The sequence below is a fragment of the Saccostrea echinata genome, unplaced genomic scaffold, assembly GCF_033153115.1.
Source record: "Saccostrea echinata isolate AGI-Se365-2 ecotype Australia unplaced genomic scaffold, CSIRO_AGI_Sech_v1 ptg000036l, whole genome shotgun sequence".
Classification (NCBI taxonomy): Eukaryota; Metazoa; Mollusca; class Bivalvia; order Ostreida; family Ostreidae; genus Saccostrea; species Saccostrea echinata.
Genome location: NW_026889785.1, coordinates 8,721,646 through 8,793,734, shown reverse-complemented (window position 1 = coordinate 8,793,734; position 72,089 = coordinate 8,721,646). Strand labels below are relative to the sequence as shown.

The following is a 72,089-nucleotide window of genomic DNA, read 5'->3' as shown; positions in this document are numbered from 1 at the left end:
ATAACTTTTATATTTAATTTTTATTAACATTTATTTGTTTGAGTTTTTTTTTTTCAGAGCAAAAGCAGGATTTGACGAAAATATTGAGAAAGTCTGTGATTTCAACCATACAAAAAAGAACTTTACAAACAGACTAATTAAGAAAAGAAAAGAAATACACTGCTTTAGGTCCGAAAACTATAAAACACCTCACTAAATGCTTTGCCTACGTTGTAAAGGGTAACACAGATAGGGAGTCAATGGAGACTAATTTACGAGCTATCCCTTTACATGTATCAGGGGACCATTTTCAATGTGGAGACTGGTGTGGGTAAGATCCAGTAATTTATGAGATTTATAATGATAACAAAAATTAAGAAAATGAAAAACATTTTTCTTTTAATTAATGGAAGTATGATAATTCTTAATATACAGTGTGCATGTATATTTTCAAAACATATTTTCAGTTTTGTAAAGCAACCATTATTATAAAAACCAAGAAACCTGCCTTATGGAAAATATTTAACTGAAGAAGATCTAATACAGGACCTCCAAAATATCTTTGATGCTTTCAGCAAGAATGCTGATAGATTACTTAACATAGGCAGCACTCAAGGATATGAGAGCTTCAACAACATAGTTTCCTCAAAAAACCCAAAGAACCGCTTTTATGGTGGTTCTGAGTCCACTGCATTCAGGGTTGCAGCAGCTGTTGCACAAGAGAATATTGGCACTGATGCTTTTTCCAAGGTTTGTGTCTTATCTTAAAGTTTAATCTGTGTTATAAGATATTCATTATTTTCATCATGTATTTATGTTGATATTTTTCAGTTACTTAATTTTTTACGAAGTACATGTTCTTTTCTATGTTATACATATTGCTATACTTGTAGGTTTATGACAACTTATTACTGTCGCCGGGAAAGAATACACAATTGTTTCTTACTTGGGCATCAAAGAAAAGGCAGTATAGCAGGAACAGAAAGGCCAGTACAGCATACAAAAAACGGCGCTATGAACTGAAGTCATCAATAGCTAAACAGGTCAGTGCTAAAATATTTGCTGATATAAACTCTGCATTAATTTCAACAATGTTTTAAAACATATGTTTTGTAATGGTAATATAACAGAACTTGTATTCATAGAATACATGAGTTGCACATTTCCATTTCCAATGCTACATGTATGTATTAAAAATGATAGGTGTCAACAGCTGAAGTAAAGGAAGGCACAACATATCAGACCGCAGTAGACCTAAACCCTACAACATCCTTAGAAACCACACAGGAAATACCTGCAACAGTCCCACCAACACTCAAAGTGGTGGAAAATGGAAAGAATACATTTCTTTACTTAGACCGAGAGACAACTGGCTTGGGTAGATAATACTTATCTTTGTAGTAATCAAAAATAGATATGCAATGTACCAGAGCAATTTGTCAAATATTGCTAAAATACATGTTATATTTACATCATAAATATTTGTAAAAAAAAAAAAATGCTTGTTTACTATTTTTTTAAAGGTATTTCTTGTGACATCACTCAATTGGCATGTGTGACTAAAAAAGAAAGTTTTAACAGGTATGTTATTCCTAAATCACCAATAACAGCACGCGCCACAGCTATAACTGGATTACATGTTGTCAATGGGGTGATGTTTCATCACAAGGAAAAATTTGAAGGTTTATCTATTGAAAGATGCCTAGCAGAGTTTACAGAGTGGTTGAAACAATTTAACAAACCCTTACTTGTTTGTCACAATGGACGGGCATTCGATGCAATCATATTAATGAAAGCTGTTTTAAATTGTACATGTAATTTGTTACCTATTAAAGGTTTTGTTGATAGTTTGTATTTGCTAAGGGAAGTTTTGCCAGGTAGGAAGTGCTACAAGCTGGAAACTTTAGTTAAAGATTGTATGTCTATGTCCTATAAGGCCCACTCAGCTCTTGAAGATGTACAGGCATTGCAGTCATTAGTTTTGAATTGAATTTAAATATAAGCTGTGATATTTTATTAAAACACAGTTTTAGTGTACAATATCTTCAATAGAGTACAAATCAAAGACAAATGAATGCTTAGTATTTTTGCAACCATTAATAAACATTGTTTCAAATTACATGTTAAGAAAAATAGCCTAGTCTGGTTTGACTTACCAACATTTGAAAGTGGCATATGAAAGAGGAGGACCAGAGGGAATTGAGAATATTTTGAGTGAAACAAACTCTGAAGGAGTGGTAAGGGTGACCAGAACAAAGTCTGTGTTTGCAAAGTTTGTCACTCATTTCTCTTCCTGAAGTTATTTTTCTTAACATGGAATTTTAATCAAGGTGTTTGTTTTATTTGCAAAGATATTATTCATTTACTTGTCTTTTTAACAAAAAATTAAATACACATGTACCTTTAATAGCTTTTACATAATTGTTATATTATAACAGGGGTATCAGTAAGACAAGTAATGAAAGTAAGTATGATCCCATTTGTCTTGGACACTGTGTATATATTCTGTACAGACCTGACAGGTAACTATAGTTTTTTTTCTGTGTGTTTAATCATTGTGTTTGATCATTTCATTTCTGAAAATATTCATGTATCATTCAAGTTTTTCTGTTTTGTGTGTCCTATGTGTGCTTCAGTTCATGTTTGTTTGTAAGTATATCTTGTTCTGTTCTTGTCTTCTCTAAAATTTTGCAATTTTTCAAATTTAATCACTTTATTTCATATTTAAAATATCCATGTGCCATTTTCAAATATTTCTGTTTTGTGTATCCTTTGTATGTGCTTGTTCTGTGTTATTTGCAAAGTGTGTCTTGGCAGTTGTTTTGCTTCTCTCTGTTTTTTTTTTCTTATATAACTATATATATATCATTGTAGCTATAGTGGCTTTTTCTTATTTATTAGTAACAGCTGCTTATGATCATAAGTACTTCTTTCGTTATATATAGATAGAGAGAGAGAGAGGGAGAGATAGATCGATATATATATATATATATATATATATATATATATATATATATATATATATATAACCCTTTTTTGCATTAAATTACATGTATTACTGTTATTTCTTAAATAATTCTTTGTATTATTAATTCTTTTCCATTTTTATATTTTTAAAAAAGGGGGGAAATTGATACCAAGATATTTGAGTCCAAGTAAAATAAAGAAAGAAAATTCTTTAATAGGATCTTTCCTACCATGATTTTTGTAATGTCTCATTTTTTTTTTCAATTCCATTCAATTTTTTTTTTCTTTCATCTTACTAACCTATGAATATTATTTATATTTTTAGAGTTTTGTAGGATTCCAACCAGCATATTTCCTTGAGAGTGATTTTTAGTGTTTTTATTTCTCTTTTTTGTAGATTTGAATAAAAAAATATTCAAACTTCATTTCTGATGTTTTTGTTTTTTTATTTTAAATTTTCATAACAATGTATTTACATACAAAATTAAAACCTTAAGCATTGAAAAAAGTGAAAAAATAGAGATTTCTATTATATAATTCAAAATTTAAAAAAATAAATAAAATAAAGCTTGATACTTTTGGAATTTATTTTCTTGGATATTGACTCCACTATTGAAAGTGAATACATGCATCAAAAATCTTCCCTACGTTGTTGGTGTAGAGAGCCCCCTCAAAATTTTTCTGTTCGGTCATGGAAGGAAATATGAAATAAACTAAAATCGCAGCTTGTAAAATTGATATTGCTTTAATGCTGAAAATAGAAATCAATGACATTCAAGTTATAAAAAAACAGACACAGATAATTGACAAATTTATGATCCAATTTTTTAATCTAAAATACATGTATACACCAAGTGTTGATGTAAACTCCTACAATTGTAATCACCACATCTAAACTGGTTTTTTTTTTTTTTTGTTAAATGTTGTTATTTGCACCAATTTAACATAATTATTTTTTAGAAATCTCTATCGCATAAAAAAATAATACAAGTTAACTAAAAAAATATGTACAAATAAATAAATCAGTAGCAGTTTTATATTGCGTTAAACTTGTTATATTTTACCAGCATACTCTCAAATATACTCTATTGTACTCTGTTTAGTAGGAACGGAAAATTTATCACTTAGTGTGAAAATATCAGGTCATTAACAGATTTACAGAAAAAATAACATGAATAAAGTCTGATTTACATCTTAAGATAATTAGATTTTGCGCTGTAGGTCGACTCTGTTATAGTCCGAGTTTGTGTAGGCCGACTCCGTAATAGTCCGAGTTATTCATAGTCCGAGTTTGTTATGGGACGAGATCTCACCTATCGTACGACCTCTCAAAGGGATTTGAATAGGAAAATGACAAGTCGCCCTCCACTTATTCGTCCTCGTTTTGATTGAAAATTATCGCCAGCCTTACTGAATTAGACATTCCACCTCGTGGAGGGGATAAAAATAGTTAAAGAAATTTTAAAAGAATCTGTCGTGCCAGCCTTCCCTCACATGTCTTCATCCAACATCCTCTCCTTAATTTCCTGGACAACAATGGTGAAGAATTCTCGCTGGGCCCTCCACAATCTTCTGCCTGTTCCCCGTGGAATGTAACTTCCAGCGGGAAGGGTATATTATCGGCTGAACTTAATTCTACGTAAGCATCTTCCAATATCACCAGCCGGCTTATGAAGACGCTCGTAATATTTCCCTCAATCATTACGGATTCATCCGTGACATCGAGCTTTCTGCATTGGATGAAGATTTTCTGATAATACTTTAAAATCTCAATGGGTTCTGAAGTGTGTACCATTCTGAAAATTATGGAAATGAACCTAAAGAACATTTAACACAGTGGTACTTATTCAATGCAATATCAATGTTTGATTTTACTCATTGCAATGCTTTTTCAGCAAGTGCTGATGCTACCCCCCCCCCCCCCCGTCATTCTCTGCTATCGCAGGAATCGGCTAATTCATCAGTATTTCATCATCTGTTCCATGAAGAAACCACTGGTGATTACAATACGTTTGAAAATACCCTCGGTTCTTGTAGAGGGGGATTGGGGGGGGGGGCAGGACCATTGCAATTAAGAATTTGCTGGAGAAAGTTTCTAATGTTAATATCCCTGCAATCTATTAAACATTATAAACAACGGAATCAGAGACGTATTGGAATCAATAAAAAATGAAAACCTTGCAGACACACGTGTTTTGGTTAACACAGCACATTTTCTGATATCTGTTGGAATAATTGTTTTAAGGAACATTATGAAAAGCATTCATTTCTAATATTTTTGAGAAACACTACTAAAGATAATGCAGGAGATGGAGGGACAGATGTTTTTTCCGTGATGTTCTCCAGCTCCCTACTTTTTTTTTTTATTAAATATATATTAATTTGTATAATATTATATAATATACATAGACAGTTCCAAGATAATATGACAATACACTTAATCAACTGATAAATAATTTCAATCTAAAATGATACGTTAATTAACATTGTTTAGTACACAAGGCGTATTACTCTTCCATCACACCAATTCAACTGTTTATACTACTATATTCAATAAGGAATAAATTATTAATAATGCCACCAACATCTGTATAAACCATATATGTATATATGCACAATACACAGTAATAGATACATGAACCTCAGAAAATGAAGAAACATTTGGAAATAAGGAAATTTTATGCATATGTAATTGATTGTTTAAATTTTATAACAATAGTTATATCACATATACAAACATGACCCTTGTTACAGTGGGAATTTCTAATAAAAAAAAAAAGAAAATGAATCCATCACTCCCGCTGTAACTAGTATCGAGGGCCAGGTCACCCTCTAATACGGGTCTTTTTATGTTATAATGCTACCTACTTAATTGTGGGAAAATCCTCCGAGGAGGTCTTCATTCAGTTTATTTTTTTTTTTTAAATCCCTACTATTAACTTTCTGATATTTAAAAAGAAATACAAATATTTAAAAAAAAATATCATTGTTGTGTAATTTTAAAAAATATTAAGGTTCTCAATCTTAAAAAAATTAGATTAAAGCTCAAGATTGAAAAAAAAATCTACCGAGGTTATACATTGTATGTAAAAGATGGAAGGGCAGATGTACAGAGTTCTTTATTTCCATTGTGTCTTCCCTCCTGAATGGTGGATCGTTCCTCCTCGAATTTTAAAATATAAATAAATATATTTTTGAAATGATTGTACAGTAAAGAAAACGTTTGTCGATTATACAATTAGTTAAGTTCTGACAAGAAAAGGCTAAATAATTATGTAGAACAGGCTGAGGGGACAGCAGTTTTTACTTCCGACTACAAGCTCTGGCTGTAGATCAGCTGTCACATTCGTCGGAGATTGCTTAACCACCTTTCCAGCTTCTCCTGAGCTAGTTCTTGTTCAGACTCAGGAAGTGGTAGTGTCATCTTCTCCTGAGGTAGTTCTTGTACAGACTCAGGAAATGACAGTGTCATCTTCTCCTGGGGTAGTTCTTGTACAGACTCAGGAAGTGGCAGTGTCATCTTCTCCTGGGGTAGTTCTTGTACAGACTCAGGAAGTGGCAGTGTCATCTTCTGATGAGGTAGTTCTTGTACAGACTCAGGAAGTGGCAGTGTCATCTTCTTCTGAGATAGTTCTTGTACAGACTCAGGAAGTGGCAGTGCCATCTTCTTCTGAGGTAGTTCTTGTACAGACTCAGGAAGTGGCAGTGTCATCTTCTTCTGAGGTAGTTCTTGTACAGACTCGGGAAGTGGCAGTGTCATCTTCTTCTGAGGAAGTTCTTGTACAGACTCAGGAAGTGGCAGTGTCATCTTCTTCTGAGGTAGTTCTTGTACAGACTCGGGAAGTGGTAGTGTCATCTTCTCCTGAGGTAGTTCTTGTACAGCTACAGGAAGTGGCAGTGTCATCTTCTCCTGAGGTAGTTCTTGTACAGACTTGGGAAGTGACAGTGTCATTTTCTCCTAGGGTAGTTCTTGTACAGACTCAGAAAGTGACAGTGTCATCTTCTCCTGAGATAGTTCTTGTATCGACTCAGGAAGTGGCAGTGTCGTCTTCCCCTGAGGTAGTTCTTGTATAGACTCAGGAAGTGGTAGTGTCATCTTCTCCTGGGGTAGTTCTTGTACAGACTCAGGAAGTGACAGTGTCATTTTCTCCTGAGGTTTTTTTTGTTTGTTTATTGTTAAACGTCCCTCTCGAGAATTTTCACTTATATGGAGACGACACTACTTGCCTGTGGAGAGCTACAAATTTTGACTTATACTTGGCACTCGGGGCCATTGAGCATTGAGAGATTTTTCGTGCCAGCACCTACTGCGACACGGGACCTCAGTTTATACGGTCTCATCCGAAGGACCGGTTTCCACGTCCCACAGTGGAATTCGAACCCGCGACGTAAGGATCAACTCCTTACTCCGCGACTCTAGAGCGAACGCTCTAACCACTGCGCCACGCGGGCGACTCTCCTGAGGTAGTTCCTGTTCAGACTCAGTATGTGGCAGTCTCGTCAACTCAGACTTTGAGTCTCCTCAGACTGTTGAGTCCGCTCTTTAGTCTGCACAGACTGCTGAGTCTGCTCAGACTGTTGAGTCTGCTCAGACTGTTGGTACATCTCCGACCCTTGCTGTGTGTTTCAAATGAAACTATAGATAAGTGTCTTACTTCTTTTACTACACCAGTAATGGAGACTCGTTTTCCGTCCTCCTTTAACAGAGCCTCGGATGGGGATATCAAAGGAGGGTTGGTAAATTCTGGTATCTCTGCCTCCCATTTCTTTTTCAGGACCGTTTTATCATTTTCTGGAAGGTGTTTCAACTGCATTAAAACAAGTTTATTAAATATAATACAGAAAGCCATCATATATAAGGCCAAAAAAATTTTTCAGCCAAATTGTGGCAGGTAGGTTTCTTATTTTTTTGTGAGCAAAAGATAATAGTTTTTTCAAAAAATGACTATACATATGAATTTGACCTTTCTTTTATTCTTGGATTATTTAATACTTGAAAAAAATTTAAGAGAGTATTATTGAAAACTATTTATAAGCTTATAGATAACATTTTGTTACAAATACAAATTTATAATTCTAAACTAACCTCTTCTGGTAGTCCCAATTCAAATCCATGTCCTCCCCATTGACAAAGTATTCCTTAACAGCCATCTACAAATGTTAATTAAAAAATAAAATACTCTATCTGAAATCAAAATGGCGTGTTCCAAATTCTCTTCTCTTGAAAGTTCATGTACATGTGTACAAAGATTCAAAATTTGACATGTGTATAAACAAACTTTCACATCTTCGCAGGTATGTTAAGGCAGTATCCAGATCATATTTCGGCGAATTTAGACTTTTTTCGTAAAATGTAACATTGATAAATCAGAAAAGCCATAGATAAAACATTTACTATTATTATCCATTGTATAGACGTCATTGAGTCTTAGGCTAAAAGAAGCACTCCACTACGACGTCATCACGTGACGTCTATAAATAGAAAAATTGCATTAATGAAAAAGTGAAAAGTTCAACACTACTCCGAAGATAATTCATTTCTTTTAGTGAAAATAATTATGTAAAAACATCACTGGGCCATGAAAAGTGCTGCTAGAATCCTACTCTCCTGACACAGAAAAAAATATTCCAAAGTTTCGCATGAAACCTTACCAAAATTTTTACATTTTATACATACGTTCAAGGAATTTTTATCAATTCATGTTAACCACACGATTCTAGCAGCACTTTCCAAGTACTATAGAATACAAGCTTTCGATACAAACAAAAATTATATTTCAAAGTATGCGGCGTAGTGTTGAACTTTTGTTGTTATAGAACGACAGAGGAACGGCTGATCGGGATTTCAAAGCACTGACTATGTTCATTATAAGAAAACATAATAAGAATATATCAGCGTACCTGATTCTTAATCTTTAATTCCTTATGAATCACACATAACATTCACGGTATATACCTTAAAACTCCCATTTCATATATTTGTTTACATGAATTCTCATTTCACTCGGCAAATATTTGATCAATAGTTATGACGTCATGGGTTTGGTATTTAACCCCCGTGCTAAATAATTAGCTATTTATACCACCCAAAAACGACAAGATTTAGTTTATGTTAAGAATATCAGATCAATGCTTACAAGAGGAATATGCAAAGATTCATAATTCATCAAAACTAAAATTTTATCAAGTTGTTTTTAATAATTTCAAACGCTGTGGATACACTGATATATTAAAAAAGAAAACAGAGAGATCAATTATTAGCAGGTTGAGACTTAGTGCACATAACCTTGCCAAAGAAAAAGGGAGACATTTGTCTATACCCACAGATAAAAGATTTTGTAATATTTGCAACACAGGGGAGATTGAAGATGAATTTCATTTTCTATTCAGCTGCCATAAATACAATAATTATAGGTTAACTTTTGAAAGGAACTTGATGAATTTTTTTCAAGGAAAAATATCAAATATGTCTTATACTCAAAAAGTTAAGCTTTGCTTTAATAGCCATTGTCCAGAAATACTGAAAATAACACACTCATTTATTAAAAAATGTCTTGCATCTAGAAATGATTGCATTACATAATTATTATACAAATGATGTGTGATTTATAATTATGTATAGCCTCACATTCTATACTAAAATATTGTGTATTTATGTATGAACAATCGATTTTTCTTATAATGTGTTGTGCCTTTGCCAATTATTGTAATTGTGTTTGTGCCAATAAATATTTGTATTTGTATTTGTTATGTTTTGAATGATTCCATTCTTTTCTTGGACCTGAAATTAAACTTTAAAGATAGATATTAAATAATCATTATTTCTATAGTTCACGTCATACAGCTTACTATGACGTCATATTGTGAAGGCAAGTAGGATATCTCTGGGTGTAGCCTTAACATACCCGCGTTGTAGTACTACTGTTACTTAACATTTCAGTACAAAAAAAATACATACCCATCCAGCAAGGCGTTCAAGTTTGTTTACATCAAAGTCAATTAGGTGCTTAAAAGCCATGTGTTTGGCCTCATCACTTAATCCTGAAATAAAATGTAGAAAAAGTATATATTGGTCTCATTTATTTTTTCTTCTTTTTTGGGGGGAAAGAATATATTGTTTTACATCTCAGAAAAAAATCTGGGCACCTACCTCTCTGCTAAAGTCCTGCAATCAAGGGAATTATTGTGGGTCGGCCATGTTTTAACGTGAAACTTGAGTGTAATAATGTTATGACACCTGTTCACGTTTCACAGTGTGTGTTCAATTTGTTAAACTCTGCACACATCACTGAGCACGGACTGACAATACTGGTGAGTTGGTTTTGCTTTCTTACATTTCTACTCTGAAATTTCTGGATTATAGTTTGAATATATTTCATTAATACACAACAAAAATCTTACTTTTTTTAAGTATTAAGGATAAAGTTTGCTTTGTGAAAGTGCTAGGATGTATCAATCAAACGCGTCCCGAAATTTGTAGTTTTAATAATTTCCAGATAAAATAAGTTTTTTTTTTATTTATTTCCGTTTGAAATGCTATAGCAACATATAAGTCATGATATTATACCGAAAACGAGAGAATATATTAACATCAAATCTGTGTCCAAGCACCTTTAAAGGACATTATCCTGTTATTGACTTCGCGAAGTCAATAAGTTTAACGTTGAAGTAAACGTCAAATTTTTATACCCCCGCTCCGAATGAGAGGGGGGTATACTGTTTTACCCTTGTGTGTCTGTCTGTCTGTCCGTCTGTCTGTCTGTCCGTAACAAACTTTGGTCGCAGTTTTCTCAGCAACTACTCATCAGAGGTGCTTGAAATTTTAACAAACTCTTTGTTTAGGCATGCCATATGGTGGGATTCATTTTTGTACGAATCCGATGTCAACTTCCTGTTTATCCGTGCGTCTGTCCGTACCATACATAAAAAATTTGGTCGTAGTTTTCTCAGCAACTACTCATCGCAGATGCTTGAAATTTTAGCACAATCTTTGTTTAGGCATGCCATATGGTGGGATTCATTTTTGTACGAATCCGATGTCAACTTCCTGTTTATCCGTGCGTCTGTCCGTATCACACATAACAAACTTTGGTCGCAGTTTTCTCAGCAACTACTCATCACAGGTGCTTGAAATTTTAACACACTCTTCGTTTAGGCATGCCATATGGTGGGATTCATTTTTGTACTAATCCGATGTCAACTTCCTGTTTATCCGTGCGTCTGTCATTACCACACATAACAAACTTTGGTCGCAGTTTTCTCAGCAACTACTCAGCAAAGGTGCTTGAAATTTTAGCACAATCTTTGTTTAGGCATGTCATATGGTGGGATTTATTTTTGTACGAATCCGATGTCAACTTCCTATTTATCCGTGCGTCTGTCCGTACCATACATAACAAGTTTTGGTCGTAGTTTTCTCAGCAACTACTCATTGCAGATGCTTGAAATTTTAGCACAATCTTTGTTTAGGCATGCCATATAACAGGATTCATTTTTGGAACAAATCCGATGTCAACTTCCTGTTTATCCATGCGTCTGTCCGTACCATACATAATAAATTTTGGTCGTAGTTTTCTCAGCAACTACTCATCGCAGATGCTTGAAATTTTCTCTTTGTTTAGGCATGCCATATGTTGGGATTCAGTTTTTACAAATCCGATGTCAATTTCCTGATTATCACTGTGTTTTTCCATAACCGAACTTGTGTATTCACATCAGAGCGGGGGTATTATTAGTGAGCATTCGCTCACAGACTTCTTGTTATCTTTGGTTCTTATATGATATAACACTTTTCCCGATGTGAGAATTGCCTAAATAAAGACGATAACTACATAAGACAATGAGGGAATTTAATACTTTTCCACTTTCAAATCATTTATAATGTTATGCTCAGAACATATACGAAAATATAAATAAAGTATATGCCTTTATTCCATAAATAATGTTCTTTTTATAATTAAAATTAGGACATACACAAAATGTGTCGCAAATCTACAACATTCAGTTCAAAACTTCTTTCGTGTTTTTATACTCCATCAGTGTATACCGGTATTCAAAACATTGTCTGATTGATTGATGAAAGATCTTCACAACCAATGAAATACAAGTTAAGAAGATCAAGTAGCTATTCTTCCTCTTCCGTTTTGCAGAATCGAGAAGGTAAGGTGTAATTTTTGTAAGGCTCTAAATAATTGAAAATCGTCAGAAATCCGTTGGAACTATTTCTTCTAAATATTTTATTTTTTCTTTAGAAACACCATCCTCATATTTTAAAGAAAGAAAAGAATAACAACACCCATTTTAGCATAAGATGATGTATTTATTTATCAGTAAAATCGTGAGGACGCCACGACACGGGCGCCATGACACCATTTCACCCAACATACCCAAGATGTTGCATCTACTATTGGAAGTCAACATCATCAGACAAAATGAATGCGTCTTTGCTGTATTGGTTGCCAGGCTTGACGGGCTGCTTTCTTTTCACAACAGAAGGATTCTTCTCCCTGAAACCTTTTGGGCGACACACTCGATCCGTCCTGCTGCGTTTGGATCCATCTGCATCATTCACCAGAAAAGGTAATTCAGTCGTAATTACTTTATATTTCACATTGTGAATGTTATTGACAAAAGTGTACATTATTTATTTTTTTCAACAAATCGTTTTCAATTGCAAATGCATAGTTTGTGAAGTTACATACGTTCTGTATGGAAAACAAGTATCGTTATTGAGAATTATGCTTTATTCCGTGAATTGATACATTGTAAGTTTTATTGTACAAGTAATTATTTATTGTCCTTATAAATATTTACCTCTTTTTGGCGATGTTTCATTTCCGATGGTTCTATTTGATGTGGCACCTGAAAATGAGGTGTATTTTGCATTACAGAAAAATTTAATTTTAATTTTTCATTAAAATTGTCATACTTTTAACTGCCTTTACTTGTAATTTATTTTGAAGTAAAATGAGGCAAATTGTCGTGAAAAGGGTGTAATATTTTCAAAATTTCAGTATAGTCTATGACAATTCTTGTATGGGGGATGTCTGTTTGAAAGACCTCGGCATATGTATGTTTTCTGATGCTTTGTAGTGATGGTCGTTTCAGTTGAGGTTTGAAAACCTGGGACATGTAATTTATCCATGTACACACTATTTGTGATACTCTTGTCTCTGATACACCAAACAAATCAAAAAGGCTGGAACAGAAAGTCTTAGTTGAAAAAAGGGTTAATAAAAACTCATGGAACTACGACAACTTCCTCTTTGGATCTGGTTTTCTGGCTTCAGAGTTTTCGTAATTCATTTTTGCTATGCTGTTCTTTCCTGACAAATATTTAAGTTTGATGCATACTTTGTCAAGAATTGCTGTAAGCAGAAATAAAATTTCATCGAAAAAAAAAACAACAAATATACAAAATACTGTGAAGTATTCAAATATTGTACCTTATCTTCATGGATTATTTACCAGTTCTTATTCTCCCTGTTTTCCACAGGCATAATTGTCCATTTGTATGTAAAGTGCGTCAGGAAGAGAATCTTTCGTGAAGTAGAGCACGGTGTAGTATGTAGAATAACTGCAAATGAATATAAGGATAGAAAAATAATTATGTAAAGGACATTTCTGAGAAATCGTAACGCAATAACTTCAGTGTTCTGTTTAGAGCATTATTCATTTATATACCCCCGCTCCGAAGGAGAGGGGGGTATACTGTTTTACCCTTGTGTGTCTGTCTGTCCGTAACTAAATTTTCATCACAGTTTTCTCAGCAACTACTCATCGCAGATGCTTGAAATTTAAGCACACACTTTGTTGAGGCATGCCATATGGTGGGATATTTTTGTACGAATCCGATGTCAACTTCCTGTTTATCCGTGGGTCTGTCCGTACCATACATAACAAATTTTGGTCGCAGTTTTCTCAGCAACTACTAATTGCAGATGCTAGAAATTTTAACACACTTTGGTCGCATTTTTCTCGGCAACTCCTGATTGCAGATGCTTGACATTTAAGCACACTCTTTATGCATGCCATATGGTGGGAATCATTTTTGTACGAATCCGATGTCAACTTCCTGTTTATCCGTGCGTCTGCCCTTACCATACAGAACAAATTTTGGTCGCAGATTTCTCAGCAACTACTAATTGCAGATGCTTGAAATTTTAACACACTTTGGTCGCATTTTTCTCAGCAACTACTGATTGCAGATGCTTGACATTTAAGCACACTCTTTGTTTATGCATGCCATATGGTGGGAATCATTTTTGTACGAATCCGATGTCAACTTCCTGTTTATCCGTGCGTCTGCCCTTACCATACAGAACAAATCTTGGTCGCAGTTTTCTCAGCAACTACTAATTGCAGATGCTTGAAATTTTAGCACACTCTTTGTTTAGGCCTGCAATATAGTGGGAATCATTTTTGTACGAATCTCATGTCAACTTCTTGTTCATTCTTGTGTCTATCCATAAATGAACTTGTGTACATTCACATGAAAGCGGGGGTATTACTATTGAGCATTGGCTCAAAGACTTCTTTTTTTTTTTATCAGGGAGACTTGTTTGGAAATGTAACTTAACTGTATTGAGTAGGTCGGAAAAAAAAGTCCCTATCCTATGAACGATAACACCAATTAGATGTACTTTTAACTTCCACATCGTAGATGTGAACCTGATGAAATGGACGAAATGGGGTAGGGAAGTCTTGCTTTCATCCATTCCGTCGATAATTAGCGATAAATATCTGTTTGGAAACATTTTGGCCTTTTGTCGGTGCTAATAATATTTCTGTCTCTCTATGCTATAAATATACAAAAATATTAACAACGGAAAGATTTGTTTTTAAATGAAATTTTGTGAAAGCTTCATTAATTCATACAGCTCTTCCAACTTACTTGTGCTTTTTTAAGATGTCTCTTTTCTTCATGAGCATCATTCTTCCTCGTAAATCTCTGGTTACCCCAAGTTTAATTTTGATCTCGGTACACACATTGCATTTTGGAAATCGGTTGTTCTAAAACAAAGCAAAAAATCAGAAATTTATATTATTTCAAAAATCAAAAACTACATTATACATCTTCATCACAGAATTCAAAATCCAAGTCTTTGGTATGGCAATATATGAAGCTTCTCTTCACTACAAACTAAGGAAATGGCTCAGTGACACTGGTGACATCTCCCTGTGATTCCCCAACCATCAAGTCGTATATATGGAGTTTTGTGGAGCAAGGGTGTAAATGAATTTGATGGCTGTTTGGGAGCTGTTCTCTCTAGTTTTGGGCATACAGCTTCAGCCAACCAATAGCCTTCCGTTTGTAATTTGTAACGCTTTTCTGGTTTTCTGCAATACATAAATTTTAATTTCTCTTGTCGAATTTCCACAAATACATATACATTGTAACTACAAAGCGAATAAGAATACAAATACTTCTCACTCAAAACCCCGCACTTCGTAAAAGGATGAATAAGGTATCCCCAACATAGCTCTAAATGCGGCACACCAAACGCTGGTTGTCCCCAGGATGAAGATAAAACCCCAGGACTAAGATTGCTCATCAAATCTATTAAATGAACATGAGGAAAATGATTACATATTACATTTATTATTATACTAGAGATTAATAATTGTATTAAAATTGTATCTAAAATAAACATTTCACCCTTCTGAGAATGGCTCCATAAATAGTCAAGTGGCCGCTGGCGTCTCTCTAGGCTGCTCATTGCCTGGAAATTTTCCCTGAATGAGATCAAAACCAACCAATGCAGAGTACTGAGTAGCACATTACCCCAAAACTTAGGATATCGGTAAAATTTTGGATTTTCTCTTGCTTAAAATAGAAACGCATATATAGAGGATAATGTTTTGTAGACGAATATGGAATATATTTCACGAATGGGACAAAAATAATCCCAATTAGTCTATTTACCTGACATGTCACTCCGTTGATCTGAATGATCGTCCATGAGTTTCTTCGAACTCCTTCGCAGTTCACATTGGAGTGGAGGACAACGAATCTCTGGAGATAATGAAACTTTATTATATCGACAGCCCCTCTCAGTCTATCGATGATGGCGATGGTTGTAGTCTGGTAGTTGCCCTCTTCAAACTCCTCAAAGTCCCTAAATGAACTGTTCCTGCGTTAATCTTACGTGCGCCAAAAAAAACACATTTTTTGGTTAATTAGTTAACGTCCCTCTCGAGAATTTTTCACTCAGATGGAGACGCCACCACTTGCCGGTGGAGAGCTACAAAATTTGACCTATACTCGGCACTCGGAGCCATTGAGCAGTGAGGGGTCTTTTTTTGTCCCAGCACCTTCTGCGACACGGGACCTTGGTTTACACGGTCTCATCCGAAGGACCGGTCTCCACGTATATGCCTTAACCCAAGGATAGCCCATGAAAGCCAGTGTGGCTTATTTCCAATGCAGCCCTTTTAGTAACTTATACATTACTGCCATTATGACACACACAATGTACTTACTATGAACAAGATGACATAAGATTGCAAACTTAAACATATGAGAAAGCATGTAAATTTGAAATAATTTAGCAAAAAGTAGTAAATAATTGGTTAGAAAAGAAAAGTTCGGTAACATCTGAAATAGTATAAAATTTCATCTTAAGACATTTTCTGAAATATTTTCATAACCTGTTCTTACAGTCTGACCCCAGATTTTGTTTAATCTTTTTAAACTGAAAAAAGAAATTTTTCTTATCAAATAATTTTAAATTTTTTGTTTTATCTTATGTATAGATTTATTCAAGAAAATAATTACAATGTTAAAGCTAAGCATACGTTGTATTATATCTTTGGTAGCGGCAGAAATCTTGATATTCTACGGACATATGGACATCAGTCTTTGGTAGCGGCAGTAAATCTTGATATTCTACAGACATATGGACATCAGTCCTTGGTAGCGGCAGTAAATCTTGATATTCTACAGACATATGGACATCAGTCTTAGATTGAGTGCAAATGACTCTTAGTGATATGTTGGTTGTCTTTTCTGTTGCTTTTAATATTATACATTTAAAAAATACTTATACCTATCTGAAAAATAGCTTTGTTCTTCTTTGATATTTTTTTATTGTCTTGGTAGATTTGAAACAAAAATACCTATGTGCTTTCTCGTTATTTCTGCCTGTGGTCTTGACAGACTAAAAACTTATTTTCTTCTCTAAAAATGTAATAACAGTTGTGGGGTATTACAATATCAAAAAACACTAATTAATGTTACTTTCTTCTGAATGTTTATCATTAACAAAACATTATATTTGTTTTTACCCAAGCCCTACTGGGGCTTGAGTTATCTAAAACGATGCTTGGTCATCGATTTACTCAGTTTATAAACACGAAAACATATGATTTGTGTAATTATTTAACATTTCTAGAAACAAAAAAAACTTATCTTGAAAATATATGTATACTCAGAGATTATATTCCATGACGGAGCAATAATGAGCGATACTCCGCAGCCGCAACAGTTTCTATACAGAAATTCATTTCGCGCTTGCAAAACATTTGCGTAGGAATCTCAGATAAATTTTAGAACGACCGTTATTGCATCCATAGACGAGTTCTTTGCATGGTTACTCAGAAAGATGGCACAGATTAACCTCTCGTTAACATTTCTCCAACGAACTGCATAAATGTTTTATTCTGTCCACAATAGACAAAGGTTTTGTTTTAATTCGGGCTATTTTCGATAACGCATGACAACGGCTAGGACTTGACTTTGTATGGAAGATATTATTATATATTATCATTGGAATCATAAATGATACACATGTAGCACAGGTCTGTTATACATGGGATTTTTACGGAGGTTGCTCAAGTTCACTTTAGCATTAGTTTTAGAGGAATTTATCAATAAACCTTGGTACCTCAACAAGAAAGATTTGACATCTGCTGTACTCCAAAAAGATGGAAAATAGTTTTTCCCCCAAGACTAATGCTTTCAATATAGTCTTTTCTCGGGGAGTTAGCACCCTGGAACAATACCTGCTCGATACGACACATACAACTTATTTAACTTTTCTTGTCGTCTGTCCTACAATAAATAATAGGATATAACATATTATTGTTAATTCTAAACATCAATAAACATTTAAAAAAATTATGAAAATATACAAGACAACTTTTCACATATATGCAAACTATTTACATTTGTCAGTATAACAACAACTTTTTCTTTCACTTAATACTTCATAACTTCCAAACATGAATTCTTTACTACATTGGCATAGTGTGGGGAAAAGAAAGAAAACTAATATATACATAATTATTTGTCAAACAATGCAAGGTCCATAGTTGGTCATATGTATAATAAGGAAATCAGTATGGTACCAGGTCTAGTACATTACACCAGATTTACCCCAACCATTCGTACAAGAAAATAGATTGTAAATTTATTTATTTAAAGATCACACTGGTCACTGTGACCTTTAATTTAAGTGAAATTAAAAAAAAAAACTTTCTTTCAACTTTTCAATTACGCAATCCCAAAAGATGTCAGAGTATTGCAGTATCTTTATTAAAAAAGTGTTAAATCAAGAAAATACTTATTTTTTTCATCGTGTACTTTACAGCAATCTCTCTAACAAGAAAAATTCCACCTCTCCCATGGGTGTATTTATCAAGCATTGATCAAGGAAAATTTTGATAGCAGAAAATTGCATGTCAAATTAAATTTTTTGTTTGTATGACTGTTGTTTAACTTCCCTCGTGAGAATTTTTCACTCATATGGAGACGCCACCTCTTGCCGGTGGAGAGCTGAAAATTTTGTCCTATACTCGGCACTTGCGGCCTTTTAACAGTGAGGGATCTTTTTCGTGCCAGCACTTCCTGCGACACGGGGCCTCGGTTTATATAGGACCGGTCTCCAGGTCCCACAGTGGGATTCGAACCCGCGACGTAAGGATCAACTCCTTCCTTACTTTGCGACTCTAGAGCAGACGCTCTAACCACTGCCCCACGCGGGCGACTCAAAGTAGAGAGAAATTAATGTGTTTAGTGTGAGGATATAACTGGTAGAGCATCTCTGATCAAGCAGGTGTTATCTACATCTCTTGGGAATTGGACAAGGAAATCAGCCTCTTTTTTAATTGCCTGTGTTATGTTAAATTGTTCTTGTTGACTAGTCTACTTTCAAGATAAATTTGACGTATAAAAGTAGTTAAAACTAATTTGATATTGTATATTATAATTAAAACTTATTTTATATTGTATAATAGAATTAATTAAATGATTGGTAACCAATCATAAAATATACAATAAACAAAGCTGCAGATGATGGGCCTTTCAGCTCTAACACAACCAGTTGAGAAATATATGATGTATTATTTGTTATAATTAATACCTACACCACAGGAGATGTATGTTTATCAAATATTTTAAGGAATGGAAAAATCATTGAAATCTTTGAATCAAGATTAGTAGGCTAATTGTATTCGGCGCGCTCGCGCAACAGATTTTGTTAATAAAATTTATCGCTTATGCTATTTTCTTGGCATCGGGCTCGACATTCAACGCACTATTCCTCTTGAAAAATGGCTGAAGCCGCCTCGTGGTAAGTTTTGTTTTTGTATTCTTGTATGTATACGTAGGTTCGAATTATAGTTTACTAGGTTTATCTTTATAAAATTATAATATATTATAAAATTGTTCTTATAAACAATGGGAAGCCTGATGAGAAATATTTAGTGATGTTCAATACTTCAGCTTCATTAAGTTTTAACTAGAATTTCCTCGACACCACGTGCAAAATTTTATTAAACATGCAACTTCAAAGCTGTTAGTTATACCTGGTAAGTTGTAAGAGTTTTGAAAGAAGTTTGGCCTGACGTTTGTCCTTTTCAAACATACTTGAAGTAGCTGCAGATCTGTAGCGTTATGGATTTATATATTTGTCTAAAATTGTCTTTGACCATAACGCTACAGATCCCGTAATGCTAATAAGGTGCAATTTACGGCGCCCCCGGCGTAATATTTTTGCGCAGTTTTGGGGAGAATTTCTCAACTATCCAGCATTAGTCAATTAATGCTTTTCACTCCCTAATTCTAGGCACATTATTGAACTATTAATCTGTATATTTTACTCATCTACTTAACTTGTATAATTGTCTCTACAAGTGATAAACTCACTTGATTAAAATGATTTGATAGATTGCTGAAAATCCACTTTAAGCAAGTTTATTGCCTGTAGAGACAACTATAAATGATTGGAAGGTGAATAAAATATACATATTGGATACAGAATGTGTCTAGAATTAGGGAGTAAAAGATCGTTGATTGACCAGTGCTAGAAAGTGGAGAAATTCTCCCCTAAAGTGCTGAAAATTATTGCTCTGTTAATTGCACCTTTTTGCATTACAGGTTCTGTTATGGTCAAAGACAAATATATAAAACCATAACGCTACAGATCTGCAGCTAACTTTTATGCAGCATACAGTATGTACAAGGTTCTCACCTTGTGTCTTGCTAACCTGAGAAAAGACACAATGCAATGACCAAAATGGTACATGTATACTGGTATATAAAAAGAACATGCATATATTATATACTAGTAAGAAAACTAAATGAATAACATATTATTTTAGGATAGATTTGGTAAGTATTGTTGTAGTTGATATGTTTATATTATTTCTTGTTCCTCTTTCTTGTTCAAGTTTATAAATTATTGTTTTTGTTTTCTGGAGAGTAGTCCAAAATATTGACTTATGTCACATTTTATCCAAATTTTAATTGAAATAATTCATTTATATAAAAAAAAATCTCAGATTTATGGAAACAAGTGGTAAGATTAATGATGAAATAACTGAAATCCATTCAGTTAATTTTATTAGAAATAATCGTCAAACTTGCCATTGATAAAAAAGTATATATTTTGAAAATTTTGTTTTTTCCTCCTACTACTATCTAAATGACACTTTTAATGTTGAATATGAGGCTTATGAAAAACAAGTTGGGTAAAATTGAGTAAATTATTATTATTTCAGTAGAGAAAGACTGGAGTATTATGAACAAAATAATATGTAATCAATGCAAGTCCTACACATTACCTTGACTTAAAACTTGGTATTCTTTATTTGTTGTATTATATAACATGCTATTTAATATTTCAGTGTGACGACAGCGATTCAGAGGAGAGTAGCCATGCTACCCTTTTTGTAAGTTTTTAGATTTGCCTACTTAAAACTTCTCAATTTTATATAAATCTGTTTATAATTATTACCACAATAATAAGAGTAAATGATATTAGTAGACATGTATATATGGAACATGTATAAGTAATTATAATGATCGTATTTCAGAATGCAGATGTCTCCAGGAAAGAAAATGTAGCATCCAGTCCTGACAGTCTAGACCTACCAGACCCAGCTTATGATGCAGAAGAGTAATTTCATATATATATATTTTTTAAATTATTCCAATGCTACGAGTAAAACTCTAAGCATCTTTAATATGGCCAAGTTTGTGAATTATATATATTTGTAAATAGTCAGAATTTTATCATAATCAGCATTTTAGCTCATCTGAACTGAAAGCTTAAGTAAGCTTTTCTGTCTGATCATTTTTTGTCTGGCGTCAATTTTTGTGTGTACAAATTTTCATTGAGTTTTCTCAGCAACTACTCTTCAGAGGTGCTTGAAATTTCATCATAGTCTTTGTTTTGGCATGCCATATGGTAGGATTATTTCTGTGCAAATCTGATGTAAAATTCCTGTTTATCTGTGTGTCTGTCAACTGTTTTACTCAAGTGAAAATAATCATAGTTTGAACAATGTTTCTTAAACTTATCTTGTTTATTCATACTAGACATGTATTCACATCAGAGCGATGTTATCTTCTTCTGCAAAAGAAAAATTGATCAGAAAAGCTGTAGATTATGTGAAAGAATTCTCAGTAGGATAGATTCAAGTTTGTCAAAATATACATCTTCAAAGGCAGATAGGGTTGGGCTCCATTTGGCATCCAAATTAACATTTAAAAATTTCAAATGTAAAAATAACATATATGCAAGCATCTAGACAAATTGTTGATTTCTTAGGCTTATTGTTAAGAGTATAGTCTCTTAAAATTGTTTGGGGCTGAACAAGGGGTTCAAAGGTATATATACCGTGGTAGATAAACAATTTTACAAGATCTTCTTCAGAACTGCAATGCTTAATAGCTCAAAATGTTATATGACTGCGATATTATCCAAATACAAAATGGGCTCAATATATAGCATAAAAATATCTTCATAAAAATATTGAAAATCTTTTTAAGGATTCATTTACCAAAATCTAATTAGACTTAGATGTAAAATCCTCCCGCATACTCGCTACACTAACATTTAACATCCCATAGAGGGTCACGTCAGAGGTCAAATTGCGAAAATCTATAGACTTTTTAGCTTCAGTAAATATAACAATGATTTTGCAGGCAACAATTTGATTGGTTAATAGAATTTGACCCCTGACGTGACCCACAATGGGATGTTGTTAGATGTTAGTGTAGCTAGTGTGCAAATGGATCTGCCTCTAATTTTAAAAAGACTGCCTTTACTAAATTGTGTACATATTTTGTATACGACTCCATAAAACCTATTTGAGTATTTCTTTTGTTGCTCAGGTGAGTGATGTGGCTCATTGGAAATTTGTTTTATTAGGTACCTTAATTTCTAAAATAATAATGAAATGTTGAAGAATTTCATTCCTCTTTTCAATACTGTACTTGCAGTTGTATAATGTATTTTTCAATTCTTTTTTACATCATTTATATTTTTTTCAAGGGATGACCTTCCTAAATTGGTAAAACGCAAGTTAAAGAAAAAAGGAGTGAAAGAGAGTCCTAACGAAAAAAAATGGAAAGAAAAAACAGGAGGAGAATTTGTTGGGAGTGCAAAAAGGATCATTTGTCTGGATGAAGAGGATGATGTCAGAGAGTTTTCGGAGGAAACAGCAGAAACTGAAGTTGAGACCATTAGTCTTGATGAACATGATAAAGAGCAAACTGTTGGAGAGTTTTCTGAGATATATGGGCCTTTGTCATCTGATGAAGAAGAAAATGTAACAGAATTCTCTAAAGACTTTCCAATTTTCTCAAGAAAAATTGGTGGATATGGAGCTGCAGAAATCATCGATGTTCTGATGAAAGTAGATAACCATACTCAATATGTATGTCCAACTGTTCCTTTACAGTGTGAAGAGAATGCCACTTTCTTAGTTGATACTGATAAACTGAGAAAATTTTCAGATCTGACTGTGGATGACAATGGGCTCTGGAAAAGGCCATCAGGATCAAAGTTGTACCTTACAAAGACAGAACGAGGTTATAAGTCCAGCAGACAGATTACTCAATCATATGATTTTCAGCTCAGGAAAAGCTACTATGTCCATGCTGGGACTCCAGATTTCCACAAAATTGTCTACACTATAAGAAACTCAGAAGGACACAACCTCAGACATGCAATTATACAGTATTATTTCCAAGATGGAAAAGTTGTTCCTGTCTTAAAAAATGTTCCACATGGAAATTCTAAGAAAGAAAATCCTTTCATTAGAACAAAACCAAGTGCAATTGCAGAAATGAAGAACAAATCTGTTTATATGCAGCCCAAGAAAGTTGTTGCAGATTTGTTCAATGAGGAAGGAGGATCGTTGAACTTCAAATCACCATCAGATATACCTAGAGACAGAACTCAAATTTACAACATTAACAGAAGCAACCCTAGGAAATACCAGACTGGTGGAAAATGTACTACTAATTTTGATGCCATTATCAAGATGTCTGTTGAGGGCAATTTTGCTCGAAGTTTTGAAATGAAAGAAAATGGTCATGCCAGGTGCTTCCTTGCAACAGATCAGCAACTCCTTGATGTGAAAAAATTTTGCTGCAATTCAGATTCCATTTTAGGCATAGATCCAACATTTGATCTTGGAGGATTTTACCTTACATGTACCACTTACAGACACCTTATGTTTGTCATCAGAGACAGTGGCAGACACCCTCTTTTACTCGGTCCATGTATGATGCATCTTAAACGAGAAACCAGTGACTATGAATACTTCGGCAAAACACTCTCTGGATATATTAAAGATGACGTTGTAAATGTATGGGGATCAGATGGAGAAAAAGCCCTCATAAATGGCCTTCAAAAAAGTAACGCTTTTCAAGGAATCCATCTAATTTGTGAGATACATGCCCGAGACAACTGTGAAAGAAAGCTTAAGTCATTAAACTTTAAAGAACCTCACATAAATTTATTCTTGAATGAGATATATGGACAGCAGCATGGGAACAAACGCATTGGAGGGCTCATTGACTGTGAAACAGAGTCTGATTTTGATTCATCCCTCATCAATTTGGGCAGGAAGTGGGATGCAATTGAAGTTACCGAAACTGGAAGAAAACCCCCTGAGTTTTTTACTTGGTTCAAGAAATTCAAAGCCGAAGAGTGTAAAAGAAATCTTTTAAAACCAATAAGAACAGCTGCAGGGCTAGGATATCCTCCTATAAGATATACAAACAACAACAACGAGTCAATTAATAATGTGCTGAAGCGTGAAGTTGACTATAAAAAACAGTTCTGGGAGAACATGGCGGTGTCTCTACAAAACATTATCCACACGCAGTATCAAGAATTGGAGAAAGGAGTGTTCAACGTTGGGGAATATAGGCTGCATAATGATTATAATCATCTCTCTGTATCAACACTTAACTGGTCTCAGTTAAACAAAGACCAAAAACAGGACAAGCTTGCCAAAGTATTCAGGTATAATGCAGAATTTACTGAACTGCCAACTCACCATATACCTTCAGTCCTTTTCGAAACATACAATGCCCTGACTGGTACGATCTACAAAGCTCATGACCTAAGAGATGTCTGGAGAAAAGCAGGTCTTCTTGCAGGTGACAAGTCCATATTCACTAAACTTTCATCAAACAAAACATGTATAGACTGTAGTGAAAATGTGTACATTGTAGAGGGAAATGAAGAAATGGATTGGTTTACATGTACTTGCACTGGGAGTCACAAATGTCAGAACTTTGATAAGTTTGGAGTATTCTGTGAACACACTATTGCAGCAAGTGAATTCCGGGGAACTTTGCAAAAGTATATACAAGAAATTAAAAAGTGTTCTGAAAAAGTGTCTCTTGATGCCCTGCTTGAGAAACATACCAAGAAATCTGGGAAAAAAAGGTCCAGAAAGGGAAAAAATGATCCCCATACCAGACCTGTGATTACATCATCAGTTTCACTTTTCACTGAACCTTTCCACAATGAGGATGAATTTGAAGTAAATTTCCTAAAGGGTGAAAAAAGAGCCAAAAGATGTGCTGCATGTGGTGTAGATTTTCCAACATCTGTAGTAGTTCAACCATTTGATCTTGTAATGCAGCATCCAGAGCGATACCTATATCCACAGAAAAACCAAGGTGAAACTGAATGGGTGTACACGGCTCAAAAAAAGAGAGCCACATTCTATCACTGCGCGCCAGAGTGCATTCTAAAGCGACATCCCCATTTCACAATTGATAAAATAAAGATTCCTGAAAATATTAGATCTAAACTGAAGCCATGCCAGATAAAAATGCTCCAGTCTCATTTTAACATGGATTTGTAAGGCGCACTGTAATCAACTAAAAATGTTGTTCTGTATATAATGTTCTGATTTACTTTTAATTGAAAATGCTTTTCTTTGTTATAGAATTCTTGTTTTATTAGTAATTCAGAAGGACACAAGATTGATATGTTTTACTCTTGCAGTTTTATTTCTTGTGACAAGACTGTCTTTTATTTCTTGTGACAAGACTGTCTTTGGGAATGGGTACTATGAACTAAGAATCTAGTCAATCTAATATAAACTTATATTTTTGCTCAAAACAAAGTTATCTTTGTATTTTTTGTTCTCTTTGTTTGGATAAGATTTTTGTGCTTTTTTTTCTTTTTTGACAATGTTTGGTTTATCATAAATAAAAGAGAAAGTTTCATAAATGGAGTATGCTTTTGAAGTTTCAACATCATTGTTTAAGTGCCTGTGGGCTTTTTTTTTATTCGTGGCCACTAATTAATAATACACTGGTTTTATCAATTTTCATTGGCATCAATTTTTGTGCTATCAGCAAATGATTCAGTATTTAGATCATCATAAAACTTTTGATATGCTTCTTACTTTAATGAACATCTAATTCTACTTTAATTTTCACTCTGCAAAACACAAAAATTAATGTTAAAGGAATGTTGATGGAACCATTGTACATGTATTTTGAATGATCGGATTTTTAATGACAGAGATGAGTGGTTGAGAAGACTACAATACAGGGGCTAACAAATAGATCTTTAGGGCACTTTTCCAAGGGCAAGTACATATGGTAAAAATTCACTTGCCCTACCTAATTTGTTGCCTTACCATAAACTAATACTGTATTTATAAATATTTCAAAATAGGAAGACAAATACTAAGTAGATCATGTAGGCCCATATGCCCAGCTTCAAATCTACGGCTTACATATTTGATTTTATTTTTGATATGTCACTTGCCCACAGGCGAGTGGTTGATAAAATTTCACTTGTCCACCCTAAAATTCACTAGCCCTTGTTGTCGGGCAGTGGGATTTGTCATCCACTGCAATATGGGGAGGCAGACCTGTATACTGGCACATGATCGGCAGTGCAAATGACCTAATAAAGTCGACAGGCCAGCCATTTCTGTAACTAAAGCCCCCCCCCCCTCTTCAAATAAAGACGTTAATTTTAGTAATAGAATTATCTAATATGTAACAAGGAATCTTTGTCAAACATTGATACCAATGTATTGCAGCTTATTGCCGTAATAAATTAAGTCTCTTAAAAAGGAGGTTAAACTCGAGAGTTTAGGGTCTTTATGTAATACCAGTAAACTTTTGTCTTACATAAAGAAATTTATAAAAACCAAAGCACTAAATATTTTTTAAATGCTATTAATGTTTGGAGATATATATATAGAGAGAGAGAGAGAGAGAGATAAATTGAAAGTAAGTAAATATTTATGGATCCACCCAACAAAAAATACAATCGGGTTCGGGCTGTCGACTTGAGTATAAGCGATAATGCTTAAATAAAGAAAATCCAGGTCATTTGAGTGTTTTAATACAGGGAGAAAATACTTATGTGATATTGGGACGAGATTGACGCGCTGGTGCGCCGACGCGCCGAATACAATTAGCCGATTAGTATAATTTTCTTGCACTCTGATCTGTTTATGATTATATTAGTTAACAATATTTGACGGGCGTATCATGCTGTGACAAGGCACTTTATTAATAACTCCTACACTGAAGAAAAGAAAGACAATTACATAAAACGTTCGTCTTAGTTCGTAATGTATCTTTTATACAATATTTTATCAAGCTGATAAAACATTTATTTCTTTAAGTCACACTTTTTTGTGAACTTGCGATAATTTTTACTCATTGCAAACTTGTAAAAATCCCACGAATCTGGAAATTCTTTGGGTACGCCAGATCCCTCACATTATATAAAAAACAGAAGGAAGATAAAGGCACTTTTGACATCTTTGAATTCTTCCAGCAACGATGAAGGTATCGCACATCCCTCACTTGCACCTTGCACTAATATTGGTCTTTGGGGTCATCTGGCTTGATTGTAATGGACTTCATTTCAGTAGGCTTTGCATAGTACAAAGGAAAAGCATCACTGTTATAAAAAAGTATTATCCAGCATAATGTATTTATTCCACATTCTGATGTTCCCATTCTTTGTGTTAGTAAATCAAATTCAACCTTCATGAGCATCATTAGATGATTCTTCCAAGAGATTAATTTGTAAAAGAATGAGATTTTCAATTGTTTCAAATGCTGCATAAGGACACTAACATCCCCTTACTTTAAATTATTTCATGTATACCGTCATCAAAATTAATGCTAACTAGATATCATTGAGATGGTGGCCATCTCAAAGGGCCCCGCTTTCAGCAACGAACATGAAAATGTAAGGTAACTAAAAAGTGTTTATTTTGAAGAGGAACATTTGTGTACTATTAAGGGATGTGTTGTTCGATTCTAAAGGGGACAAAAAGTAACTACTCTCTGAAAAAATGACAAAATAACAAAAACTTTCAGAAAAGTATTTGTATGATGAAAAGGAATATAAATATCTATGAAAATCACAAATGTTCCGTACCCTAAGTCAATTGATCAGTTTGAGGCTGACTGGACTTAAGGGAAAGAAATTATGCAGCGAACAAGGATTTTAAACAGAGAGGCTATTTTTGACCTTGACCCTTGACCTAGAAATTTCGTTCAAGGTCACTGCACATCCATTGACCAGTGGCACTCTGTGAGTGAAGTATGAGCCACATTGGGTCAAGGGGAGAGAAGATATGCTTCGGACAAGGATTTTTCAAATAATTCTGCTATGACCTTAACCTTAGACCTAGAGACATGGTTCAAGGTCACTGCACACCCTTTGCCCAAAGACACTCTGTGGGTGAAGTATGAGCCAGATCAGGCCAAGGGGAGAGAAGATATGCTAAGGACAAGAGATCTCGCACGGACAGACAGACCGACAGACTGATCACTATAGGGTGACCCCAGAACGGGGCCCTATTAATCAATTAATGTAAATAACTTTCTGGTGCTGTATTTAAGGAATTAATAGCGATTCTCTGTAACCACTTAAACTCCTTTGCCACGCATGGTCACCGATTTATATGAAACTTTGCCCATTATTACAACTTGACACCAGAAACATATATCAAATAAAATTTCGTTGCTATGTGTCTTGGTTGCCATGGTAACAGGCAGAAGAGTTGATAAAATTGAGATTTTCAGCTACTTTGAATCTTTATTACGCCTTATTAAAGACTAAGAAAATCAAACAAACCGTTCTCCCAAAAACATGACACCTTTTTACCACTTATGCTAGAAAGAAACTATTTAGAATTTATCTCTTAGTAAGTGGTAACCATGGGTGCATATGGAATACATTTTAGATGCTGAAAAATGCTGAAAAACGCTCAATATTCACAAATGAAAATGATAGATGTTACATGATCAAACTCAATCAACAACCAAAGGAAAACAATAAAAAATATTTGACCTTAAGTAATTAGGTATTGGCAATATTATTCTAAAAATAACTTTCATGCAAAATCTGTTGCTAGGATTGGGTTAATGCTACTTTCTTGTGGAAAAACAATAAAATTAATGACTGGCACTTATGCATCCTTAACCTTGCAACACCGACAACATAAGAAAATTTGGATTAATTGTTACTTTGCAGTGTAACCATGAAAGCATCTTACCAGTTGTTTAAAGTGATATTTTATTGCTGCTCTAGGAACTTATTTACCTTTTAATCAAGAAATATATTATTATACTCACCTTGAATAGTGCTAATCTGGTAGTACTAAAGTTGAATATCACATAATAATTTAATTTTGTTTGTATTCTAACTTCTGATTGGTTAATATCCAAAAAGGAACACAAATTATTTCTGTATAACCTGGTTTGGTATGGGGACACAACCCCCTGACAACCAGCTGAATCGTCTGTATCCATGCAATCCTCTCATTTCCAGTCCTCGGGATTCATGGAAAATTCCAGATTTAATAAATGTACCTTTAACTTAATAATAATTCGATCTTACCACATGTAAACAAACAACAAGGCTGCCGCTAAGCCTAGGCATCAGTTTTTACCTCCCCTCGCTTCCCATCACTTCCGTTACTACGGTTGTATTATTGAGCGGCAAATTTGAACTAATAAAAAGCAACGAAATTTTACACCCTTGGTTATCTAATGAATTTAAAATTAAATTATAAGGAATGACTCCATTCCTAAATTCATAAAGTTTGTTGAAAAATATATTGTTGCTATGGTTACCAAGAAGGGAAAATGTTCGACTTTTTAAATTTATATATTTTTTTATTTTATTAAACCCTTTGGGCCAGCTTTTTGCATCCAGATAGAGATTGGGTGGTAGTCAAATTTGAAAGTCAGGTTAGTTGTTCATATATATCAATCATAAAAGTTTTGGGAATTTACATGCAAGGGTACGCATCCAAGGAAACAGACTATATTTCAGATTTTTATGCATATTTTTTCGGCTAATTTCTATAGCAACGCACTATTTAAAGAATTGAAATTGAATCTTTTGATATGTGAAAATTAGGATCACACCAACGCCTTTAAAAATGGATCATCAGTTATATAGAAATATGCTTTTTAAAAAGATAGGATAAGATTAAAACACTAAGAGAGTAAACTTAAAATCCCTTCGTGGTATTAAAACCATGGTAACCATTGCCAACCTATAAGAAATATCATATTTTGTCCTTGGTGTATGTTACAAGGATCTCTTGTCTATTGTTTGCTTGCATTTCAACCTGTTATTGTTTCTATTCTTAAGTGTATGTAAAATTAAATAAACAAAATTATTACTTTTTAATACTTTGTTTCCATAGTAACGTATGTTATAGTTGATTTACCAAACATGTTTATCATGCATTTAAGACACCAGGCCTTCAACTTTCAGAAACAGTCATTTTCACTTGTTTGCTTTGCTGCAAACGTTAACCGTGGGACTCTAAACATGTTGAAAAATGCCATTTTTCAAACTTTAGGACATGTTGCTATGGTAACCATGACACGAAGCAACCAATTTCTGCCTGATTTGAGTTTACATTATCCAAGACTTTTATCGTAAATTGGAGAAATTCTGAGACTAAGCGTGCCGCAGCTCCTATATAAAAGTTCAAGTCATTACAGAGAATGGCTCTTAATTTGTTGTAGTTAAAGGCACTCGTTACAGAGATTTTCTCTTCCAAAAGATCTTTGAAAATTCGAAAAATGGCACTGTCTTTTGGGGTCCATACCATGAAGTCACAGACTGAACTTCCAGTAATGTAAAGTTGTCCCTGTACTTGGTTGTAGTTGGGATGCTTTTCTTTCAACTTGTACATAGGTTGACTGGAGAAAGGTTGAATCGCAGGCCGACGTTATGTTTCTATCTGGGCTAGCTCTCCAAGGACCCCAGTACTATGTAACAAGATACCTATTGAATATTAATTTAAATAACATAATATTCTAGCAATACTCTTGTACTTTGTTGTCTTTATTTGTACTTGAAAAAAACGGCCACCTGTGTAACCGGCCAGCGGCCACTCAAATCCTGGCCCATCTCGTTAATTACAATGTAATTGTCCAACGACGTGATATTTCACGATTTCATCAGCTGTGACGATAGTGGATTGTTTTGAAAACCGATTCCCTTGGGTATTAAAAACTGGTCAGTTTACCTGAACCTAGTGAACAGAATTGTGTTTTAATTAAATATTTTGTACTCTGTTATCATTGTTTGTATTTATACTTATAGTTGAAATGGTCTCGCCGAATGTTAAAAGGGAAGTTTTAACTTTGTATGAAAAAATCAAAATAATTGATATGGATAAAAAATCAAAATAATTGATATGGATAAAAAAGTACATCTTCTCGCAAGATAACGGTAGAATGAAATGTTAGCAAGATTCAGATAAACAAGCTGAATATCTGGCTGAATATCTGGAGGATTTTGAAAATAATGTGGACCCAGAAAGAAAACGGCGACGACTTGTTACTGAAAATGAAGAAATAAATGGTTTATGCTGGGAGTGGTTTAAGAATGTGACATCTCGTAGAATAAATGTAAATAAATTCGAATAAATAAATCGAGAATACAATTATACAACCGCGAAATTTGTACCTACCCATTTGCGTTTCCTTTAATTTCAAATGTTCTCTCTTTTGATGCTGCCCTCATCCACTCCTCCAGGGAGGCAATAGTGTTGGTAACCGTATCAGTAGATATGTTGTTGTCCGAAAGAGTCACCAGTTATGCGACAGTTCCTGCTGCACAACCCTTGATGTTATGCTTCAATTTTTTAAGGCTGACAGAAACCAGGACTCTTCTTGACGCCTATTCGGCGTGTCTTCGTCTGTTGTTGAAAAAACAAGGTATCTTTGAAGTTCCTGTTGATTACGAATGCTCGAGAAGATGAATGCTATGCAAGATCTTTGGCCTTTACGCATGACTTCCAGTAATATGACGTGCAGCCATGGTCTTTATGGAATACTGATAAAGAAACATCATCAAAACGTTTATTAAAAGGTTATAACTACAAATATACGTGAATTGAAACTGTAAAAGAACAGGCGGACCGAAAGACAACAATACAACTTACGCAGTTAACACATCTGTAATTTTTTCCATCCTTCAGCCCGATTTTCCCTAATTTTAAGTCCCATCTCCTTTCATTTTTCTAAATAGTATCTCCTCCCGCCTCGTCTACTTAAATAATCTCCTTATCTGCTGTCAAATTAGCAGATCTCTTTGCCAGTTTTGCTATTGTAAACAAAGTCAATATAGCAGAAAAATATTTGTTTGCTGTTATTGTTTATTGTTTTTTTTTTTCACCACAAAAATCTGAAGAGTTCCCTCAGCAAGTGCGATGTTCCTCAGTTAAAATCTTTAGAAACAGCAGCGCGTGTCAAAGCGCGTCTTAATTTCTCATGTGAGAAAATTATCAACTCCATTCGAAGATTTTTCTGAAATTCTCAACTGAAAAATTTAATAATTGGTAATTTTCTCATGTATTATAAAAAGAAACAAGTGTCCTTCGTATATCATTTCTGTGTTACAGTATTTGAGATTTATAAGTTTAAACTAATATTATATCAAAGAATATCCCTGAAAATGTTTTAATAATGCATATAGTGTGAGCAAAAATGTATTTGTTCGAATGTCAAAAATTGTAGTTATCTCCAAAACAAGAATTTACAAGTTCCGAGATTGCACAAAAGAGTTTTAAGTCTCATTTGTACTTTTGTAAAAAAAAAAAAAAAAAAAAAAAAAAACAAAAAAAAAAACAAACTTTTCTCAACCTTACAATTCATCCATCATTCATAGGCTTCCAAGTAAGGAATGCGAGTTTTGGCTATAGAATGCAAATGTTTTGAAGAATTCGCGCCAAACACGGGAAATCAATGCAGAAAAATAGCTTACTAAGCAGAATCAAAACATGAAAGAGGCGCAGATCATACAGTAAATTTTTAACATCGTAATTAAAATTTTCAATTTATTTAAAAAAAAAACATTGAATGAAAACTAATTTAGCCAGACTCTTAAGACATTTATAATAAAATAATGAGAAAAGATTGCTAGCAATGCAAACAAATCGACAGAAACCTACAAAGAGCACCAGGAGTATTACATGATTCACACAAAAACTGTCTTTAAAAACATATAGTATAATTTTTAATGAAGCAGGAAGTGAAAAATTTGGTTCATCTTCTTTGATCGAAGTTTATCATATACATTGACAATAATCCACTCAGTTATATCAACAAACCCAACCAACGAGTAGACGCAACGACGATGAGGTGGACAGGAGAGCTAGCTCAGTCTGAAGAAAGTGTTTTCTAATCCACGAAGCTAAATTGTGGATGCCCAATTTCTTCAATGGACTTTGAACTGGGTTCTTATATGATGACATTTGTACCCTGGTTCAGAAGAAAATGACTTGATTTGAACGAACAAACTTATTATCAACTGCTTATCTTCTAATGAAGAAGGACTCTTGTTTTTGCTTTCCGTGATCAGTATCTCAGACATGAAATCAAAGTTGCTGGTTATTATGTTCATCCCAGACAAAGCTGATGTGCGTTTTGGCATAGTTTTTTTTCAGTTTATTTGAATGGATTGCCTTTATATTGTCTTTTACAGGTCTATCTATATAATTCATCTGTAGATCTGTAGCAATGCAAAAGCAAGACCAAGTTCTAACATTCGAGATAAGTAAGATTCCACTAAAGCAGGTCGTTGCTGCTCAACAACAGGTATCAGTATCCTCGTAGGATTTACGTCTGAGCTGGTAATAAAAATTTCCACACATGTCCGAGGTTCTGTGTTCCTAGTGGAATTCTGAATTATTTGTATGGAATCTTTTAAGATATATTTTTGTACAAAATTCCTAATTACACCACATATGACTAGCTGCTTCTCTGCATCACTTAGTTCATTGGCAAGCAAATCTTTAAAGGTGACGTACAGGCTCTTTATTGAAATCTTTCATGTATAAGTATTGCAGAGCTATAACAACCACATGTGATGCTATTCACAAGACTGCCAAGTTCTTTGCACTGCTCATAGTGATTTTTTTAACATCTTCCCCATTTGCAGGATCTAGCTAGTTCTTTTTTTTTTTAATTCTGCGTACAATGTTTCTGGTTCAGTTCAGTTGTAATTGTACAGAGTTTTTAAGAATAGAGTTTTAAAAAAAGCAATGTATAAATGGAAAACCTGAAATGTAACTGGTGACAAGTGACGAACCTTTTTTCTTCGCCATGGCTTGTTGGCGGACTCGCTTTCAGTTTGCAACAGAAAATCTTTCTCTAATTAATTGGTCTACACCAATATGGACTTTAACACAAACCAGATCTGTTGCATGTTACTTTTGCATGTCAGTTGCATGTTACTAACAATCACAGAGTGTTTTAATAAATCGGCGGTGCAAAAACTTACAAGACTTGCAGACGAAAAGTAAAGAACTTCACTAGCGAATCCCGATCGCGATGGAACACTAATAACAGTTCGTAGGTCTAATACACAATTGATTATTTTAGTAATTAAGGATACACCAAAGGTTTCCAAATGCCAGAATTCAATTGGCATGTAATTCTTTCATTATCAAAGATAACATAATAAAAGTATATATCATTTGAAAGCTTGTTAAATTTACTATTTAATTATCCTAATTTAAACTTTAATTAATAACTTATTCAAAAATTATTTAAATATTAATGTAAATTTTAGTGCTTGAATATTTTATAAATCAACTTTTTTGTATTTAACCCCTCAAAGTGGTCATTTTACCTCAAGGTAGACTAAAGATTGAACTTAAAAACCGTATCTCAGATTTTTGATAAATCTTCTAATTCAAAAGTTACAGCCATTTGTCCTTCAATGTTACCAATTTATTAGCCTAATTTAACATTTCCCTCAATAATTCCAAAACTAAGCTAGATATCAAAAATCTGAGATACGGTTTTGTGAACACACATTTGAGAAGCAACCCATCCAATTTTCAGAGAAATTGGTCCATAAATAAGGGAGCTGAATCCTTTGAAATAATACCACAAACTGTCTGATCTTACTTTACAGTAGAGGGCAAAAACCCATTACACAACAAAATCTGCCAAAGCTAGGAATATATGACACCTTGGAGATTCAGCTTTGGATACCTGTCACTTAGCCATATTTCCTATGCATATTCACAAGAATGGGAGGTTCTTTTCTGTATTTAGATGCTTTTAATTAAGTAAAATAGGTTCAATTCTGAATCAGAAAGATTTCCCGGCAAAATGGCAAGAGCTAAGCTCCACCTCCTATTTTATGGTCATCAGTGATCTGTTAGATCTCTTTCTCTAAATCTAGAGTCCCTGTAGTTTAATTACTGATAACCTCTGTTTGGCTAGTGAAGAATTCCCCAAGTGGTCACAGTGATTTATTGCGTCTTTCATGAGCAGGCAGTCACAGATCAAATCAGAAGCTTCAATAACGGAACATTCACATGTGGTAGTGTTTATGTTTCATTATTGTTAAATAATTTGAAAACCATTTCATAATTACCAAGAATTTTACATGCATCATAAAGCAGTGATTAACTTCTTTTTCTTGGCCGAAAATCTCAAAATTGTTAAAAATCTTGAAAAAAGCCTTTGGTGTATCCTTAAGCCTACAAAAATTTCCTAACTTGTATCGGTATAATAAAACAATTGATTACCCCTTATCAGTGATCTCACGGAAAATAAATAACGAACACATCAAATGCCTTATTCAAATGTTGCATATACCGGTAACTGTCAGCAACTTTTACGTAAATAAGTATTTACAAAAATAAAATTTCATGGACGGCACATCTTCTAACATGGCACATAATTTATACAATAGCTAAAAACCACCCACCAACCATCCTAAGCTATCATATTTACCCCTAAAAAATTTATTATAAGATATACGTATATAATTAACAAAGCTAGATAAACTAAACTTTACAATAAGAATAAATATCTAATTTACATTCTGCAATTAATTAATGATCTATCACTCATACCGAATAATGTTTATTTTCTAAATCTCTAAGATGGCCCATAGCTCCATGCTCTAATATCTTTTTCTTCCTTCTGTCTAGCTCCATAAAAATCAGCTAATAATTGTTCTTTGCTTTGAACACCAACGTAAACACTATCTAAGAGTCTCCAGAATACTATCTATCGGCTTTTCCAGTCCTTGGTATATAACCATTCGTGCTGCTGAGCCAGTCAGTGATCTTCTGATTGCGAAGTCCTTTTGCTCTTTAGTGTATGTTGGATCCTTAAGTGTCCTATTCACTTCATATCTCCATACATGATAGGAAATTTCTGATTTGTTATCTCCTCAAGAAAAAGTTATTATTTTAGGGGAATCTGAAGATAATGTTACCGTTGTCTTCGATATAGCTCCAGTGTCCGGTAAAGTAAGTGGTTGTAGTTGATGGCTAGGCTTTGTATCCTTAGAGTTAATGTAACTTTGTATCCAATTGTCCAGTTCCTCTGGTGTGTCACCTTTTGGATTCAATCCCATGGCTTGGAATGTTTGAAACATTTTTTCATATTCACCTTTTAGAGGTGTAGTAGTTGTAAGAGGTGCAGTAGTTGTCATAGGTTGGTTGTTTAGTGATGGCTGTTTCTTCAGTTGCCACGATAAAATTTCACTGTTTTCATTCTAAAAATTTCACAATGAGTCACATTCAATAGAAATGAATGACGATTACAATATAACTGGTAATTAAAAGAAAAGGAAAATAATTAATTTATGTACATATTTACAAGGGCGAAGATTTTGAACACATTCAATCAACATATTAGAGGTTCGGTAAAGTACAACTTTGACATTGGTAACATGCACCACTCTCCACTTGGAATGCTGGACAACTCGCCCCCAATTCAGGACAGCTCGACCCCATTTAAACAACCCCAGTTTAAGAAACTAACAAATATTAAATATTTTATATAGATATTTGAATTTGAAAATGTTCTTAGAAAGTTAAAACAAACAACTGAAAATAAAATTTCTCAATTTTATTGAAAATAAAACACAACACAAATAATTTAAACACTAATATCTAATGTCGGTACTGGACTTTTTTGATATATCTTCACTAAATGCACACATTTGTTTACATTTTCATCACACATAAAACTAAATATATGTAATTTTCAGAGCTTGCATGCTTTAATTCTTCATCACTTTGAAGCTGCTTCGGAGCTCGGATACGGCACGCCAATTTTTAACAAAAAATAAAAAAAACAACGACAAAATATACGTAATGCGTGCATGTTCTAATTAATCGTCATTTTGAAGTATCAAAAGTATGTGTTAGCTTGGGGGTATCGTTAAAATTTTCGTCTGATGTTTTCATTTAATTAGTAATAATCATTATCATATAAGTTTCTTAAAGCCGTCAGAGGACAATGTGCTCTTTTAAAATAGACATATTGTATAAATATAAATATTTAAAAAATATGATAAATCAAAATGAACTTATTCAAAATAAAGAAAATAACAACACTTAAAAACACTGAATAGTGGTTCTAGAAATTATACCTGTTATCTACAAATCCCTAGACCAGGCTGGACTTGAAACGGGGAAAATAAATTTACTCTATTAAACCTACATCCTAACTTTTTCCTAACACAAACCTAGAACTGATGAAAAACATGAAATTAAAGCTAGCCAAGACCTAGAGTGCTGTTAAATCATATGATTTTATTAGCACAACCAAAGGGTACTAAACAAATAAGTGCATTTAAAGCAGGATGTTGTATTAGCACTGTAAAGAGGAACTAACTATTAGGTCTGTTCTCCAACCCAAGTGAAGTAAACTATTCGAACACGGCTTTAAATACCCTAGCATAGGCCCAATAATAAAAGCCAATAAATATCAAAGATCATATAGCTAACTTAACCAATCAGAACACAGCTATCAAAAGTACTACGGAAAGACTGCCAACATGGATGACACTTCCTGTTTAAAAAGTAAAACATGTGGAATGTCAACACATGACCTAACTTATAAAAGACAAATAATAAAGGAGTTTTTACGTAAGTAACAACTAAAAACATAAGGTAAATAGAATTATCAGACTGAAATATCAGCAAATACTTTAAATTTAATTTACGAGACCAGGACTATAGAAATGAAAACCAAAACCACTACACTCCTCCCCCCTTGGAAAACAAAATGTAAAATGATTTTTTGTTTTCAGAACAATCTAACATGATATGTTACATTTATAAAGTTAATAAAACTCTGGTTTCTGATCACGTGGATTCCAGGTCTCGAGGCGAAAGAGTGGTTTTACAGCACGACGTCGAGCCTTGGCAGCAAAATCCCGCGCTTCCCGATGAATAGTGGGCACAGGCATACGAATCTTTCCTGGATTAACAAAACGAGGATTTTCTATAACTTTGGATAGGCAACATACTTGTAATCCAGAATGTTTGGTCATCATGTGTCGTCTGAGCATGTTCATTTCAAAAGAAAAGAATGAACATCAGGAGAAAAAGCAGTGATATACTGGGACCTGAGCCTTATGATCTTTCAAATAATGCGCCCGGTAGGATCCAATTTTGCTAAACACATGGTCCTTCTAAGGGCAGTTTTGGATGGGACAAATGCCTTCATCAGATGGCCACTCAGTGTGGATGGTTTCCTCCTCAAAGAGGGACTCCATTTCCTCCTCAGGAACAGTTAATCCATCTGATAAACGTGACAAAATTGTAAAACAAGAATTTGAAAAGTATTAAAAACTTGAAAGTTAAAATCTTAAATTCTAAGACTTTAAATAATATCAGAATATATGGAAAGTTAATCAATATAATTATCTATCCCATTCAGACTCCACTGAAAACTAAAATGCTATCAAGTAGTGCGCTCACACTTATAACGTAAGCTAAACAAAGGATGATCCCTCAGCTGCGCCTCGGGAAATACACTTGCTTTTGGGGAACTAGAATCTTGCTGACTTCCTCAATGATATACTTTAACTGTATACTGAAAACCATCCTTGATTCCCGGGTGTTTTAAAATGAGAATGGAAGTATTAACATTAAGAGCTGGATAGGCAGCACGAGTATTGAGTGATGAAAGATGCCAACTTGTACCTTTTTTCCCAAAGAAATCACTTTGCAATTCTCTGTCTTTAACGGGCAAAAAAAACCCCAGTCCATTACCACTAAAGATTGATTATGTCGAAAATTATCCAAGACATTTTTCTTAGCTTAGTCTTGATGTACTGTTCTTACAAAGTGTGATCTCCGTAACAGAATTTCATACTCTTCACATCCAGATGCATGTTCATGGGGGAGTGGGTCTAGACATCTAAGACATAGGAACGGTTTATATTCAGTCGAAAAAATAATACAGTTCCACACAAGGTATTCTTTTTATATTTAATTAAGCTCAATTAGTAAAGTATATAAAGCATTTGAACCCCCCCCCCCAAAAAAAAAAAAATACGCACATGCCCCATAGAGAAAGAAGAAATCCAACCCAAACAAGGGCAACGGGCGTGAAGCGGGTCATCCCCTCGCAAAGAGCAAATCAATCCCGATATAAAAAATTATTACTTTCAGTTAAAAGCACGCATTCACTCCACAACCCACACCCACAAGCGCGTTACTTTCCCCCCTTTAACTTTATTAAGAGAAGATAATACCCTAAGCATTTTCTGTATCACCGATGAATGCTAACGGGAAATTAATTCAGATGAATTCATGATGTGTAAAATGTTTTTCTTTTTTGCTTTTGATTGTTTTTGTTTGTTTGTTTGGTTGGTTGGTTTTTTTTTGTTTTTTTTTTGTTTGGTTGTTTGTTTTTTTTTTAAGTTTACCCCGTTCATAAAGTCATAAATAAATAAAAAAAAATCTGTTTTCTGCTTCCGAGCGGATTTTTTTTTAATTAATATTTTTGAATACGTTGATAAAATATTTTTAAATAAGTTTTTATTGTTCATATAGTTCAGTTTCTCAGGTATGGAATACAAACATAAAAAAGAGGCTCATAATGATTTGTGAAGGTTTACTCCATACATGAAAATTGAAACTATTAGTCAATTTCTTTGGTTTTCCCAAGTAAATCAGGTTTTATCAAGAAGCGGTCTTTTTTTTTAAACCTGTGCTCTTGACGCTTATCACTTGGACACAACAATCATACATCATTTCTTAAAGGGGCCGAAACTCTCAAATGAAAACATTAGGGAAATTGCTTTATGTAAAATAGATTCCTAAGACCGCTGGCCATTAACTGGCACGAATTGAAATATACAGCTTACATCATTTCCATCTGTTTCAGACAAAATATTTGATGATCGAAAATGATATGGGCGGGTACAATTCGACACGGACGTCTGAGAAAAGAATGGATTGAAGTTTGAAGTTGATTTTTAATCCACTTAAGCTGTTTTCCTAGGCAAAGCATTAATGTATGATCCAAAAGACTAATAGTTTCAATTCCCGAATAGTTTGAAAATGATGTAGATCAGTATTTTCAATCCAATATTTTTAGAGACACACAAACGTTATAGATATGGAAGAGATAGATATATTCTTTCATAAGATCAGGGGAAGGCCATTTGATTCTAAAAGGGGGGAGGTAAATTTATTTCTGTCCAGGCCTTCAAAATACATAATACACTGTACATTTATTTCAAGGATGACAAGAGATTTTATCTTATTTCTTCTTCACTGAAAAACGGATGACAAACAAAAACAAGGAAAGGGGGGCTGTCAAACTCAAAAACTTTCTGTTTATTTCTAAGACCCCCCTCCGGAATAAAAAAAATTCCCCTCCTTTGTAGGTTCAAACATCCCATGTTACCAGTATTAATATCCAAACAACGATGGGGTCTCTTTTTCAGTTTGAACTTTTAGAGGTTGCCTTTTTATTCGGAGATTTTTTTGCATGTCAATTATCTCAAAATGCCCCCCCCCCCTCCCAACACTCATTTGGAAATCGACGCTTTAGTCCCTGAGCCTGTCTAATCGAGTAAATCAATATGATTAACTTGGGATTAAAATTTAAAAAGTTAAAACATTTTATAAGGTGTTATTCAGAATACAGAGTCACTTATAGAGCTTTCTCTCTCTCTCTGAAAAAAATGTATGTATCACCGGGAAATTTCCGGCAACAATGGACCATAAAAATGCTAACAGACAGTGCGCCATACTTTAAATACAGTGCAAGCGTACTCTTAACCTGACGTCATAATTTAACGTCAACGTAAGAAATATAACGTCAAATTTAGACCAGAGCCTATGTAAAAATAAAGACCTATTCTTGTGTCAATATATGGATATTATTGTGTTTGTGTTTATTGTGTTTAATTACGGGTAAGGTTTATATATATAAAAGAATAATTAAAACAATTATTGAAAAACGACATTTTTGTCTGTTTGGCATTGACACAGTAAACGACCTTTATGTCGCTTTGGCGTCGAAAGGGTTAAAGCCAATACACATTATGACTTTATATATTATGATCTCCTTGTTACCTACTGGAGGTAATAAAACACATCAACAAAACGGCTTCGGCGCAAGGGATTACTCTAATTAATTTTACATAAAAAGTATATAAAGCTAAGAAGAATATTCTATAGATTAATAAAGCTGCTGCACAAATACTAAGCATTTCTCAATTGATCAGAATTTGAGGAAACTTATACCAGACTGTACATTTTTACCCTGAACTTAAAAATTTACAAATAGAAAGTATACAACTGAGCTGTTGATATTTGTGCAGCAATACCAGCAATCTTTGGAATATTTTGCTTCTAAATACAACCGTATTTCAGTTAACTAAAATAGGGCATGCCCTTGCGCCGAAGCATTTTAATGATGTCCATTATAATCTTGTGTAGTAAAGAACAATGACGTCATAATGTGTACTGGCTATCTCATGTCGTGGGTACCAAGTATGTATTAGACAATGTTTTAACTTTCTTTGTATAATAGATATATTCCTTAGACATTAATTAGTTTATTTGCATATAAATGCCTATACCTAGCCTTAGTTAATAGCTGTTAATAACTGTTAATTACAAGCCTTAACTCACCTGCGTACCTACCATTGCATCTATGTTCTTTTTGAACGCACGCTAGAAGTCTATGGCTGTGGAAGATGGATTTTTTTAACAACTTTTGTCCATCTGCAAAAGTTCTCTGTAAAGCAATGAACAATAATATATGACTTAATCATTTTTGTTACTTATTATACAATTAAATAATAAGTTCAACATATTCAAGGAATAAGAACTCATTGTAACAAGCAAATTCAAAGAACTGTGGTCCCCAGCTTTCAGTGTCTTATTCATTACAAAGAAAAAGTTGGAACAAGATATCACAGGGCATTAGCGGTCACTTGAGTATAATGTAACACTCCAATGGATCTATAGATTGAATATCGGTATATATATTAATAAAACAAAATAAGCTGATAAATGAAGCTAGGTTGCCAAAAAGAAAGAGAAATAGGATGATCAGAGATTACTATAGCAAAATAATGAATCCAGAGCTCAGAAACAAATCTTTGAGTTGATGTATTTACTTGGCCTCATTTGTTACTATCCCAATGAAGACTAAACAAAACATCATTCTTGAGGACTGTTAATAAACCCATCTCAATCCCTCTCAAAGTGGCCTTTCTTAAAATTTGAAGAACATTTAATATACAAAGATAAGGTATTTTGTCCTATTTTTTAATTAATCTATTATTTATACCTCTACCTAAAAATTGAACGCTATCAAAGTACTTTTCGAATCAAATATTATGAAAATTCTTGTACAATTCTGTTATTCAACTAACCTTTCAATCACATTAATTACAATGATTTATTATGACAGATGAAAAGCAAAGAGGAATAATTTCTGTCAGTAGAATACAATCTATATAGTCGATAATGCCCTGCCCTTACACTAGAACCCCTGACCCAGGGGCCATGAAATTCACAATTTCAGAAGAGGCATTCTTACTCATTATAACTATATACATTGTTTCCTCTATCACAGGACCAGAGTAGAGGATATCTAAGAAACAATGCACTTTTACTATGCCAAAATTCGTTGATCTTGGTTCAGTAGTTAACATACAAGTGACGATGCAAGACAACTGATGAAAAGAAATAGCAATGGGTCAACTGACTAACCCGAATGACCTCAATTTAAAAATATTAAAGAATCACTGATGATTCTCTTTCTTATGTAATGAGGGACTAAAACAAATAACAAAACATCACTAAGGTGCCTCAAGTGACCTCATAAATAAAATTGTTTTTCGATCCTTACCGATGCTGCGGTCACCTTAAAGTTGATCTTCTCCTCCGCGTTTGATGGTGACACCCAGAAGTCTGAAAGAGGTATCTCTGCAGAATTTTGATTGACATTTGCTCCACCCATGTATACATGAACAGAAAAAATATCAATGAAATATTTCATATTATTTAGACTCTGAAATTTAAGAAGTTTTTTTAAGCTAATATATAATCAATTCTTTTGTATTTTTCTTATAAATTGTGCTACATGTAAGAGCTTCAGCATTCCAAAAACCATTACATAGACTGAGATTGATTGATTGTATATTATTTTACGTCCCATTCGAGAATTTTTCACTCATATAGAGACGTCACCATATACCGGTGAAGGGCTTCAAATTTTGACCTTTACTCGGCACTCAGGGCCATTGAGCAGTGAGGGATCTTTATCGTGCCAACGCCTGCCGTGACACGGGGCCTCGGTTTTTAAGGTCTCATCCGAAAGACCCGCAACTTTCACTCCAAAGTGCCGAGCGCATGGCGAAGGAACAGTTGCTACCTATTTTTTATCGACTTAGGTCTGTCGCGGCCGAGATTCGAACTCACGACCTCCCGATCACGGAGCGAGCGCTCTACCGACTGAGCTACCGTGAACGGTACATAGACTGAGAGATGAAAAGTTAATTTAATGATTGGCTGCTCCCTCAATTTGGCAATTGAAACATGGTTTAAATAATTTACAATCAAAGAAGCAATATTTAATCAATCCATCAAGAAAATAATTTACAGTTCAAATTATAAATTTTGGATGTGTAATGTGTCATACTCCATAGACATATGTGCATTTTCATTTATCATCGTTAAAATCTTTAGATCTAGAACAGTATATTAGTTCAGTCACTCGTAAAACAGCATAATCATGAAGATATTTTGTGATTCTCATATGTTATAATTTCAATTGCATAGTAAAGTTTTGTACCTTTTGACGAACCTTGTTCCTCCAGTTGGTGAAGGAGTGAGAGGCAATGAGAAATATGTTATGATTCCATTTCGGTCTGCCTCCGCTTCCTTTGCTTCCGATGGGCACCGATTGGGCCCATTATGTCTTAGTAAAAGAAAAAGGATTGAATAATTCAAAATCAATGTCAAACAAAAATCTCAGACCTCGTGAAAAATCTCGTTTTTGTTTGTAGATTTAGGAATCAGCTCAGATGTTGTGTCTTGACTTTTTTAGACTCTTTTACTCTCTATAACATGGTTCTTGAAAGGTTGTGTGATTATTTCCCGGTTGATATACTTTCCAGAACCACTATAACGCAGTTTAAGCTAAAAATATGAAAGATTTCTGGCTGCAAGTTATACACACTGGATACCTTTAACACAATGGACCTTTCTCGTTCCAGGTAATGCTTCCCGAGGATTTCTTGATCTATTTCTCTTGATGTCTGACACGTTTTAAAAAGTTCTGAGTTTATGACAGCATCTTTACCTTTCATCAACGACAATGATTTTCTACAATAGACATATATGTCTTTGGCATTTGGTATATTTACTTCTCTTCTTTCGTACTTGATAAAAGAAAAGGATAGAAGCGAAGGTCTTCATCTACTTTCTAATTCAAATATTCAAGCTCTTCAAAAATGTGTGTAGTTCGCGCGTTATATCCCCCCGGATAGACGAATCTGATAGCTTCTTTGCAAGTTTTCTCATGACGTGCAACTTTGGCATGCGTTGGAAAAATATCCTTTAGGTTTCTACATTCGTATTTTTTACAGTAGACTTTCAAATCAGTAATAAACTCAACTGTCGTCCTCGAACAACTGAAATATGTTGACGTTGATGTCAAATGTGCTTTCAAATTTTGGTATATCATTTAGACATAACCCTTTGAATTTGATTTTCTTCGAAACTGCTTCCCCTACAAATTCCCTAAAATACCCCAATGTCGGTCGCTCTAACCCTTTTCCCGTTGCGTTTTTATGATAAGCCAATCATCGAAACGCGCATAAGTTATCCTCGATCAAACTCCCTTCGTGGCTATTGGTATTTAATGCTACGATACATATCGTTTTCTTAATATAGTCCGGAAGTGTCCGACCGGCGCTTAAAACGTAATTTGTTCTCGTAACCACCCATCTGACATTGGTTACAACGTAGATAGACTATTTTGAATCAGGTCGCGCTTGAAGGGCTGTTTGTAAAATATCTAAAGTTCGCAAGCGCAAAATTAACGAATCAACATCTTCTTGCCTAGAAATTTGAAAGGTTCTAGTAAAGCAGTTTCGTTTCCAGAGGCGTAAAAGTATCGCAACTCCCCCTCAGCATTTCGTTATACGATACGCAGGGGTGTTCAGGAAGCAATTAGAATTTTGGGAGCTAAAAATCCGCGAAAATGTTGCACTGTGATGTCACAATGAGAACTCCGCTGCAGTCTGCATACACACTGTTACATAGGTTTTCACTGACATTTTTAAACTAATGCATGATTCTCTTTTTGCATGGTTTTAATTGTTCCAATGTATCAAATACTTAGCATTAAAAACTTTTTTTCGGGAATTTATTAATTATGCATCATGTTTTTCTCGGTGAAAGAGAAACACGTTATTGTTTTTCGCGCATGCCCAATTAGTGATCGGCGTCAGTCGAAAGCTTGATCGCGGAGAGCATGGTCTGGATTTTTTTAAACAGGTGCTCGGGACAAGAAGGCATAGTTTATGTCATTGGAATGGTTAGAGGATTAATTACAGGTATGTACATTTAAAAGTTGATACTGTTGTCTTTATTCTTTTTGTTTTTTATGCCGTTTATTTCGTTATGTACGTGTTAAAAGCAATGTAGTACGTGGGAGCACGTGTACTAGATAAAACATGTATTCTATCAGTTCTGACTGTCTAAATGATTTTGTTCTACGGACCACACGTGTACATACATCGTGAGATTTTTTTTTCAGTTTTGAAAGAAATTCCGTGCAGAATTAGTTTATGGCATAACTTTGGGTAAAAGCCAGTATGTTCAGTTGTTGATTTGTTTTCTCTCGGTGAGCAAATTATTTCGGTTTGGTTCTGGATGATGTGAATATTTTCATTTAGCAAATTCTGATTCAGAATATGCTTAGGTCAACGAGTACTAGACCAAATGGGCTACTTCCTCCAATTTTGACTAGCTTTGTCTAAAAAATGCAAAAAAAAAGGAAAAAAAGCCATCTTTCCCCGCACATGTATGTAGCATGTTGAGATAGATTGTTCGACAAGTCACAGCCAGTTTAATTAACATGCAGGGTTATAATATTGCAGCATTGCGTTGGACACGCTTCCTTTTTTGATAATCTCAACACCCCTTCAGGTAATCTCAACGAGATTCTGAAAGACTAAAAATTTTGATCTGACGTCTCTAAAAATATCAGACTAGTGTCACACAAGCTTGCCCGGACTTTGACCGCTTGTTTTTAAGTCCCTATCACTATCAAACTTTCCTTTCTTATCTTTAACAGGTTTAAAACCAACAAAATATAAAGGTTTTGATTTTTCATAGCAATGTCCTATTTGTTTAAACATCCGACGCAGAAAAGCAATATACTTGCTGTTGAGTTTGAAAAATAAAAACATTTCACACGTTAAAGATTATAATCAGGCAAATGTAAAATATAATAAGTCACAAATGTAAATTTATATAAGTAATAAGGTATCATTTTAAAACATCTATCGTGATATAAATACAGGTTAGTATGAGATCAAATTTACCATAATTTGATCTTGTGACCCACCCGTATTTATTTAGAAATGATATCTTATATCTTAATTAAAATTTGATTTTCAGAAAAAATGACATGATTTAGTGTTGCCAGGATTTAATCCAACATTCATTCTACACATACAGTTGAGATTTAATTTATTTTACATTAAACGAGAAAAGTAAGTAATTTCAAGTACCAATATTTTTCTCTATTTTGAGGTGAATTAAAGAATCAATTATGTATTAATTAAAAAGTCCTTGATGGTAGATTGTTGATTACATTTTTGTTAAGAAAATATAAGTTGAAAAGCAAAATACACAAGTGGAACTCATTGAATTCGTGTATAACCAAAATAAGGCCGCAGTTTTTTTTTTGTTTTTTTTTTTTATTTCTTGGTTTATGGATTTTTTTTCTTCAAAAATCAGGGTCAGTAGTGATATTTCTGAAGGCAGACATTATTACAAGTGTGGTTAAAGAAACATATATTTTATTGCACGAAAAGACATATTAAGAAAAAGGCTGGATATTAGGGGGACACACAGAAATGATAATAATAAAATATAACGTTATTTTCAATCTTGGACGGACGTTCTGGAAGGGCGGACATAGTGTGACGATTTTTGCGGACAAAAGACGGACGTTTCGTGGGAGCAGACATAGTGTGACGATTTGTTTTTTTTGAAAAAAGGCGGACATTTCATGACGGCGGACATAACGTGACGATTTTTCTGAAGAAGAGGCGGACATTTCGTGACGGCGGACAATACGTGACTCAACAACATTCGCCGATCAACGACCATGTTTGTTTAGCACATACAGTCGTAGTATAAATACAATAAACTACTCAGGTCATTAAAAATTAAATGTCAATATACTGAAATGCAATAAAATTTAATCATGGCGGCCGCCGATTTTAACCATGGCGCATATAAATTTAACCAAGGTAAAACCCCTTGTGGAGAACCCTGCTTAACATATATTTCAAATAAGCAGAGCTGATGCAACTAAGAACTATCAATTTCATATCTGTAGAAGTCCTGAAAATTAAAAAAAAAAGTAAATGCAGTGATTGGGAAGGCTTTTAAAGTAAAAGTGACAGGGGCTTCACCTGTCTAGTCATGTCAACATTTTTACAGCGCCATTTTTAAAATATATGGACCATTTATATATTCTAAGGGGCCATACTTAAAAATAATGAAACACCAAATAAATAGGATATATATGCAACAACACACTTTTTTTATTTACTATATCTAATGCTTCACGCATAATGTGGAATCAGCATTGTTCACAGAAGACTAAGTCGCCCGCGTGGCGCAGTGGTTAGAGCGTCTGCTCTAGAGTCGCGGCGTAAGGAGTTGATCCTTACGTCGCGGGTTCGAATCCCACTGTGGGACGTGGAGACCGGTCCTTCGGATGAGACTGTATAAACCGAGGTCCCGTGTCGCAGTAGGTGCTGGCACGAAAAAGATCCCTCACAGCTTCATGGCCGTCAGTGCCGAGTATAAGACAAAATTTGCAGCTCTCCACCGGCAAGTGGTGGCGTCTCCATATGAGTGAACAATTCTCGAGAGGGACGTTAAACAACAAACAAACAAACAAAATCTATATTGTTGTATTATACCCAGGTGACCATTAAGGCCCATGGGCCTCTTGTTTCTTTTTCTCATCTCCTTTTATTGAGAAATGAATAAGCAGGTCATGCTCACAACAGGAAAGTCAGTCAGGAGTTAACAAAGAATTTCAATGTGTTTGTCTCCTGCTTTTTTTTCTCTTGAATCCTCACGCCCCATTATCTCCTTTCATTTACCATTACAATGACTTATTGTTTACAGTCGTCCATGGAAATTCCCCAGTTGACATTAGATACAACTCCAGTGTTCACTTTATCGACGTCACTGGGTTTTCCCCACTCTCCTTTGTTCACTTTTTTCTATACGCCATTGTTCGGTTGTACTCTACGCTTTCTAGGTCAAGGTTACTCCATTGTCCAAGGGTACTCGACCATAAGTAGGGCAAGGTCATTGGGGATCCCTATTGTCCCCTTTATTGTTTCCCCATTGTTCTCTTACATAATATCCCCATTGTTTCTTGTGTCGGTCATACTACTTACAGTATATACATAATTTTGCAATTAAAGGTGCTTAGACACAGATATGAACTTAATATTTTCTCAAATTTTCAGTATAATATCATGACTTATATATTGCAATAGCATTTCACAAGAAAATATAATTAAAAACTTATTTTATCTGGAAATTATTGGAACTACAAATTCCGGGACGCGTTTGATTAACACAGCTTTGCACTTACACAAATTTTTACTTTATCCTTAATATTTAAGAAAAGAAGCGATTTATTTATGTATTAATGAAAAATATTACATCTATAATCCAGAAAAATCAGAGTAGAAATGTTCGAAAGCAAAACCAAATCACTAGTATTGTCAGTCCGTGCTCTGTGATGTGTATAGAGTTTAACAAATTGAACACATCCGTGAAACGTAAACTGTTTTTGTAAACAGGGCACGAGCTCTGTTATTGTTAATGTTTATGATTCACCGGGTGTGTTCAATTGTTAAACTCTGCACACACCACTGAGCACGGACTTACATAATACAGTGAGTGGGTTTTGCTTTCGAACATTTCTACTCTGAAATTTCTGGGTTATAGTTTTATTATTTTTCATTGATACACAACAAAATTGCCACTTTTCTTAGGTATTAAGAATAAAATCAAAATATGTCAAAGCGCAAGGATGTGTCAATCCAACGCATCCAGAGTTCGAAGTTTTAATAACTTCGAGATGAAATAAGATTTTTGTTATATTTTAGTATGAAATGCTATAGCAAGATAAAAGTCATGAAATTATACAGAAAATTTGAGAAAATATTAACTTCAAATCTGTGTCCAAACACTTTTAAGGAGAAAACCCAGAAAAGGTTACGGAATCATCATTGTTCATCAAACATCGTTCGTTTAAAGTCATAATTTCTGTGGTCGATACAATGACCTTGTCAGCAAATACAATTTATCTTTGAGTCAAATGCTGACTGACGTTTTTTCATACTAATTGTTAGGCTATTATTTACACACGGAATTGTAGAGGGATTTTTCCGTTATTTCCCGATCATGACAAGGAGCACACGGCGGGTGCGACCGGTCGGCAGGGGATGCTCACTCCTCCATGGCACCTGATCCCACCTCTGATGTTTTGAAGATCCGTGTTTGCTCTGCTCCTATATTATATTGTTTAATGGATTATTGAGCTTGAATACTGTTCGTTATCTCCATATATTTCATATTCCATCAGATATCTAACAACAAAAAGAAATCCATGTATTTAAATTCATTCCATGATTCCACCCAATGATTCCACCATACATTGAGGCTATAGGGTTTATCAAGTAAAAATCAACCAGAGGTATATCCACTGAAGGTGGGTGGAGGGGGTTTGGAAAAGTTTAGGACTATAGCCAGTTTTTACTGCCTGCATAATAATTAATTACCAAATTCATGCTAAATTTAACTTAATAATAATAACGTACATGTAAAATACCTCGAAATAGTCTTGATAGAGCAGCCTCAGCTGAAATATGACAAAAGAAGATATAAATTGAAAAACATAGTAACTCTTATATATAATTTTTCCATGCAATTTATCGATTTGAACATGTTTGAAAAAGCTTTTTATCAATATGTATTTTATCAAAATAACTATATATAAAGTGAGAAACACCTTTTCATCATTTTCATCAACTTGTGTAATTATCTCCTCGCAAAGGAGTTGTAGGGAAAATAGTTTGTGTTTGTGTGTGACTGAGTTAGTTTGTGCAAAACGAAAGTGAATGCTACCTTCATTCATAGATATGGTCTTTGCGAGAGGATGCTCCGCTTTGCGGTGCCCTTCTTGTACATACAATTCTGGGGGGAAAAAAACCATGGTGGTGGTGGTGGACGACGTGGTGGGGTCTATGGGAGATGGTGTCCGGTTTGGTGAAGAGTGTGGCCTTGGGAAGGGACACCGCTCCCATACTGCATTGACATGTGATTGAGAGAACGGCGTCCCCTGAAAAAAATAAGGATAGGATAGGTAGTGATAGGCAAAAAAGTTCTGATGTGGAAAGGAAGGCTGTAACGAATTTAATTAATGAATTTCGAATTTGATGAATTACAGTTATATTTATTTTGTTTTGAATCTCACCATTTGTCTTCAAATTTCCCCCCTCTAATTCGTAAACTTTTTTTTTATTTGTTCCACATTTATACGTTTTGTTTTTTTTTTTGCTTCTCAACAAGTTGTTCTGTTTTAAAGGAAAAGGTTCATTTTTCAAATAAAAAATTATTACTTTGCTTTTCCCTCATTTTCATTGATGTCTCCCTTTGATGCTTGTCCCTGCATGTTGACAGATTTTCTTATATTAATGTGCATTTGTCGCACTTTGAGAAACGAATTCGCTACTACGATCCAGATATCAAAATTGAAAGCAATTCTGTCTGATGTATAATATATATAAAATTTATAACATCATTGCAATTTAAATCAGAATTAAATACAGTTGGCATTTTTAGGAATAGCAAATTCAGTTTCAATTACTTTTTAAAAGTGGGATTTAGACACTGGGTTGGTGGCTTGCTCTAAGTAAAGTCCATAGATATATTTTTTTTTGTCAGGCACGTTTGAGATTTAATGTTGTTTTCATTGCATAATTTGCCGAAAACTCAAGCTACCAAGCCACTGCAGTAAGAGACTCTAAGCTCATTTTTTCCCTCCATCGTACCAGAGCTGTGTACTCCTATAAGGCCTCCTTCAAAAGCAGATCTCAAGACCATTAACTTGAAACAGACTTTGATAAAAATTCAAACTGCATTTATTTTAAAAATGGAACAGAATATATAAAAAAATAAATTACTTACTTTTCTCATAATATCTCTCACTGAAACTATCCATTCTGCAGGTGATTGGAGGATTACCTCAACTGTTGCTTCCGGCGGGTAAGAGTTGAGAACAGATTGCTAAATCTCATATGGGGATGTCTGGAAGACCGTAAAACATATATCAGTTTTGTTCAGACTTCAGCAACATTTACCATCGCAGGTGAAGTGTTAAGGAAACACTCGGACTAAATTAATAATGATACAATATGACGTCAAAGTAAACGAGATGACTTCAAATTCATGAAAATGAATAGAAACAAGACAATATAAACAGAAATGATCTTAATTTGTTGTGCTATATTTGTCAATTGGATAAAAACCTTCTAATTCTACATTCATTTTCAAAATCTCTTGGACTTGGTACCATTCGCTTACTTGTAACAACAAAATATTGTATATGCATTCCACCACATATCATCAAACAATCCCCAGATAGTTTACATACTGAATGACCAGCTGATCTAAATTTGTATAAATTTTAAAATACAATCTTCATGTTTTTATTTTTATGTCTCAGTAGTCCACCACGATAACATCCTCCCCTCCTCTTCGTCTTCCTTGTCTGAACCCCAGTGGTTGACTCAACCCTCGCCATGTCGGAAGTAAATATATTTTCCTCAAGATTCTCTCCCAAGATAGATCTTCAAAAGAATCAAATTCTGACTCAGTAGTGTCACAAAGTGAAAAAATCATTGCATTTTATCAAATTTCATTGAGTAATGATACTTTTAAAAGAAATTCATCCCATTATCTTAAACAATGCTTTGTTAAACTACACCCAACCTAGTATTGATTTGTTTGTTTATTTCAAATTACAATTCATATAATAATTTTTTAGTATTTTTATGTGATATTTAATATTCAAGTATTATATTTTTGGATGATTGGATTTTTTAGTGAACAAATACTGAACATGTGTAAGAATATCCATAAAATAATACATGCTCAATCATTACTGGTCCGAGAGATGGCTTTTCACTCAGCCCCACCGAGGTTGCCTCGGACATCGTAAGAAAAGGAGGTTAAATAATATTCTCCTTTGCTGCCTCCTCCCAAGCAGTTAGTTTACATGATGTTTCCATGATCTACACATATTTAATAAAATATTTAAACCTAGTAAAATATTTCATTAAATAGATATTCTTATCGTATTAACAACGAACCGTGCTCACTATTCAGTAAAATTTCAGTCTTTTAACATGCCTTCATGGGAAATTTGTAACAGTTATTCTATGCTGATATATATATATATATATATATATATATATATATATGGCGTTCATATTTCACATGTGTATTCCTTGTGACAAGACCTTTCTTTGGGTACCATCATATTTGACCTTGACCTTGGAGTTTGACCCACGTTTGCAAAATTTTATGAGACTTTAACCTTGGCCATAGCTTTTGAATAGTTGGAGCTTAGGCTTTCAAACTTCACATGTGTATTCCTTGTGAAAAGACCTTCCTTTGATTACCAACATCTTTGTCCTTGACCTGGGAGTTTGACCTACTCTTGAAAAAAAATTAAACCTTGGCCATAACTTTTGAATAATTTGTGCTAGGTCTTTCATATTTCGCATGTGTCCTCCTTGTGACAATACCTTTCTTTGGATACCAACAACTTTGACCTTTTGATTCTGGTGTTAGGTAAATCAAAAACTATTTATTAGTTAGGTTACTTATTCTTGATCATCCTATTTCTTTTTTTTTTTTTTTTTACAACATATTCAGTTTATTTTGTTTTGTTTTTTAATTATTCAATCTACTGGTCCTTTACAGTGTTATAATATACACAGGTGATTCCTTAAAGCCCTTGGATCTCTTTTAAATAAAAAAGACGAATGTAATTGCATCCAAAACCAAGTTTTTTTTCACTGGCTTTCGTTTTCAACAGTAGAAAAATGTGAATAAAAAATATTTTACTTTTTCTAACTATTAAAACCAATAAAAATATGATACACCTTACGTTATTCCAAGTGGAATGAAGTTGATTAAAACATATTTCTTCATATGCTGTAGAGAATCTTAGATTTCAGAATCAGGTTCACATCCTTCACAACAAATTGACTGTCCTTATGGAAAATAAAACTTCCGATCCTCCCCCACTCTCTGGACTATATATCTGTTTCTTCACTAATAAAGACAAAAGTAACCATTTATATGTCATAAGTATATATAAAGAAAGACTTCTTTCTATGGAGTCATTCTTTGTTTCTACTCCAAAGCGCGACGATACCTGTGCTTTGAACACTTTGAGGAATTTTCCTCTCTTTAGTTTCAGGTTGTTTTCTGCCTGAAACGTGCTAAAGGAAATCGGGATACCGTCCTTTAATACCGATGCGAAATACTTTAAAGTTTTCCCTGTAGAAGAAAACTTTGAAGGTAAGCCTCGAGTGAAATTCAGACATTTGATTTAAATTAATACATAGTAAAAAAATACCATTAGTTTTGAGGTAATAATTATAATGCATCTAATATTGGTTGCCAAGTTTCATTAAAAATATCTAAATTACTATTCAGACGGTATAAAAAGGCATGGAAACTTGATTCTTTTTTAAGGACATTCAAATGAGCTATAGACACTGAATGAATATAAATCTTAGAAAGCAAAATACAGTAATTCAAACTCTCTCATTTTCTCTCATATAGACTTAATATAACATTTTGACTAGATAGCTAGTCTATGTAGAAAATGTGTAGGACATTTCGCCAAGTTAGAAAGTGGTTCCAAAATGTAGCGACACAAGAACAGTAATAAAACTTGTGTTCTAAAGTATCTTCTTTTTTACATAAAAACATTGGGGGGGGGGGGGTAATTTGCAATTGAAACAGTAGTTTATTATGAGATAAAATTCTATGGGTTAGCTTATACTGAAAAGACTGTAGTGACGTTTCATTAGAACATACAAAAGGTAGTATGAAATTTTTTTCCAAGTCTGTTTGTGAGAAATTTGTGTTAAATATTTCCTCCCATTTTTGTACAGATGTTGTTACTTCATTTAAACTTTCCACTGTAATCCAGTAAAAGTCTTTTTAAGATATTTTTGAGAAAGGACTTCTCTTATTATTGAAACGTATGGTCAAAGAATCTCTATTAAAAGAAACTTTTTTGTTTTGTCTTATATATTTTCGCCAATAATATGGAATTGCATTTTCTTTAAACAAAAGTAATCAAAAAAAGGTATATTCAAGTCATACCAGATTACTTAATTCTTCAAGGCTTAAAAAAATCATAATTATCACATAGATATCTCCAATCAATGAGATACCTCTTTTATTTTATTTTTTCCAGAACGCTGTCTCATTATTTATTTAAATGTTATCATTGAACCAAAGAGCTTCTTTGCTGCTGCAATTTCTAGGATGAAATGAGGTCATCTTTAGAAGACAATTAAAACCTAATCTGCCATTTTTTCCGTCCTTAAAGACACACGTTTCATATTTTTCTAAAAGTATAGTCTGAGTATTCTGCAATGTAGATGATACTCAAAACAAAAGATCTTTTTTTTTTAAATATTTTATTTCTCCCTTTATATTTTCCTACGCCATTGTATATTCTCTCTAGCAAGACCTTCCTCTCTCCAGTAGTTAAGTCTTCTTTGTTGTCAAGCTTCGTTGTTATTCCTTTTGTAATATTTATTTTTGGAAGTTGATATTGTCATGGCCATTTTTTCTTGCTAAAAGTAAAGTACTAGATTTAGAATTTAACAAATACCAGTAAATTTCTTTATGTTGCAGAAATTCAAGACTTGTTGCAGAATATCGTTGTAAGGGGCATATATTTCAATTTATTATACCACCAATTAGAATGAAATAATCTGATTGGTTGATGAGAAAACATTAAAATTAGCTTATGACCCGTTTTTGTGTCACATGACCATTAATGATGTACCCTCAACTAGATCCTCATCCTCTTCATCTAAAAAAAAATAAACATTAAACATGTTACTTTTACATATTTTATTATTCATATGTTTTTTTTTTTATCAAATTATATTTATATGTTGACATAACTCCAGAAAAAAAATTAAACACTTGTTCAAGGTTAAGACAATTTGACAATCATTATGTAAAGTTAGCAGTAGTTTGAATTATGATACAACTAACAACTTACCAGTTACCAGCCTTGTAGGTTTTCTTGTTAGGAACTTCTGACTAGTGGTTGTAATGGGTTTCCGAGTAGTGGCTACAACAGACTTCCGAGTAGTGGTTACAACACGCTTCTCAGTAGTGGTTTCAAGAGGCCTCAGACTAGTGAAAGTAATGGGCTTCCGAGTGGTGGTTTCAAGAGGCCTCAGACTAGTGGGGGTAACGGGCTTTCGAGTAGTGGTTTCAAGAGGCTTCAGACTAGTGGAAGTAATGGGCTTTCGAGTAGTGGTTTCAACAGGCCTCAGACTAGTGGAAGTGATGGGCTTCCGAGTAGTGGTTTTAACAGGCCCCAGACCAGTGGAAGTGATGGGCTTTCGAGTAGTGGTTTCAACAGGCCTTAGACTAGTGGTGTTAACCTGCTTCCGAGTAGTGGTTTCAACAGGCCTCAGACTAGTGGTGGTCACGGGCTTCCGAGTAGTGGTTTCAACAAGCCTTAGACTAGTGGTGTTAACGGGCTTCCGAGTAGTGGTTTCAACAGGCCTCAGACTAGTGGAAGTAATGGGCTTCCAAGTAGTGGTTTCAACAGGCCTCAGACTAGTGGTGGTCACGGGCTTCCGAGTAGTGGTTTCAACAGGCCTCAGACGAGTGGAAGTAACGGGCTTCCGAGTAGTGGTTATAACGGGTTTCCTTGTACTGGTTTCAACAGGTCGATTGATTGATTGATTGTATATTGTTTTACGTCCCATTCGAGAATTTTTCACTCATATAGAGACGTCACCATATACCGGTGAAGGGCTTCAAAATTTGACCTTTACTCGGCACTCAGGGCCATTGAGCAGTGAGGGATCTTTATCGTGCCAACGCCTGCCGTGACACAGGGCCTCGGTTTTTAAGGCCTCATCCGAAAGACCCGCAACTTTCACTCCAAAGTGCCGAGCGCATGGCGAAGGAACAGTTGCTACCTATTTTTTATCGACTTAGGTCTGTCGCGGCCGAGATTCGAACTCACGACCTCCCTATCACGGAGCGAGTCAACAGGTCGAAGACTAGTGGTTGTAACGGGCTTCCGAGTAGTGTTTTCACCGGGCCTCAGACTAGTGGATGGTCTTGTAGTTGTAACAGGTTTGCTAACCTTAGGACCTAAAAAAAAATCAAATGTTTACTAATTATGTTCCCCAAACGAAGTTTGGGAACATATTGTTTTTACTCGGTTTCTTATTATTATTAAAGTTTTCCGTCTCCAACGGAAGACCTTATTGTTTTCGTTCGGTTTCTTTTTCCCTATTATTTGGGTCTTCCGAAGCTTCCTTTCGGAAGACCCTACTGTTATTCTACTGTTTCTTATTATTATTTTTTTTCCCGCCGATTTTTGACAGATTTCTCAGAGACCTTTTGTCGGATTCTTATGAAACTTTCAGGATAGATACATTGTATTAAATCCTAAAAATGTTTTTTTTTTTTCAATGTTTTGATATTTGCCTCCATTTATGAGTTATTGCCCTTTAATTGATATTTGGGATGTCTTGTGTCCAGCAGAAATCTCAGAAACGACATACAATATTTGCATGAAAGTTGGAGAATTTGTAGCTAATACATTGTAGATATGCAGAACGTTAAAATTATTGGCTAATTTTTTAAGGTTCGGAAGCTATGTGACGGCAAATTTTAGTTTTTTTTTCCATGAAATTTTGCTGCTTGTTGTGTAATAACTTTTAAACAGAAAAATTTGGTAAGACATGTAGAACAAAGGTTGTGTGTAATTACAAGAGCTTCCAGATAAGATCAAGAAAAAAGGGCTGGCCCCTATATTTAGAGGCCAGTACGTCATAAATGTCTTTTTTCAAATAGCTAAAAATGTTGACATTTCCTGCAAAATTTCTATTTTATACTATCTAGCATACTAAATCTTTTTATTTGCCATAAAAAGAAAAGAAAATCATGCTTTATTTAAAGCTATTTTACGAAATGAATTTCATGTAATTATAAGAACAAGTTGTCTACAAGCTAAAAATAGATCAACGCGTACATGCCTTGTCAGGACCTAAATGTATACAATTATTACTATATGACGGCTTTCTATTATACTGGTTAAATGTGTAGCCTATATATTTGTCACTTTAAACACATCTAGATTCCAATTCATATGTTAGTGTTACAATATCGTAAAATGTTTTGGTTCGATCGCACTGGATGTAAACATTCAACGGCATTGTGGGTAGGAGACCGGCATGGCGGCATGTGTCAACGAACCAAAAATTCGCACTGTATGTTTGACATTGATTGCGTATGTAGATGTGCATTATTCAATCCGCTGCTAGGCTTATGTGCAGATTAACATTTCTGATTATGTATATGGAGCATTAGTGTAAAGAAGGATTTATTCTGATTGCGAGGAAATGCCGACGGCAGAGTATTTGTGTAACGAGTAAGAAAAGAGAAGAGTTATCAGTGATGTGTTGTTGTGTCTATGTCATTCCTGTGAAGTATGAACGATTCAAAAGAATTAAGGTAAGATTTTTTTTTTTTACATAATTAAATTATTTGGAATATACACAGATTGATAAATGCCAGCACGCACATGATATATACACTGATCAGCTGATGTTATCTATAGTACAGACTCAAACTGTAATTAAACACTTTGATGACATTACCAAACTTTTACTACAATAGCTTGTAATTCTTATAAATACTTTATTAGATCTTATTTCACAAAGAATTTGAAATAATTTATTTTAAGTTGTAAAAAGCAGATGGTACAGTTCAGCTGCAGTGATAAGATTAAGAATAAAATAGTGTATGTTAATTAGTATATCAAACTTTGTTTTCTTTGTGGAGTGTGGTTATGAAATTTATTTTGAGCTCAATGCAACGTACTGTATGTTGGGTAGTACATGGCAGACCCAAATGAAAAAAAAAACAAAACAAAAAACTTGTAAGTTTGTTAATGCATATAGTTTTCATGGGCTGTGTAAATTTCATAGTCATGGCAGTGAGTACTCTAAATATAGCTATACTCGATGATGTCGTAACTATTTGGCAGAGATTAAATAGTTTGAAATTCTGTGTGAAGTCAGTTATACCAGCTAGTAAACATCGAATGACATAATCATGATAATTATTATGGTACTGTATAGGGATGCGCGATTTTATCGGTATACCGGTATATCGTGATTTTTTATTGCGTGATACGTATCGTGATACGGAGACTAAAATACCGGTATTTGGTACATAATTAAAAATTCCAGAAATTATTCATTTATATCTTCGAACTATTAAATAAAAATGACAGGAAGTCTAAAAAAAATGTTGAAAAAAGTTAAACTACGGCATCCAAACATGATTTATATTATATAAATTAAAATGAAGAAAACTGAAGTTATGTTCACAGCCTGTTTGTAAGAAAAATTATAGAAATTCATTAGAAATTGTAGTAAAATATTCCGTGTAAAAATACCACGATATTATCGTGATATTTAGGAGAAAAAATCGTGATATATCACGATACGAAATTTTTGGCGATACCCATCCCTAGTACTGTATGTGTAACTACAGTGGATTATTTGTTTGTTAGTTGTTTAACGTCCCTCTCAAGAATTTATCACTCATATGTAGACACCACTGATTGCCGGTGGAGAGCTGCAGGTTTTGTCCTTTGCACTCAGGGCCTTTGCACTCAGGGCCATTGAGCAGTGAAGAATCTTTTTCGTGCCAGCACCTATTGCAACACGGACCTCGGTTTTATCTGGTCTCATCCAAAGAACATGTCTCCATGTCCAACAGTGGCATTCAAACCCGCGACGTAAGGATCAACTCCTTACTCCGCGACTCTAGAGCAGACGCTCCTACCACTGCGCAAAGCAGTCATTAGTAGTCCATATTTATTTTTAGTTGTTTGTTTTATTTAAATCTGATGAGAAACTTTCACTCGTGGTTTCACTCTTCCTAGCACCTATGCCAGCGCATACTGAAACAAGAGACCTTGTTTCATATGGTTTTATCCATAGGATCTGTATCTTTGTCACTCAGTTGATTTAAACCCATATGAACTGAAAGTATAAAGGGTTATGTCCATTCGGACTTATTATAGCCACAGGTTTTATTAGTCGGAATGAAAATGTATTAGCCTGAAACTAACGGACTAATGTAAGTGTCGAACCTAGCTTGCATATTAAGGATCAGCTCATAATTTCACAACTCTAGAACAAAATGAGAAAATACTCTAATAACTTTGCTACTTTATTCTTGAAAACAAAAAGGCATAGGTTCAACAATACACTAGCCAAAAAACTTTAAATACTTTAAATATGAACTGTCAGAATTTGATATTCTGTAACACATGTAAAAAGTCATGCAGCATAATTAAATTTCTCAGGTATATTTCATGATCAGTGTTTATAAACAGCAAAAAATTCGAAATGTTTTATATGAAAGTTTAAAATAAATTTTAGGGATGGCAGTTGGATAAATTTTAGAAACTCAGGTTAGTCCGAAATTTTTCTCACCAAGTAACAGGTTAATCAAACAGACAGGACTTGTTAGAAATTTTGTTATAATTTTTTTTTTCCAGTTTATGTTCTTACATATATAAAACAATTTATAAACAATGATAATAATCAGAATTCTTTACTTTGACACTAATAAATTAAGACCTGTAATATTAGTTATTTCCTATGTAGCTTGTAACACGAGCTTTGATTGGTTACAAAGTCGGATGTAAATTTCCGTATACACCCCACTTGAGCCGGGGGTAAAAATTTGACGTTACAATGCATAGTTTCTCTATGATGAAAAGCAAATAACATGACGTTGTGATGGAGTGTAGGACGTAGTAAATCTTATCGATATCTTGAAACACAGTTGATTGGACTTGTTTACAGAAAATCTATTTGGGTACATAGGAAATAAATTCTCTATCCAGTCCAATCAAGGGTGTATGGGAATTTACCCCGGGTTTTATTCTAGACACCCTGAGGCCAAAGTATACAGGTCCAATCAGGGGTGTACGGGGATTTACCCCAGGTTGTATTCCATACACCCTTCGGCCTCAGCCTCAGGGTGTCTGGAATAAAGCCCAGGATAAATCCCCATATACCCATGATTGGATCTTGATAACTAATATTATCTGGGTTCAATCAAGGGTGTATGTGGATTTCATCCCGGGTTTTATACCATACCCAAAGGCCGTACCTTTTCAACTGCATCAACAATTTTTGACCTTGACCTTTCCTTTGCCCTTGACCTTACTTTTCTTAAATTAGTGTCAAGCTTCATATGCTGCCACATACTGATGTAAGCTATTCAACTACATTATTATTTTTTCACCTTGACCTTTCCTTTGACCTTGACCTCATTTTTCTCAATTTGTGTTAAAATGTTGCATAACTAATATACCCTCGGCGGGGCATTCATGTCTTATGGACATATTTCTAGTTTTTATTGTTTCGGGTCTTATACCACTTACATAAGTATATAGATATTGATGCAGCAAGGCCAATGGTTTATGTACAGATGAGTCCTCAGCGGGGAGTTTTGCATCAAGGTGTACATCTGATCCCCGAGTTAGTGTTAGCCTGGTAACACAACCTTTATTTATAGAATGTGGCACAGATAGGGAGACTGGTGAAAAACCTTTCGCATATTTCAAAAAAATAATTTATCAAAGAATGGAGATAGTATATTACCATTAATGTTTTTTTTTGGTTTTGTTTTGTTTAGAGAAATTCTTAGTTAATCAAGTTAAATTTGTTTAATTTAGTGTTTGTATTGCCTCAAAGGTGGTTGAACATACGTACTATATTCTTACTTGTTTTTGATTTGGCGGTGAGGAAGCAACATTTCCGGTTGAACACCGTAACATAAACCGGCTATTAATTGCTTTATGAGCAATGAGCCCAGCTGAAAATGAATACATTTAAAATGAATCAACATTATTCACAGTGGCTGTATATTGTGAATAATTTGATTAGTCGATTGCGAATAATTTAATTAGTTGATTGCAACTCTTCAGTTTCAAACTAATCTCATTCAAGCAGATGCTTGTCTGTCTCTGTAAACTCTGACGAGCAGGAGTTTATGGAGACAGTCGAGCATCTGCTTGAATGAGAATAGTCTTAAACATGCTATCTACATGATCTAAGTCGTAAGTTTTTTACAAAATATGTATACGGGTATATTACTTAAAAAGTACATATACAAAAAATACTAACTAACCGGTTATGAAAATCATAACCGTCAACCCATACTAAACCGGTTACCATATTTCTGACTGATAAGACAGTTACCCAGTTGACCATTGCCATACCTAATAAATTTGTTATATATACAAGTTATGTGCATTTCCTTTATGTGAAATCATAAAAAAAACCTCTCAATTAATCCCTATTTATTATTTTATTACATCCTCAAATGACTGCATGTAAACATCTATTTAATAGAGTACTTTTTACAAATAATACACAGAAAATGTGACAGTGTCTTTGAACTCAGTTTAATAGTTTCATTAGGGATGTTAACGTATATCCGAGTACTCAACTATTGTTCGATCATACCGACTATCGACTAAAATTTGTTTAGGCGGTTATTTGTTAAAAATTTGCTACTTAATAGTAATCTTAAATTCAAGGTAAAAAAAAATTGGATCTGCTTAGTCCATTTGTTAACATACCAGTGTTTAAACTCAGGGAAAGGCTTAACCAGTCTTCATTAATTGTTCAAAGGAATTTTTTGTTCGACAAACATGCATTGGCATACTTTAAAAGATGTAAGATCCAAATTGTAAAGTTTTAACTTGCAATTTCGTAAGATCTCGTATAATGCAACTACCAATTAATGAAGAATAATTAAATAACTGATACATATTTATAAATACATGTACATGTAAACTGGGTGATGGTTATGAGAATAATTTAAAGGTGTTTCTTTCTGATATTAATATCAATCATTTTAAAATTGAATTGATTGTCTCGAAAAATCTCATAATTAAAAATTATCGCAAGCTCTCTTTGTTTTTATAAGAGTTACACTTTAATTGTTTAACAATCACGGGTCACTGACAAGAGTCCCATTTAAATGTCTTCAGGTAAGAAATCAATAACGGGTACATGTACTAGCAGCAGGAAAAGAAAGGATAAATGCAAGCGTTTGATGTTATGTATTTAGATAAAATGTGCAGTAAATATTATATTTGAAATCAAAAACATCTGATACATATATATTTATTACTACGTAAATGATAATGATTCAATAATTTGTTGTATAATGGTAATAGCGTAGAATAAATATTGTACAGGCTAGCAGTCTCCTAAAGACAAATAGGAAAATGACATGAAAAAAATAATTTAAATTTCAACGACTACTCGACTATTGTTCGACTAAAGCCTCTGACTATTCGACTAAGCTGTCCGAGTAAAATTGACATCCCTATTTATCATTTATAAGTTGCACAGGTTTTTTGTGGCTCTTCTGAGCCAAAGGCTCAAAGAGCTAATGCTATGGCCATTTGTGCGGTGTGCGTAAACTTTTTAGAATATGGGCCATAACTCAAGAACCCCTTGGCCAATGATTGTCAAATTTGTCACAGGGTATCCTTGGCCCAAGGGCTCCCGTTTTTACTATAACTAGGGTTGTGACCCTTTAAAGGGGAGGTAATTAGGAAAATGGAAACAAAAGTACTGGTTGCTAAAAAATCTTCTCAAGAACCACTGGGCAGATTATCACCAAACTTACATAAAAGGGTGAGGATATGTTGTAGATTAAAAATTATAAAAGGCATCACCCTGGGGCAAAGGGCGTGGTCTCAAGGTTACTTCAAAGTTGACCAAAAATTACATTTTATTAATATGATATGTTGTTTACTATAAAGACTAGGATCATCAAATCTTGTCAGTTAATGCATCTAAGGATCTCATATCATGTTGACTAAAAAGTAGGTCACGGTACCCTACTTTTTAAATTTTGTGGCCATTCTTTTTCAAAATGATTTAGAGGCACATTTTTAACAGTTTAAGGCCTATGATCATCAAACTTTGTCAGTTGATGTATCTTGGGTCCTCGTAGTACGTCAACTAAAAAGTAGGTCACATTGACCTACTTTTTGAATTTTACGGCTAATCTTTTTCAAAACAACTAAGGTCATTAATTCGAATACTGAGAGGTTTAGAATCATTAAATCTTAGATGATTCATCTTGGGGCCATAAAACATATTTATTAAAAAGTAGGTCACAGTGACCTATTCTTTGAAAATTGCCTTCATTGGATATCAAAGCGTTTAAGAGGCATAATTTGGACATTTTAAGGTCTATGATCATAAAACTTTATAAGTTGATGCATCTTGGGTCCTCGAAAAACGTCAACTGAAAACTAGGTCACCCTGACCTACATTTCAATTTATATGACTTTATTTAAATATTTCAGGTACTAATTGGCCTAGAATCATCAAACATTGTCAGTTGATGCGTCTTGGGTCTTCGGAGTAGGTCGACTAAAAGGTAGGTCACCGTGACCTACTTTTGAAAATTTATGGCTTTAATTTAATATTTCAGGTACTATTTGGCTTAGAATCATCAAACTTTGTCAGTTGATGCATCTTGGATCTTCGGAGTAGACTGAAAAGTACGTCACCCTGACCTACTTTTCAAAATTTATGACTTTCAATATGACTTTTATATTTCAGGTACTAATTTGGCTTAGAATCATCAAACTTTGTCAGTTGATGCATTTTGGGTCTTCGGAGTAGGTCGACTGAAAAGTAGGTCACCATGACCTACTTTTCTAAATTTATGGCTTTAATCAAATATTTCAGGAAATATTTGGCTTAGAATCATCAAACTTCGTCATTTGATGCATCTTAGGTCCTTGGAGTAGTTCGACTGAATAGTAGGTCACTGTGACCTACTTTTCAATTTATATGACTATAATTAAATATGTCAGGTACTAATTGGCTTAGAATTATCAAACTTTGTCAGTTGATGCATCTTGGGTCTTTGGAGTAAGTCGACTAAAAAGTAGGTCACCATGACCTACTTTTGAAAATGTATGGCTTTAATTAAATATTTTTAAATATTTTAGTATGACAACTGAAATGTAGGTCACCCCGACCTACTTTTGAAATTTTATGGCTGTATTTAATATATGGGTACTATTTAGCTTAGAATCATCAAAATTTGTCAGTTGATATATCTTGGATCCTTGGAGTAGGTCGACTGAAAAGTAGGTCACTGTGACCTACTTCTCAATTAATGTGACCTTAATTTAATATTTTGGGTACTAATTGGCTTAGAATCATCAAAATTTGTCAGTTTTATGCATCTTGGGTCCTCAGAGTACAACTAAAAAGTAGGTCACCGTGACCTACTCTCAGGTACATGTACTCATTGGCTTAGAATCATATTAAGTTCTTAGAGTGTTTCATCTGAAATGTAGGTCATGATGACCTACCTTTGGAATTTCAATGCTTTACCTAAATATACAGGATACTTAGAGGCTTCAAATAGAAGTGGTAGGTTGTACAGTTTATCAGAAGAGTGGTTCAAGGCCCTTGGACCTCTTGTTTTATTTTAAATGAAAAATTTCAATTTCTTTTGGATAGGTGTGACTGTCATCTGATAACTGAAAATTGATACCAAGCATGACCATATTTGCCAGGAGAGCATCTGTTGGGAGATGACAAAGAATAAGCAGCATAGTGAAATATAAACAGTCATAAAAGGATTAAAGTCCTTCCAGCTAGGATTTTATATGGACATATCGGGCCTTAATACATTAAGAACTTGTAATATATGTATTTTTACAAAATAATTTAGAGAGAACTGCTATTTTGGCATCTACAACAACAAGTGTTAACATATGTGCATGTTTCAAAGGATTTCAGTGCTAAGGGTATGTACATGAACGAGGGTTGTTCGAAAAGTTTGCAGACACATTGATTCACGGAAAATTTACTGTGCACTTTGAAAAATGACATTTGTCTGATTAAATTCTTATATTTTGTTTATATGTTTATTAGTATGTAAAAAATCAGGTCCATGTACCAAAAATTTGAAAATATACAATGATTTTTACTGTACAGTTATAGGATTCACGGAGCAAAAATTTGATGATTTTTTTGTCGTTAGGTGATGTGGCAGCCTGATTCCAAACCTGTGAAGCTTTTCACAGCTATAAATAATTCTGTTCTATACACTTGACATGTCTTTTCCCTACTTTAAAATTGATTAACTATAGCAAGTCATGTTACTTTTTTCTTTTGTTGCGTATCAAATATTAGTGAGATCTTAAAATATATGTCTACGCAGCAAAGCAATAGGTATGGAAACAATGCAAAATCCATAGGCACAATGTCCATGCGATAAGCGGTGTACTGAAATATCGCATGGACTGGGTCATCAAAAATGTCAATCCTTCTATTAACAAAGCTACTACTATTTGAATACTTTTGTCCTAGATATGTTTAGGCAATCCCTGAAGCATCTAAAAACATTTCAGTTTTGGGTATTTTCCTGTCTGAAGAAATATTTTTTTAATAGCTTGGTGCTCTCCAAGACCTTCAATGATGTTGCAATTCTCGACTTTTTTTTCGCATTGATCATCTATAATTAGCGATGAAAGAGTTATAACCCCTCTAATTTAATTCAAAATTTTGCAACATGACCTTTCATGTAAAATATCATTAATCTTTGTGCACTACAACAGTGCAGTTTTTTATTTCAAGAAATTGCTCTGATTTCAATATAACTTGGATTACAAATAGACAACTCTAAATTATATAATTCTTCTTATCTTTTTTTTATTTCAATTAACAATGATACCATGGTTACCAAAAATAGAAATTTCTGTGAAATACTATTAAAACACTACTCTTCCAACAGTTTGGTCTGATTTTAATATATCTGTGCATGCAAGTGGACTACACTGAGATACATCATTGTCTTTATTGTTTTTTCTTACTTTGGTGAATGATATTGCCATGGTTATTAAAATCAAAATTTATGTATTTCTTAAAAAGGCTATTCTTCTTACAGTTATGCTGTGTAAATGTTTTTTCAAGCAATTGTTATGACAGTGATGTAGCAAAACACTGATGATTCTGTAGTATGTCACATTTAACTAACATGTTTCCATCAAAGATGCTACTTGATAAATAGAAGATAAAAGTCTAGAAATTAAAAAAACAGAAGTCATAGTTCAAGAAATGAGGGTCTGGGAGTATTTAGTGTTGTGGATACAATTTTAAGAGTACTCTTGGAGAGATTGCAGTTGGAATATACATCCTCATGCTCACTCTAGATTAAGAGTTCCAGAAATGAGGTCTCTTGATATTTGGGTCAAAACTAAACAAAAACATGTAACCTTTAGCTGGAAATTAAACAAATAATATCCATTTATTACATCAACTTACAAACTAATCGCTGAGAAGGAAGATCCACTCGTTGCTTTGCAACGAGCTTTGCTCTAGTTATTATTATTATTTTTCCCCCTTTTCTTTTCGGACGATTTCTCAGAGATGGCTGGACGGATTTTCTTGAAATCTTCAGGGATGATAGAGAATGATAATATCTTCAAATGCTTCTTTCATTTTTTTCAAAATTCACGTCCGGTCGTCAGATATGTCCGATTTCCGTTTTTTTTCCAAAAATATTTTGTCCGAGTCATATCTCAGAAACGGTAAGAGATTAAGACACCAAAGTTATATGAGTAATAGATCTTGAGGAGTAGGCAAATCCATTTGGGTTAAGAGGGTCAGCCGTCACTTCCGGTCGTCACAGGAAGTGATCATAGAAATCGAAATTTTCAACTTTTCTTTTTTGAATTTTTTCTTGCATCACATTGTTGCATCTCATTTGTAGTTTCGAAATATGTTGGTCCCACAGGAAACAAAAACGACAACTTCCGGCTATAAGCGAAAAACTGCACAATTTGACTATTTTACTTTCCCATAAATATTTTTTATAGATAACGTATTTGAACTGATTTTTAAATATGTTATCAAGACTGCAAATGTCTAGAGTAATGATAAATATCTTTGTAAAATTCACTTCCGGTCGCGCGTTTAGATGTCCGCAAAATGAGAACTTGTCCGAGTGAGATCTCAGAAACGGTACGAGATTTAGACACCAAACTTTTATGAGTAATAGACCTTGAGGAGGAGACAAAACCATTTGAGTTAAGAGCGTCAGTCGTTACTTCCGGTCGTCACAGGAAGTGATCAAAGAAATCGAAAATTTCAACTTTTCTCTTTTGGAATAAGACTTGCATCATAAAATTTTATCTTTATCACAGTTTTGATATGTGTTGGTCCCACCCAAAACAATAAATAACAACTTCCGGTTATAAGAGAAAAACTACATGATTGGGTTTTTCGATTTTCCCATACATATCGCTTATAGATAGAGTTCTTTACATGATTTTTATATATGTTATTGAGACTGCAGGTGTCTAGATTGACGTCAAACATCTTATTAAAATTCACTTCCGGTTGCGTATTTTCCTGCCCTCAAATTGAGATTTTATTCACCTAATTGCTCAGCACCAGTAAACGACTGAAGTCTCAAACTTTCAGGACTGATAGTCAGTCACCAGTTTTTCTACATCATGTGAAAATCGTACGTCGCCTTCAGTTTCCGTCGGAGGCGATACAATAAAGTAAATTTTCCAAGTTTTTCTTCTTTTTACAGAAATGTTTGGCTAATGCAGATGTTAGATAGACTAAAACCATGCAAATTGTTTTCACTGGAAGTGCCGACCGAAAAACCGGAAGTTATTTCAAACATGAGTAGTTTTTCATGGAAACTTTCATCGGAATACTTGGTCTAGTGGTTAGCGCGCCTGCCTTACAAACCGAAGGTTATGAGTTCAATCCCTGCTGGGAGAACATTTCTTTTTTCTTTTTCTTTTTTTTTTTTTTTTTGCATTTTCATTTTTTTTTTCAAACCAATTGACAAAAGAATAAAAAAAACGGAAGACCTGTTATTGCTTAGGCAATAAGTATCTAGATATCATTATTATACTATTTTAAATAATCGGTAATAAAAATAAATAAGTATTATCCTTTTCAGTTCAATTGTTTCACTATCCATCCTTAAATTAAATCACTATTTTTCAAGTTTCATTATTTCTGTTTGAATTAAATTATTTGGATTGTGAAGCCTCAAGTCTGCTTGTCACAAGTTGTCAGAAATTCATCTTTGGGGTTTTAATTATTTCATTTTTTCTTCAAAATTATGACTCTTATTGAGAAGGCCTCCACGTGGCAAGAGCTGGGCAACGGTATTTTTATTTATTTTTTTTTTTGGAGGGGGGTGTTTTTTTAATTAAATGATACCAGCAAAAACTCTCAAAAATTTCTTGTATGATAAAAATATTTCTATATTCTAAATTAAAAAAAAAAACTAACAAAAGTCACCAACTGAAATTGGGAAAAGATATTTCGGGATGACATAAATAGCATTAATTAGTAAAGGGACGCTTTGACCAATTTTGGGGGCTTTTGGAAAAATTGCAAATGAACATTCTATAAAAATATCTAAGGGGTGCTTTGACCAAAATCAGGGAGCGCTTTGACCAAAATCAGGGGGCGTTTTTACCATTGCTTGGGGACGGTTTCGAAACGAAATTTTTCTTTAAAAATATGTTAGGGGGCGCTTTGACCAAAATTAGTGGGCACTTTGACCAAAATCAGGGGGCGCTTTGGCCAAAATCGGGGGGCACTGTGACCAAAATCGGGGGACGCTTTGGCCGGGACGGTTTTGTTAGGGGGCGCTTTGACTGGCTCCCGTTGGAAGCAATCAATGTATTAAAACATAACGTAAAAAAAAATTGTACCAAAATATAAACAATGTACAGATTTCATTTTGATAATATACAACACAAGGAATAAATACGATTTGAAAAATCCGTTACATTCCGGATTGAAGATTTTCTTCCGGTGCCCCTTTTTCCAACATCGAAGTTAATATTGTTGGAATCCACAGGAGAGTATTATCTCCGCATCATTACTTCAATGAATAATCAGACGAATAAAAACGAGGTTTGTTCAATAAGAAATTCATTTCATAATTTGATGTTATTTAATTGATATTTGATTGATTTTGAAAAAATCACAGGGAGTTGAGAAAATTGTCAAGGAAATTCGACCGTATTTATTTTTTTTTTAACTTTTATCGTATGTTTACTTATATATCATGTATATTGTCCACACTCAATCATTTAAATTATTGGCCAGAATATCACTTGAGTCGACTTTCCACATCGCATTTAAAAATAAAAATTTTAAGGTCTGTGCATCATTGTTTATGTTGCTAACAAAATTTCTTGACTATGAGGTATATATATTTTTTCCACCAATTCCTCTGAAGCGGGAAATATATTTCTTAAACATATGTACTGATAAAAAGATATAAATAGTTATTTACCGTCTTTTTTTCTTCTTTTTTTAAAGAAATTTAGATCAAAATTCACAACAGATCAGGCCATGTACGTCCAAAGCGTTACAGAACAAGATACAGTGAGTATGTGCATGAAAAGAAGAATTCTAGAGATGATTTTGATGCAACAGCGTCTGACCAGTCTTTGAAAGAGTCCAAAGACCACATGAATGAAGGTAAAGAGGGGCAGTTAAATGTGGACATTTCGACATCTGATCTAGAAAACACTTATTTTCAAAACAGCTTGCCACTTCCTGAAATCCAAAATGTTAATGAGCCATATGGAAATGCAATACCATCTCAAAATCTGCTGGATGCAGAATTTGATTCATGTGATGTTTCTTAAAAAGAGAAAAATAATGAAGATGCAGGAGATGATGATACACCTTCAACCTCTGAAAGTGTTTTAATTGAAGACCTTTTATCTCGACTGAAAAATGAAAATGAACATTGGGTGTCTTCCAAAATTGATGATGACAATGAAGAAGAAGAAGAATTTGAAGATGCTGCATCTATAGATGGAGAAAAATCTGTTCAACCAGGCCACTGCATGACAACTTCAACCAGTGTTCTGTTAATTTGGATGTATATTATTACACATTCACTCACATCTGCACAGGCATCAGAATTACTGGCATTGATTAACCTTCATCTTCTTGTCTCAAATCCTGCCTTGAAAAGCCTACATCATTTGAAGAAGTTTTTCATTCACTTGAAAAGTCCTATGATTAAACATTACTTGTGCTCCTACTGTTTTACCTTTGTTCAACAAGATGCAAGATGTTGCCCAAATGACAAGTGTAGTAAAAATCTCAAGTTAAAAGGTGCAATAGATTTTTTCATTGAACTAGACATTGCAAATCAGTTATCAAATCTGTTCACAAAGGATGAGTTTCGCAAAAATCTAAAACACCGATATAAAAGAATAAAGAAATACAAAGACAATATTGAAGATATATGATGGATCATTGTATAAAAGCTTTTCAAATGATGGTGGCATACTACACCAGAATAATGAAAATAACATTTCATTTACACTTAATACTGACGGGGTTCCAATCTTCAAAAGTAGCAAGACTTCAATCTGGCCAATATTTCTTATGGTTAATGAATTGCCATTTAGGATGAGGAAACAGAAGGAAAACATAATTTGGACAAGATAAACCTCCAATGAACATGTTTTTTAATCCATTTCAAACATTTGTGCAAAAGTTATGCAATGGAATAGAAATTAAAGTTAATGAAGAAGTTATTATTGTGAAAGCAATCCTCACGTGCCTTTCATGTGATATCCCTGCAAGAAGTGCAGTGATAAATATGAATCAACACAATGGAGAAAATCCATGCCCTAAATGCATGCAGAAGGGTGTAAATACAAGAACTGCAGCTGGTGGTAACATTTGGACATTCCCATATGATTCATCTGATCCAGCAGGACCAGAACGGGTATCTACACAAGTTGTGAATGATGGAGTGTCAGAAAACTATTAATGGCATGAAAGGAATTTCATTTTTGATGTTTTTACCTCATTTTGATATTGTGAAAAATATAGGAATTGATTATATGCATATAATTTGTCTAG

The 72,089-nt window shown here is 34.0% G+C and overlaps 2 protein-coding genes and 1 long non-coding RNA gene across 3 annotated transcripts; 2 read left to right on the top strand and 1 right to left on the bottom strand.

Moving 5' to 3' along the window:
* Positions 1 to 226: 226 nt before the first annotated feature.
* On the top strand, positions 227 to 1,017 carry LOC133199749 (uncharacterized). The gene is made up of 3 exons (XR_009722833.1): positions 227 to 310; positions 447 to 729; positions 873 to 1,017. It is a non-coding gene; the product is annotated as an uncharacterized LOC133199749 (long non-coding RNA).
* An 18,388-nt stretch (positions 1,018 to 19,405) lies between these two features.
* On the top strand, positions 19,406 to 27,127 carry LOC133199892 (uncharacterized). Its single transcript, XM_061335703.1, has 4 exons — positions 19,406 to 19,517; positions 21,073 to 21,117; positions 21,262 to 21,344; positions 22,725 to 27,127. The coding sequence occupies exon 4, from the start codon at positions 23,083 to 23,085 to the stop codon at positions 25,558 to 25,560; it is 2,478 nt and encodes an 825-aa protein (XP_061191687.1). The 5' UTR covers positions 19,406 to 19,517; positions 21,073 to 21,117; positions 21,262 to 21,344; positions 22,725 to 23,082; the 3' UTR covers positions 25,561 to 27,127.
* Positions 27,128 to 38,666: 11,539 nt separating this feature from the next.
* On the bottom strand, positions 38,667 to 61,181 carry LOC133199983 (proteoglycan 4-like). The gene is made up of 5 exons (XM_061335760.1): positions 61,100 to 61,181; positions 57,092 to 57,222; positions 56,108 to 56,741; positions 55,886 to 55,912; positions 38,667 to 38,776 (listed from the first exon to the last, which is right to left on the bottom strand). Exons 1-5 carry the CDS (start codon positions 61,179 to 61,181, stop codon positions 38,667 to 38,669), a joined length of 984 nt encoding a protein of 327 aa, XP_061191744.1.
* Positions 61,182 to 72,089: the final 10,908 nt, after the last annotated feature.

Excerpts from the sequence above, each read along its gene's own strand:
- LOC133199892 (XM_061335703.1), top strand. The coding sequence starts at position 23,083 with ATGAAAGTAGATAACCATACTCAATATGTATGTCCAACTGTTCCTTTA.
- LOC133199983 (XM_061335760.1), bottom strand. The coding sequence starts at position 61,181 with ATGGGTATATGGGGATTTATCCTGGGCTTTATTCCAGACACCCTGAGG. Across the intron at positions 55,913-56,107 it reads ACCTACAAGGCTGGTAACTG|ATGAAGAGGATGAGGATCTA; the intron begins GTAAGTTGTTAG and ends ATTTTTTTTTAG. Across the intron at positions 38,777-55,885 it reads GGATGAGGATCTAGTTGAGG|ATGGATTAACTGTTCCTGAG; the intron begins GTACATCATTAA and ends CACGTTTATCAG.